Source organism: Athene noctua, chromosome 21 (genome assembly GCF_965140245.1).
Source record: "Athene noctua chromosome 21, bAthNoc1.hap1.1, whole genome shotgun sequence".
NCBI classification, from domain to species: domain Eukaryota; kingdom Metazoa; phylum Chordata; class Aves; order Strigiformes; family Strigidae; genus Athene; species Athene noctua.
The window spans coordinates 11,244,421-11,307,964 of record NC_134057.1 but is presented as its reverse complement, the minus strand read 5'-3'; the positions used below and the strand labels follow the sequence as shown (position 1 = coordinate 11,307,964).

The 63,544-nt window shown below is 42.2% G+C and overlaps 1 protein-coding gene across 4 annotated transcripts; it reads right to left on the bottom strand.

Moving 5' to 3' along the window:
* Positions 1-10,419: 10,419 nt before the first annotated feature.
* On the bottom strand, positions 10,420-63,341 carry OGDHL (oxoglutarate dehydrogenase L). Of its 4 annotated transcripts, none has more exons than XM_074924246.1 (23): positions 63,330-63,341; positions 58,532-58,766; positions 52,266-52,445; positions 48,580-48,682; positions 45,281-45,396; positions 43,184-43,338; positions 40,185-40,331; positions 39,708-39,798; positions 39,044-39,223; positions 38,555-38,683; positions 37,992-38,171; positions 37,558-37,710; positions 36,167-36,269; positions 35,747-35,875; positions 33,321-33,471; positions 29,986-30,113; positions 22,148-22,326; positions 18,961-19,032; positions 17,513-17,638; positions 16,826-16,898; positions 14,627-14,790; positions 13,835-13,989; positions 10,420-13,092 (listed from the first exon to the last, which is right to left on the bottom strand). In XM_074924246.1, the coding sequence occupies exons 2-23, from the start codon at positions 58,736-58,738 to the stop codon at positions 12,969-12,971; spliced, it is 3,045 nt and encodes a 1,014-aa protein (XP_074780347.1). In that variant the 5' UTR covers positions 58,739-58,766; positions 63,330-63,341; the 3' UTR covers positions 10,420-12,968. The 4 variants fall into 4 exon arrangements, with proteins under 4 accessions (XP_074780347.1, XP_074780346.1, XP_074780348.1 ...); XM_074924245.1 differs by lacking the exon at positions 63,330-63,341 and adding an exon at positions 63,237-63,318; XM_074924247.1 differs by lacking the exon at positions 63,330-63,341 and adding an exon at positions 63,237-63,318 and having other exon boundaries at positions 17,513-17,635.
* Positions 63,342-63,544: the final 203 nt, after the last annotated feature.

The following is a 63,544-nucleotide window of genomic DNA, read 5'->3' as shown; positions in this document are numbered from 1 at the left end:
CTTATTTAAAATTATTTGTATTAATACAAATGAAGTTCTCTTCTGAAGTTTAAAAATACACAGTCCGTGTCCATGCGCTTATGGAAATCTAACGTGAAGCTTTTAAAATGTTTCCAGCCAGAAAACTATGGAACAGATTGTTCATTAGAAAAAGGGAGAAAATCTTGATTGACAAACCAATTGTAATTACATTAATGTAACAAGTGGCAATGATTTAATGAGACCTCTCGGTGGGACCTGGGACACGCAAACCCCCTGCAAGAGAAGTTTAAGGCGGTAATTGTTTCCCTCTCTCCGTGGGTGTCCAGCCACATGCTCGCAGTGCTGGGATGTACAAATTAAAAAGCTGGTGTTGGTGAACTCCTGTATTCACAGCGAGCAAAAGTTCAAGAACCCGGCGTGGCGTTTGGGGGTGTGAGGACCTGCCCTCGCCCTGCCCCTGCGCCTCTGTAACCAGCAGGACGCGGTGGTGACCCCCCAGCTGAGCTGCTTCTGGCCTACGAGCTGCACAAGACATAAAAATATTTTAGTGATACTTTTATTTTTATAAAATAGTATAGATTTATGACGGATGTAAATGTGTATTTATAGCACGTTTGTCTCTTGTTACGCCGTGTGCTCTCCTGAGGTGTGTTTGTGTTGATGTGTACGGCCTGAGGTGTACTCTGGTAGCACGGATTCAGCTTCTTCCAAGAGGCAGCTCCACACGCAAATAAAAGCCACCAAGGCAAGGTCTGGTGTCACCTTCTTGTGCCGGGCAGCCCCAGCCCACGGGGTCCCTCCGCCGGGGCCACCAGAGGAAGCGTCTGTTGGCCTGGGGGGGGGGTTCTTTCCCGGTTACACAGATGCCAGGACAGACACAGCCTGGAGTAAACTCGTAAAGATGAAAACGTTCATGCTCAAATTTCGCTCCAAAGTGAAGGATTTGGGAGCACAAAGCGGCCCCTGGGCTCAGGGGTGGGGTCTGGCTGTGGCCCACCGGCAGCTCACGCTGGCCCTGGGCTACCGGCCGTGCCCGGGTGACCAGTGACACGCTACCCGGGAGAAGGTGCAGCTATACTCATCCCAATTCACCACACATAGGGATTGGTGTCGTCTGTTTGCTCTTTATTAGGGAATGAGCAACATTTCCCCGCTGTTCTAATGCCTTCCAGCTGCGAGAGAATACGCAATGAACTGCCTCGCAAAACTGCACCTGCGAGAGAAATGCAGTTGTGTGCGTGCGATCTAAAGTATTCAAATAAGTCAAATTTTGTAATTATAAGGGCTTTAGATCACCTAAACACGTCCAAAAAGAAGGATAAAATTCACTGGGTAGCACTGGGCACAACGAGCGTGGGTTCACACAATATAAAGCTGCTGGGAACTCGCTCACGTTTCCTTACTGAGGTGGCCAGATCACTGCAACGTTCCTGGCACGGACCAAGAGAGACCTGGCCTCAACCTAGGGAAACTAGTAAGGGTTTTTTTTTTTCTAATTTAGAGCCACCAGCGTGGAGATGCCATCTCTTTCATTCATTTTATAAATGTGAATGAACTGCCAGAGATTGCCACTGAAGTTTGCTGGAACTCGGGGAGAGCTGGCTGACGAGGATGACAGAACAGCAGCAGAAGCTGGAAGCATGCTGCTTCACGAACCAGACTCCTTCCTCAGCCTTTTTCTGTAGTTTTCAAATAAATTGAATTAAAATGCTGCAAGCAGCTGTCCCGGGTGGCCACAGTCAGGTTAATGTTTGAGAAATGCCAGCCCTTGTCACACAGCTACGGTGGGGCCAGGGTGGAGGGAGAGGAACCTCCCGCTGCCAAAACAAGTGAGTCCGCTGGTCAGCAACTGCCCCAGCACTAACACACAGCTGGTAAAAACCTGCAAAGGTGACACCCGGAACGTTTGGCCATGCAGGACTCTGCTCCTGCTTTGTAAAACAAGTCAGTAGAATAAGATGAATTTTAAAAAAATTAAAATCTCTGGGGGTCAAGGCAGAAGCACGTGGCATTTCTGTGTTGCTGGGATTGCATCATCAGCCAGATCTCTTATTTCCCCGGTTGTCATTAATGCACGGGACTATACAACGCGCCGTAACAAACCCAAAAAGCACCTAATTCATCTAAACAGCTATGCGGGTTGAGAAAGGATTTTTGTCCCTTCTGGTTTGATTCTCAGCTTCACAAAATCTCAAGTCTCTAACATCCCAAGGAATTACTCCTTCATCAGAAGCGAAATGAATTATGCGTCAGCGAACAATTGGGTTATCAAGGTTGTTCACTTAATGTTCCAGCTGTTCTGTAGCACCACCTTAACGTTTATTGGAGATTTCTTTTGAATTTAGTCTTGTTCCGTGGTACTTACGAATAAATACATTGCATTGCTTACAGCTGCTGTGCCAGTTAATAGCAAATACAAGCACATAATGAATTTCTTGCCTTTTACTGCTAGAACTAGAAATGACAGAGGGTGAAGGCTTCATTCAAAGGAGATCCATTAGTGCAGCAGTCGTGAAGCCAGATTTAAAGCTGATAGGATTTGCGGGGAGTTTTGTACAGCACTTAACTCCATTAACACTGGTTTTTGCTCCTTGCCCTCATAAGTGCTAAAACTCAGAGTTCACAGGAAACCAAGCCGATACGGTACCGGCCACCGGTTCTTTGCCCCCTTCCAGCTGCCCTGCGGGCAGAGGGACATCAGCTCCTTCTGGAAGAGGCCGTAGGGCTGGCGCTCAGTGAGGAGACTCTATTTCACCGCAACGTCAGTGACCTGGATTTTGGTAAGCACGGGTTTACTCACGGCAGCCGCCTGCTGAAAGCACTTGTGTTTTGAAACGAGTGCTTGCCAGGGCAGAAACAGTCCGGGTTGTGCTGTTAACACTTCCAGGCTCTGCACTCCTTTGTCTTTGAGGCAGTTTGACGGGCAGTCGGGAGAGAGGATGGTTTGGGAGTTAAGGCCGTGCGTGGGAGAACGCTGGTCAGGGTCTTCCCACACGCACCAGCACACAAGCACAAGGAGACCTGCCCAGGTTTAGTCCCTGGGGGTATTAGGGCATCCCCAGGGGTATCAGGGCATCCTTTTGCTTTCAAAATAGCAAATATTTTTCTGTTGCTTGGGCCTTAGTTAGTTAGGCATAGCATAAGGACAGAATTAAAGCTGACTGGGTGTCACCACAACTGATATTCCAGCCATCTCAAAAGTAATGCTGCCTTTTCCTCTCTATTTTCCATCTCTGCCAATAACTAGAGTATGAAGCTTTTTTTTTTTTTTCCCACTCCTGATTTGTCAACACATCCTCTCAGCCTCAAGCTCATTTTTAAAACACTTCTGACTGAGGTCAATTCAGCAGTTTGCAAAGAATCATCATGCCAGACTGTTGGTACCCTGAGCAATTTTCAGTTTGGCCCATAATTAGTTATGAAAGAAAGAAGTGGTTTGCCTTTGTATCCTGACAGAGTGGTGTGGACAAAGAAGCACAGGGTTTGCTGCGAGCCCGGGGCAGCAGAGCAGCAGGTTCTGGTGCAGCTGCAGGACAGGCGGCGCGCCCGTCAGAGAAATCCCATCACCCCGTATCGCCCGTCAGCTGTGACCTGCAGGGGGACAGCCGCAGTGACAACCACCAAACCACATTTACAGTGATGCTGATCCCACGCAAAAGTGTCGCCAAAATAACACTCTGGCTGTGTCCAAAGGCAGTCCCTCTCCAAGGGCCTGGGGATGACGGAGGCGCTGAAACAGTGTTCTTCAGCGAGGAAAAAAAATACCCGAAGTCGAGTGAAGCAGAAACTTAATTGTCTCTTTAGAGGATGGATATTTCTGCTTTCTACAACTCGGATTATAACAAGATCAGAAAGTAAGAACATTCAGACGGAACCAAACCGAGAAGATCAATACAATTAAGCCTGGCACAGAGAACAGAGGAGCTTTCTGCTCAGGCCCTCACGCAGGGAGCCCGCTGGGGCTGCAGCCCCTGCCCCGCTCCCGTTTGGCTCCTGGAGCAGCGAGTTCCTTCCCCCCTCGCCGTGACATTGACCCTGTAACTCCGGAGCAGGCTGTGCGGCACCACGGCCCCAGAGCAGGCAGCTCCCAGCACGGCGGGCTCAAAAAACCCACCCCACCGCACGGGTCAGCGGGACGCCGACACACGGCTTTCAGCTCTGGTGGTAAACTGGTTATTGGCCTCTTAGGGAAATGCACGTTAATTAGTCAGAGTTAGTTTAAATAACGCTAGTTCTGGGCAGAATTTACTCCCCCAAACAGAAGACTAAATTCCGCAGACATGGAGCACCATGAACATCAATGGAAACGCACCAGGCAGATGAGCTCACCAGTGTGACTAGTTCTGGGTTTAGTTTTAAAGTTTTAGTTTTGCTGTGCTCAGCGCCCTCCGTAACATCCCTCTAAGGACATTCCTGACATACCCCCAAGTTAGAATGACAAGAGTTTTGTAGGGAAATACTAAGCCTTAATAGATCTACATGTTTAGGTGGAATTAATAGGAACGAGCCTTGAGGAACACAGGACTTCAGGTCTGAAAGAGAAGGAGCAAACCTCCAGACAAGTACGGGCTGAGAACAACAGCTCTGACTTTGCTTTAACGTTGTGACCAAATTGTGAAAGACCAGAGATGGATTAGAAGATTTTTAATCTGACAGTGAGGTATTTTCCAGTGAGACGAAAAATTAGCTCCCTCAGACATTTTTGAAGGCAGCCAGCTGGAATGCATAAAGAGATCCCAGGCCTCGTTTTTTGTGCATTTGCTACAGAAGGAAAAAATAAATACAAATTTGAAGTAGCCCTTTCAGTTTGGTACCTGCACCCCAAACACTGCCTGTGATTAGTTACCATGGCACTAGCAGGCAGCTGGATATTTGAAGGCACTGTACTAGCCACTTGGACAAAAGCATTTAATTTTTTTATGTGTGAAATAACCACTTTTTCCCCTCAAAGTCTCCCTCATTTTTAAGGGGATTATCTGCCCCACAGATAATCACAGCCATTTGAAAACCAAACCTAGCGTGCAAGTCCTCTCTACGGTGACTTTCATCCAGACTATTGTGATGAAGTCAAATCAGGAGGAAGAAAACAGCAGAAGCAAATTATTCCAGTAGTAACACCAGCTAAATTGCTATGCAGCTTTTATGGTTTGACTAATTGTCTCATTAAGACGCATTTCTGATCACTGAAATGGATCTCAAGTATTATTAATCACTGAAAAAATGGTACCACAAAGAGCCTCTCTCCCTCCTGTCCTCGGCACCAGTTGTGATGGAAAACACACAAAGGCTCCCCTTGATTGGAGCCCCGCTGCTCCACAGCTGGCAGCCACACGGTACTAATGGCACAATAACACAATATAACTAAAATAGTTTGCCTTTTAGAGTCACAGTCTCTTATAACACGATTAAGCTCTATCATACGCGTTTCTTTATATTTTGCAAATGGCTTGGAAAATTCTGACGGTTTTTCCAGTAATTTCTTCAAAAGGGGAAGGAAAATAAAAAAAAATAAACAAATTAACAACGCTTGACATGTTAAAAAAAAAAAAAAATTAAAACAACTTCACCAAGCGTGGGCAGGGCGGTGTGGCGCTGGCAGGGTGCAGAGTGCCCCGAGCTTGTCACATCTCACTGCTGACACTTCGCTGAAGCATTTGGTTTAGGAGCTGGCTGGTAACTGGTGGGGAGAGGCATTTCCACAGGGCAAACCAGATCTCTACAACGTAGAGACTGTAGGCTCCTAATTTAGGTACTTTTGGGGTGTTTGGTTGTCAACAGTATTGAAAGGGATGAAGTTTCCTCCTCCCATCAAGAGCACGTTCCAAAAGGAGCGAGCTGGCATCCTTCAACACGCCACTGACAGGCTCTTCACATTCTCAGCAAACAGGACGATTTTGCTCTTGGTCGAGACATTTCCCCTTACCAGAGTTGTAGGCGTTTATTCTATACTTTATCATATTAAAGACAGCAGCCGCTTACTTTTCAATGAGCTTATTCCCAGCTGCCTGATGCAAAAGTGGCACAGCTATTGCTGGGAGACGTTTCACGGTGACCAGCCTGAATTAAAAAAAAAAAAAAAAAAAAGTCCTAGGAGCACTTTTGTGGAGATGGAAGTGGTGCATGGGAAGGAAACCACTCTGTACAATTACTCAAAAAGAGTTGAGAAGATCCAATTTATTCTCAGGAATGTTTTGGTTGTTTTAAAGTGACTGTGAGTGGTCATCATTGACATCCCCGGGTGCTCTTCTCATCAGGCACTTGGAAAAAATAAAGCAACGCGCAGCTGATAGCAGCACCGTTCTCAGAAAAGTTCAAACTTCATTGGAGGAAGGCTGAATTAATATAATAGTCGGGGGGGGTTTTAATAAGTAAAAAAACCAAAATCAATGTCACTATACATAGTTAAATTTCCTTCCCGTTAATTGTATGTATTGGCTGCCCAGTCACACGATATAAAACACGGCAGCACAAAGGACTTCCGTGCATCGTTTTTACATATTAAGAGAAAGTCCGTGACAGATTCGCTTTGCAGTCTTGTAGGAAATCACTTCTCCATCTCCTTCCTCAGAAATGGAAACAACAGCTTTGAGTCACAGAGATCTTGTGCTCCCTAAAACGTTTTCCCGTTCTCCAGTAAAAAGTGCTGTGCTAGTTGTATGGCACTTCACAATTAGCGCAGGGAAGTGCTTTATGATAGTGAATTCTTTTTAAAAATCATTTCTTTTTCAGGTTAAAAGAGAGGGAACAAAGTAATAGTTCTAAGAGTTGCTTTAAACTGTCCAGATTTCTTTTGGTTATTTTAAGGTATTTTTGTTTAAAATATTGAGAACATTCCCTGTCAATGCCCACAGGTTGCGAGTGGGAAACAGCCCCAGAGAACACAGGCCGGGTCCTTCTGCTCTGTCAAGGCACATATTTACAAGACCCATAACTCAGTACAGGCTCCTTAAGTGAGAGCCAAGATGCATGACGAATTTAAGATGAATCTGAAATGTGGCCATTTACTTACTTACAACTTCCAGTTTTGATCAGTTCTGTTTTAAGAGAAGACAGCTCGTTCTGCATCCACACACGGGCACTATTCAGACACACAAGTATTTGCTCACATACACGTGTAAACGCACCCTGGAAGGCATCCACACCAAGGTCACGGGAAGTATAGATGGAAACACTACAAATTAGTGCTCTTCGTAGGCTTTGGAATTCATTCTGGGAACAGAATATGCTACCAAGGTCTCTCTGTTTATTTCCCTTTGGGCATTCTTACAGAGACAGGTACTCCAAAGTTCTGCATAAATCTGTTGACTTCATGAGCTGTGCAATATTGTGCTCACTCTGAAAAACACAGTTTTACTGGTAAGTCTGATGAAGGGGCTGAGGGTTGTGATAAAGGCCTCAGGAAAAAAAAAAAAAAGAAAAAATAATAATAGCAGCACATCCCTAATTTTTTAATGCACGTAAATATCAGAACAGTGATGCTGAAGAGAAGGAAAAAGAATTATTTTTTTTTCTGACAGTCCCTGCAGAAGCTAGTTATGAGCAGTCATACACTGACGTGCATCCTCAGATACATTTTCCTGAAGACTGTAGAGTTTTGTCTAAGCAAGAGCTTCACAATGTGTGTAAATAAATTTAAAAATGTTTGTTTTATAATGAGAAGGGTGTATTGTGGTATAAATATTGCAGAGCACATTAAATAAACATGGTCACGTATGACCAGGTATCTATTAAACGAGCAAATCACAGGAGAAGTTAATTATCTAAGAGTGTAACTAGGAAGCGTTTAGAATCACTGGAGATCAGGCGGCTTTATTTCTGTTTATCTTTCCTTCTGAACAGGCAGCAGGTTGTTGCAATGAAGAGTCTCTAAACAACACAGAGCTCCAGCCCTTCATCAACTCCAAGAGGACAAAGTTTTGTCCACAATGGTCTGAAGTTCTGACAGACCAAAAATTGTTCCTCAAGGTAATTTTGTGCAAAATATTCTGGCACAAAACATTATTTAAGATGTAAAGATGAAAAATATTTAGGTTGGTTTTTTGTTTTTTTTGTTTTTTTTTTTTATATATATCTTAAGCTGTTTTCAGGGGAAGGGAGATGACTTCCACGGTAAGTATGTATTTCTCTAATATACTGCACACACACCCCCCAAAACAAGCCACTACACACAGACTTCTTCAGAACTGATTGTTAGTGTCAGAGACCAATATCCCGGGAGTTACATTCAACTTTACTATATCAATAAGACTTTTCTAGACTTGAAAAGCTATTGTGTTTCAGTCCACGTGCAAAAACATTCATTCTGATGGACTTTGATTTTGCTTGGGCCATGAAATTCGTGAAGAAAACTGCCCACTGTTCATCCCACGCAACGTAATCAACATTGCAAACACTGTCATTAAGGATATGTTTGTGCAAACCACTCCAGCACAAAGAACAACTGATGAAGAAGGATTTAATCACATACAATTCTTGAAAGCAAGATGAAGCCAATCCCTTTAAATTACTTAAGTCCTGCTTAAACCCTGTAATTAACATATAGTAATAAATATTTCATCTTTAACAAGCCTATTGGGAGCAGTTTGTTAAACATTTATTTCTAGTCACGGGGAATTACATACAGTCATTTTATCATGTTCTGCACTAGATGATTTTATTTTATCCTCTTTATTTTATCCACAGCAGTGGAGACACTCATTTGGGGAAACACACTCTTTCCTCAGATGTGGAGAAACATACTCTTTCTTTAAACATGTTTTGCTTTTTACTAATTAAATTTCCCCTTGCGAAGTCCTGGCCAGCACACGGTGACGGTTCACATTGACTCCATGGCCTCTCCTGCTTCTGCGGAACTGGCTTCCTACAGAAACAGAAGCTTTTCTGGAAACCCCAGCCAGGCATCCCTGCAGAAGCGACCCCTCAACCTGGGCAAGGTCATTTTGGGAGGCTCGAGACAAGAGCCGAGCTCTGCTCTGTGGCACCGCTAAGCCCTGGACAGAGGATACCTGGGGTGTGTTTTCAGGCACCTCTGACTTGCACTTTTTCCTTTACCCCAGGTAGCATCGCAGGTGCAGGGAGGAATCCGTGAGAGCACAAAGCAGCACTGCCCCTCTACCAGGTCCCTGGCAGTCACCCGGTATCCCACTGCAAGGCCGACCGAATTGGGGTCAGTTGACCCACCACTAAAAGGAACCCGTTACAGTGTTTAATGTCCATCCAAGGAAACTAATCCAGAGCCAAGCCGAGCTCCCACACAGAGCTGCCTCACTCGCGATACTCCGAGCACATCCTCTGTCCTGAAGGGAGGAGAACATAAAGCTGGCTGGGTACGGCATGGACAGAAAGTGTCTCTGTGCTCCCATGTGACAGGATCAGTGAATTTATGGACTAGTCAATAGGAATAAAATATAATAAATAGTGAAAAAGATTTCTGCAACAGAAATGATATTTCACTGTTTCACGCAGCATCTTTAGTGATAACTACAACTGCTTTCCCCTCGAAACAAACCAGATCTCCATTTGCCATTAATGACGGCATCGCTAAATATCACAAAGGAACTGCCTGATTATTGAATGATTATTGGAAGTTTTTCTTCATGTTTATGCAGAACGGGGACAGAGATGAAGTGGGTACATTTTCTTCATCATTAGTGTAAGATATCAGGAAACAGCATGCAGACTGAAATAGAAATTCCACATACTTGCAAGGAGGAGACAAATTAAGAGTAGCTCTTCTCTAATTCTTGCTGCTTTTTAAACCACTTCTGATAACTCTCAGCTCTTATTTTGGCTTGTGCTTCTCTTAATGCCACTATTTACAATGCAGCCTATTAGCCAAAAGGAATAGAAGAACAAAATAAAATTTATTTGGGAAAAATAATATTTTTGAAATGTTTTGCCTTTGGTTGACAAGGTTTCACAGATTCCCTCAAAGTTGCCAGTTAGTAATCTATGCACTTAGCAATTTGGAATGCTTTAGTAAGCCTTTGGACATTTACTCTCTGAAAGTGCAGGCAACAGGAAAAGTAATTCAGTAGAAACATATGTTGAGCCAAGATGTTTAGGGAAATGAATTTCAGTGTTTAAAAATTAGTGAAGTTAATTCCAGTCTAGTTCCAGTATTAAAAAAAAAATTCTGCTTGAAATAGAAATGTGTTCACTTACTACTTAAAAGAATTAGAACAGCACAAACCAAAATATTCTAACAGAATCTCAATGCTATTACTACTTTTAACCCAAGAGGTTTGAATAGTTACCTTTTTTTAGCCCAAACGCTGTCTCCCTCACTGCTACTACATCTAAATAAGCCACTAGTGAGGGAACAAACAGAAAATGGAAAAATGAGCTGCCCTAGTACTCTTACAAACAGGATGCTAATGCCAGCACTCAAAGGAGAAACTGTCAGAAAGAACAGCCATAACCGAGAATTTAGTTCTTATGTATTTTTATTTCATTGGGGTTTTTTACATACTTGGATGGAATTTTTATGCAACTGTTATGCCACAATCTATGATACACAATGAAAATGGAAACCTGTCATTTACCACTTACATTTCTATGTTAATTTTGTTTTCTACCTCTGCACAAACGGTGGTGTAAGTGCGTTTATCATATTTCATGCAGCACTGACCTGCCTTATGCAAACTGAGAACACAATAAACGGTGCCAGCAATATTTAGATGCACTCAATTCTTGCCACAGAAACAAGTATTCATAAAAGCATTAAATATACCTCGGGTAATGGTTACTGTCTATCAGGTTAATGTTTTGAGCTATAGAAATGCACAGAAGACAGTATTTGCAGCTCTCCGCTGCAGTACTTTCCAAGTTCATCAGGTTTCAAAGGACTGAATTAGCCTCAATGTTTCAACGAGAGAAAAAGCTCAAGGCCAGCAGCCTGGTTTAAAAGGATGCCACCGAGTTTCACGGACATTACACTGAGTTTGGTTCTGGATCCCACGGTAAGTACCTTACCACATCGATTTTATGCTCTGACAGGATTATTTTTTTTTCACCATCATGTTGTCACCAGGCCAAATAAAGGGACAGCCTAAGGCACACACATCCCTTTCCGATAACCTGCTTGGACACGTAGCACCTGACCATAGCCAACAGGTTTTGATGCAGCTGATTATTTTGACGAGACAAGCAGCTTCCCAGCATCACCTGACTACAAACCGGGCATCGACTGTCAAGTCTTTTTCTGTCACAGCCCACAGAGCAGCAGCCGGGTAAAACTCCCTGCCAAGAGCACAAGTATGTCCCAGGCCACGCGCGGGAGGTGGGGGGGAGGTCTCACCTGCACGTTTTTCCGTCATTTGTGCTGTATTGAAGTGGCTGCTCCGAGGATCCAGAGTAACCCTCCAGGCACTGCAGGGGGACAGGACCCTCCTCACAGCTTCCTGCTCTCAGCATCACCATCCCTGTGTCCCACCACACCACTCACTGGTACCTGAGCAGTCTCCTCTGCCAGGCAGCAGGAAGAAGGGAAAGTCTCCGGCCACCGCAGTCCAGCCCAGAAAGCTGCAGTCACAAGGTTCACCCAGACCCGAAGGGAAGAGGACTTCTGACAACACCGGCTCTGGTATTAGGAGGGGAGAGGAAAGCAGTGCCCAGGGGCCTGCCAGCCCTGCGGAGGAAGCAGAGCCTTCCCAGGGAGCCCAGCACTGCTGGCCCCACTGTTCTCTGCCCCCCAGCCCCTGCTGGACCCCAGCCACCTTACACAGAGCCAGCTCTCCAGGGGCTTCACTTTTGTCTCCATTCTGAAAGTACATGACAGTTGATATCCTAATTGACAAATAAACACAAGGGACCAAAAGAAAAAAAAAATAAAATCAATCACTGCTTGTACAAAACCACAGCATGTGCCTTTGGTCAATCAGCAACTGTTACTTGCTCACCTTTCTCTTAACATAAAAAAGGGTGACTAAATCAGGAATTGTCACTTCAGAGCTGAATTACTATCAGCAAGGAGATGTGAGGCAGGGATTAGCCCTGGACAAAGCAGAGAGCTGACTACTTGTTGCACAAACACAGATTTTTCATCCAAACACAAGTGCTACCAGGTCAGAGAAAAGCAGATCCTCATAGTTTGGTGAGGGAAAGAGCACTGGTCCAAAATGGGGACGTTCACAGGACCCCACAGCTCCCAACAGCACAGGGCATCAAAGCAGGCAGCCCGAGGAGCGGGAGCACTTGGCACTGTCACCTCTTACTTTTGAAGTCATTTAATGCTGAATTCTCCTGCTGATCACCCACTGCTCTGTTTTGTGTAGACTTCTTCCCTCCTCAACTACCCCCAACAAAACTCTTCTTGGTCCCTTTTATTTCTGCCTTCATCACCCTCCTCCACCTTATACCTAAGTGGTCCACACCACTTTGTTACCACCCATGGTTTAGAAACTTTGTAATCTGGCTTCCTATTTCCAGCCTCCTCCTCACATCATGGGGCTACCTTACCATCTCCTTCCAACACCCACAGCCAGTACATTTCTCTACCAAAGTCATCTGTTAACTCTTCCCTTGTCAGTGTCATGACTCTTCTTCAATATATCCAGAAATAACCGTCAACCACCTTCCCTGTCACAATGCATTTTGTGTCCTTAGTGGCTCTCAAACGTACTCTCTTTTTTAGGGATGTGTATAACTGCCATGCTGCCCATGCCTACTCACTTGTAGTAAGTGCCTACAAGACTGAGATTGGAGCCTCACTGAGCTAAACACTGCACCCTTGGACAGGAGACTCTCCTTGTGCCAAAGAGGTCCCAATCTAAATAGACAAGTGATGAAAAATGGTGGAAGCTAAGTAGGAATTGTCTTTTTTCCCTTTGCAAACTGGAGAGCAAGGTGCAGATTAATGAAGTCAGCTGCTGGATTGTTTTATCTGGCAAAGCAAAAATACACAGTTTCCATAATGTCCAGTATTTCCTCTTTTGGATGCCGTGATTTGAGAGACTCCTAGTCAGAGATGGGCAGGGGCCCTGCAGTTAGAATGTCTTTCCCTCAAAGGCCTCCAGGTTGAAAGCTGTATCCAAGAACCTTCTGAGCGACACCAGGTGCGTGTTCTTGTTGCCTGTGGCAGCTGCAGCAGCAGGCTCCCGGCCAACATACCTGTGTGACAAAAGGAATCGGGCAGACAAATGAGGTGAGAAGAGACACTATTTTGACACTAACAAGCATGAGAACATGCTGCTGAATTCATTCAAGTCAGCCTGGCAGAACTGGACATTTGATCATCAATCTTTCTTAAACAAAAATCAATCTAAGTTCCACCATCAGTTATACTGTCTAGTCAGCTTCCCCCTCTTTCCCCCTGCCATCAATATTAAGCTGCATCTTCTCCCCCACCGTTCCCAGGGCAGCCAGCTACACTGCCTCATAATTAGATAACTTGCTTTTGGCAAGAAGACTCTCATTCCTCCAACAGCTGCACGAGAAAATCCAAGTCAATCATCTAAAATAAATGCAAAGGTACCCAGACTGAGCTCTTACAACAACCGTTTCCTCCAGAAACCTAATATTTGGAGTGAAAGTCTTAAAAAAGACAGAATCTTAGACAACAAGGGAGAAAGATCTAGGAGAGGTAAGTGCTGAGCCAGCTGGTAATGATTTTCTTTACAAACTACAAGGAGGAGCAAGATAATATATGATGTATTTGAGAAACAGTCATCTGGACTTTTCCCTCCTTCACCCAAGAACCCAAACTCGAGATGTTGATTTGCGAAGAACCTGACTTCCCCATGAATAACATCCTTAAATCAAAAACAAATTTAAAAGAAAAAAAAAAAAACACCAAATTTAAAAAGCAAGCAAATCAGGGCAGGAGATAGAGCAATTGTTTAAAGTCTCATACCATATGGGTCGAGTGTGGTTGACAATAGTGCGGAAACGAGGTTTGACATAATCATAATATCCACTGTTTTTGTGTTCCTCCTGACACCAAACCAGATCAGCACCTGGATACTTCTCAAGTTCTTCTTTCAGCAAGTCAAAGGGGAATGGTGAGATCTGGAAAGAAAGGGTGGTAAGTGGCAAAGCTTCCTCTTCCATGGTGTTAGCCCACGGCAGGAAAGTCTTTTACTATTGGGCCTTACAGCCAACCACTGTAATTAACCATTTAGTGCCTAACATAAAGGCTACATGCTCTTTAAAATGACTCAGATTTCTTTAATTTATTTCATGCTGTCAGAAGTGAATACACACATATTTTATAGCCACACCAGTATGAACGCAGGTAGGTAACAGTCCAGATCTCCTGCATTCCTTCAGTTTTTCTAGTGAAGTAGCTGCAACAATACAAGTCTTTACTTAGTGAATGACAGCGGAGTGGCCAAGTGCACTATTCACACATTTACACCTCACAGGTTGGATATACAAACGTGAGGTGCCATCACACTGCAACCATCACTTTGTGACAGTGCTCTGGAAAAGTCATCAAGCTTTCTGGGTCTCACTGTCCAGCCTACTGTCGGTGTGTTCCCTTTCCACAAGGCCATGAAGGATTAGATAATGTCTTCTCAGATGCAAAGTGCTGTAAAAATGCTATCGCCATCCTTTCTGGTGAGTATTATCTATTTAAAAGCATAGGAACCCTTTGCTGAAAGTGTCCTCAAGGCCCCTGTCTTCTGAGGATTCCAGAGCTCACCTGTTCAAGTCTGGTTATAGCCACTTGTTTCTCCAGGTCTTGATTCTTTCTCTCTTTCACAAGATCATAGTATACTTTCCCTGTGCAGAAAATCACTCTCTTGACCTCATGTGGTGCCTGAGCTGCCAGCCCATTCTCAGGAATCACACGTTGAAAAGTGGTGCCTAGTTAGAGCACAAATCAGAGAAGTGCTCTCAGTGGAACTGACACTGTAATGAGGCAGCCTGAGAAACATTCCTTGACTGACCAAGCAGCAGTTGCAATGGTCACAGGGTTCTGCTGCCTCTCTATTTCTACTTTTCAGACCAGTATTTCTGCTAAAGTGACTTTCAGCAGTTTAGTTTCAAGAAGACGACTGTCAGGAATTCACTCTTTCACACGTATCAGACAGAAACGTGTTAACAGTAAATTCTTTTTTAGCTTTATGCTGTGCATTACGCCTCTAATTTTAAACTGATTGGATAGTTCACCTTCGCTTCCATTTTTTTTTTTTTTCAAGACTTACCCGAAACAGTTTTTCTTCTTTCCAAGATGAACTCAACCATGTAACGTTAATACAAGTTTAGAAAATTTAAGAACATTTTTGTCTAAAAGCATAGCACATTCATAATGCAGCTAAATCTGGCAACTGCAGAAATATTTACACAAGCACACGCATTACTGCCGAACATTCATGTGATTTAAACTTCTGAGAGCTAAAATTACATTAGTCAAAGCAAGAATTAGCACAGTACTGACCCGTATAAGTGATACGATACCATTTCAGACACATATCCTCACTGCTAGGTATCTTTTCCCCTGTGACATCATCCCCCAGGAGAACAATTTGCTTGGGATACATGAAACTGGAAGAGGAACTTGATGGTCGAAAAGATTCTTTCCTTTGCTCTCTTATATGATTGATTAGAACTATTCCCACATTAACCAACTGCAAGGCAGCAGACAGCAGCATGACCTCCCAGTCTGAATCAGCACACCCACTTACCAGGAGAATAGGCTCCTGTTTGAATCATTTATCTTGGGGAAAGAAAAGCAGCAGCACAAACATATGAAAGAGGAACTGATTTATGTCAGAATTATCCTGTCTCACTGAACAGCAGAATTCATCATTAAAAAAGACTGAATCTGCACTTCACTGGGTCAGCTGGAGTCAGTCTTCCTCTCCTCCTCAGCTTTCCATTAAAAACAGAGCAGGAAGAGTTAGCTCAGAGTCATCAATACTTTACTACTTGCTGTCCTCTTCAGCAGGAACACGAGACTATAGCAGAATTCAATGATGATTAGGAGTTTGGCCACTATTGAGGGTTAGCCTGAAGTAGAAGAGACACCCAAGACACAAACCACAAACCCTACACAATTTCTAATCTGACTCATTCTACAAAGTTTTTAAACAGTAATCCAAAACCAGCAAATGCCTCTGCTTGAAAAGCTTTACTCACCTACAAAAAGGAGATAATGCAATATAAAGCATGTTTATAAACTCCAATCTGCTTTTAAAAACAGAGCAGTTACTCTTTTCTGAAGACACCCACTAGAGACCACCACACTTATTCACACCCGCTCAGCTCTGAACAACTGCTTTAATCACTCACTACATTTCACTGCCTTTCCTCACGCCACTCTACGCAGTGCACGGGAAGGCAAATCACTCCAGGTTTTGGGATTACTTCTGCAGCTGCTCCATCTCTCTCGGTGCTGACGGCATGCCAACCACAGCCAGGGTGGCAGCCCGCAGCTCTGAACTCACTGATCTCACCTCAGAACACTGGTGGGACAGGGCAGCCCCAGAACTGAGCACTCTAAGAAGAAATGAGCCCCTCATTCTTCCAAAGGGGCACGGTGCGATTACAACCTATCCATCACGTGTTGGGGGCACGGAGGCAGCACAAAGAACAATTTGATTTTTATATGAAGAGAAAGAGAGCAGAGGGACCTCACAGCCCGTTGAGGGGAACCTCCCCGCAGAGAGGGGAATGCACTTTCCACTGATTAATAGTTGGTTACAAGATAAGCCTGTTAAAATTAAGAAGCCATACTCGAAAGCAGACTTCTCAGCAAAGTCCATGCTAGATCTCACCACGACAGCTCCACAGAAATTATGCCAAGGGAAAAGGCAAACTCTCCAGAGCAGATTCTCTTCTTCAGTCTGACACGTGCCTTGGTATAGCTATTTGTCCATAATACTTTAACGTGACCTACCAGACACCATTTCATCAAAACTGGATTTAGCTTCTGGATGCCTCAGCAGTGACTTGGGTGTCAAAACAATCAGCTGTAAGACAGAAATTTTTCCAACACTCAGGAGCCGCTTTGTCGACATTATTACATGCAACACTTGTAACTGTTCAAACAAAAACCACAAACTGAATATGCTACAGATAAAATTAATGTGAATAGCAAACACAGTAAATTATTTTTTCCTGTTTTGAAAGCCTCAAAAGTTTCAAAACTATTCAAAAGATCTGGGTAGTCCACTCCCTGAAAAGGTTCTCAGAAGTCATTGCTTATGCTTCTTTTTGAGAACAGAATCAAATCACAGGCTGTGAACCAGTAAAACATCCAACAGTTGTATCTCTAGGTTTTTGAAGTCCCAGCAATTAGACACACAGATTATAGCTACACCTCTGAGCTACACAGGGTCTTCCCCAGCTCATCTGAAGGTCTGCACAGCCAGAAGGAAGCAAAGCTGAAAATCAAGGTTTAGAATCGTAGTGAGTCAGAGCTGAGATTCATTCCATGAAACCAGCAACTTCAACCTGTGTTCAATTAAGGTTTTTCACCAATGATTCTTGTGTTTTTCAGCATTATGTCAAATCCAAACGAAGACCCCTCTTTACCTGAGGGTTAATACACCCAGAAGAATCAAGTCCATTACAGTAACTTTACCGGTTTTCTGAATGGCAGCAAGATCTGTCTTCTGAGGACATGAAAATAATTGGCTGGAGTTGAACAATTCACCACAATCCAGTTGCATTCATACAGCTGGGAAACTTCAAACTGCTCACTGAACTCCTGAGAGAGATATTAAAGGCATTAAAAAAAATGACTAAAAGATCAGGAAAAAAGGCTTTGAAAGCTATTCTTCTACTTCTGACTCCCAGCAACTCCCTTCTTCAAAAAACATAATTAGCAGATCTCTGCTGAGAGTATATTATCAGGTAGAGAAGCATCCCTGCAAATCATTCTCTTCTGTTTCTACTTTTTCCTAAAAATGTATGTAAATAAATGCAAAAAGCTTCCATTAATTGAGCAAGCTGGAAAGTCCAGGAAGGAAGGGTGAGGAGGACCAGGACTTCAGTAGGTAGAAGACACAAAACAGAAAGAATCTTAAAACTGTAATTAATTTTTTGAATGTATAGTTAACTCTTCCTCTCTCCCACTTTTTGGGAGGTGCCCTGTCCTCTTACACTATTTTAATACATAAATGTCATATTTTTTACATGTATGTGTTTAACAAATATAGGTTTTTTAAATCCATGTCTACGTACATGTATATTAGGTAAGCACATACAGGTACAGTAACTGCATTAGAGTGGAACAGCACCCAACATGATTTCCTGGTCCAGGGTTTGAGCTCCTGCCTTCTATGATAAAAACTGTAAGTATGTGCCACTGACAGTGCTTAAATGTAGTCAGTCAAAGAGGTCTTTAGTCTGCCAGTACAGTGACAAAAATCACTTTTACATGAGGAAGAACATGGCTTTGGAACGATCATTGCCCCAAGGGTAACAAACTCCAGGCCAACACCAAAACATTCATTTTACTTTGCTTTTTTTTTTTTTTTTTTTTAATTGGTGGATTTTCCAATTAATGTATAGTAGTGTTGCTTAGGAAATCTGCAGTGGGGAAGTGGATACCCAGTATCCTGCAGAGCAGTGTACTTTCATCTGTGGAAATGAATGACCAACGGATGAAGGTCTTACCTGAATCAAATTTAGAAGCTGCTTATTTTCATGCTCCCCACAGTAAAATTTCGCTCCACTGCAAAAAGCCAGGAGTAGTCTCCCTTGGCCTCCTTTAGAAATCAGCTAGAGACACCTCTTTGCAGTATGCACAGCAATATAAACAGGCAGCATCAGGGGCCCTGAGGAAGAGCCATAAGGAGGATCTGCTGCCAGAGATTAATTGTATATGACCTCAGATCTGCAATGAAGCAGCACATACTGCATACCTCCATTACTTTTACTGGGATCGAGTTAATGTTACATCAGGTCTTGAAGCTAAATCTTAAACCTCTATAGCTAGCTAAAAGGATGCTTCTTACCAGAAAAAAAAAATAGTATCTGAGACATGAAGAGCTAAAAAAGGACATGGCCTTTGATAAATCTACTTACTGGATAAGCATCAGAATCATCATTGCTCATCTGCAGAAACCTCTCAGGTCTCGCTGAAGAATGCTCTGGACCCTGGTAAAGGGATCATGTAAAACAACATGAAAAGCCAAACCAGCAGTTAGACATCAGCTTCTCGTCACCCTGGCAGCTCTACACCAGGTTGCACACCCACCCCCCAGCCAAAAGCACCAACAGCAGCAGCAGGGAGGAGAGAAGACTCACTGCAGGACTGGAATTCTTTGTCTTCCATAAACTGTTTCCATAGGAGAAGATCAGGTTTCACATGGATTTCCAATGCTTCTACCAGCTGCAAGTAATTTCTAGCCTCGGTACTGCTGCAGAGTGAAGACTGGTGACAGGGCAGTAAGTCCGTGTGGGCACAAGAACGACCTTGCTAACGTAGGGCAAAAAGGAGCAGGAGGAATGGCAGGAAGAGGAAGGCTGTGTGCCTGGGCCTCCCTGTACCGCAGGGACTCACGCTCCTCTGGGCCAAAGCACACTTGCACGCTGACCAGGAGCGAAGGCAGAGTTAACCACCGACCACCTCCGCCGTATGAGCGACAGAGGCAGACTCAGGATCCCTCTCCTTCCATTGTTCACTGTTCAGTGCGGGACAAGGTAGTCTAGATGAATGCTCCAGCTAAAACGGGTCAAAATACCTGTACATGTTATCTACAGACTAACCTATGATTCATTTCTGCCTCCTCAGGGGGAATTTCACATTCTGTCAAAGCGCTGAACGCTCACATCTGCTGTCTCACAAGCACTACCCAAGGTAGTTTCTTTTAGTGCTCAAACATCATTAGATCCACTTTACACTAGCAAAAGATGCATGCTGCCCACAGACAGTATCAGCAACAAGGAGTGTAACGGAATTTGTCATCTTCCCTCTTGTGTCCTTGTTTAGAAAGGATGAGAGAAAGCTGTAAGAAGTACGAGAACGCAGCGTGCTTTTTATTTATTGCAATGCTGGCAGCCTTTGCTTGTTCATGTGACAGTTACTGTTAGGAAGGACTTTCATTTTGGAGACAGCTGCAAAGTATTTTAGCCCGAAGACACAAACTATCACACCTCTCAAGTTTCTCCGTGGTTCCTAAGCTAATGATGCTGATAAAGAGCTCTTTATATGGCCGTCTCACATCATAACTTCCTCTGTTGAAACCCTAACACATGATCTCCAAAATCACTCATTATTTTGACAGCTAGTCATCCACTTTGATTCAACACATCATCCTCCCCGATTCCAAGTGCAGGATTCGCTCTACTCCATGGACTAACAGAATTCAAAGGAAAAAACCCTCCACTGGCAACAAAGGAGCAACACAAACAGCCAAGACCTGTGCCTTGCATAAATACTCCTTTGAAGTCTGTTTCCACTTTCGAGGTGCCAAATAATCTGGTCATGGATGGGTAAGGGCTTGAGAACAAGAAGCAGAGCCACACAGAACGACGGTGCACCCTAAAAGTCTGACAGCGCAGCACCTCTGCTGTGTGCATCGATGTGCTGTAAATCCAAGCCCACAGACACAGTCCTTCCCAAGCACGCTGGAGACAGAGGTGCTGCTGCCCAGCAGTTGGAGGAGAGACACGCGAGGCTTCCCTAAGACACGCACACGCTGCCCCAGCAGCAACCTCAGCCCAGAGCCTCAGCGTTCACATCCATCTCTGATTTTCCTGCTGACAGCACCACTCGGACTGCCAGCAACTGCTGCGTGGGGTGGGACAGGGCTTGTCTCTGCTGGGGCCACCTATCCAGCCAGACCCGTACTGAACCCATTAGCTACTTCCAGATGAGTCCCCGAAGAGCCGTTAGGCAGCAGAGTCTTTCAATCACAGCCAACTCGCCTGCGAGTGCGTGACCTGGAGGTGAAGGGATCCATATCTCGTTACAAACCCTTCCCCAAATCATTCTGTCCCCAACACTGTAGTTAGAGAGAACACCACTCCTGGAGTGGAAAGCTCCTCTGGGAAGATAATGGATTTCAACAGCCTGGTGGGATCCTTAAATATTGCAAAACCACCTGACACTAGAGGCAAAACAAGTATGTTTTTAGAAGATCTGGGCAAATCTTAGCTGCCGAGTGGCTAAGAGAAAAGAAAGATGAACTGTACTGCAAGCAGCAGAGAATCAGCTGCCTTCAGCTGAGAGTTTCCCTGCAGAGGACCACCCCTCCTGCTGAGGGCACACTCAGGCTGTCCTTCAGGATTCATTTAAAACGAAATTAATTTATCAAAACTCTCCTGAACAGCATCAGACCCTTTATTCTTTACGCACAAATGGATACGGAAAGCCACTCATAAGCTATGAATGCACCCCAGTGTATCAGGACAGGATTATAATTGGATGGAAATAAACTAAATTGTTTGTGAGAATGGAAATGACCCAGTTTGTAGTGAAAGGGTCTAGAGTATTTATACAGATGGAGATTGCTGCTGTGGCACATACTATGCTTAACTGAAAACTAAAACCATACATGCATCAATTCATGAATGTTAACGTGTTTGAAAAGGAGAAAATTGACCTAGCCTGACATGATGGTCATGTAACCTTTAAAAATAATTTAAAAGATCTGAAGAACAATTCTATTGCTGATATAAACTTCATATAACTTTATATACAGAGCGTGCCCGTGCCCTTTCCCTCTAAGATGCTGTCTAGTTCCTCCTACCAGCCACCAGAGTCAGAAAAGAGCTAGAGGGAACATTTTCCTTTTCAGAAAGAGGGAAATTTCTTATTGTATCAAAGTTACCAAATGTCAATGATTTTTGAAGATGTTTTAAAGTTGTTTCATATCATTTCATTGCAAGAGAATTTAGTGCAGAGTTTACACAGACATGCTTCATGCAAAATAAAACAAAGTGAGTACTGCCAGACACGCATGATCTCGTTCTCACTGTACACTAAGAATCCATCTTTCCAGGGAAAGAAAGCAGTGTCTTAGGGAAAGATAAAAAAAAAAAAAAAAAAAGAAATAGAGCTCAGAAATATTTCTCAGGATTGTTTGGTTCTCCCCAATCAATCCATCCTCATTTTCTGCAGCACCGAAGCAGTCCAACCTGCTAAACAGTGCCCTCCTCCCCCCGGCTTTGTGTCCCCATCGGATCCCCATCACCTTTGGCTCTTAGAGCAGCAGAAGGCACGGTAGGCAGCATTCCCCTCCTGCCTGCACCCGCCAGCGGCCCTCACCATTCCTTCCATTCCATGTGGCAAGAGCAGGACAATCCCGTTGTGACGAACCCACTTGGCCTGGCCGGAGCTGATGAACTGGTCTATGATGCACTGCGCCGTGTTGTGGAAGTCGCCAAACTGGGCCTCCCAGCACACCAGGGCATTGGGACTTGCCATAGCGAAGCCGAGCTCAAAACCTAGAACCAAACAAACAGAAATAGAAAATTTCTGCACTGCATTCTATAGTGAACACCTAAATGTGTCTAATAAAATAAAAACATATATTTGATCTCTGCTCATATTTTTGACACTTCGATATAGCTGAGCCCGGAGTGTTGAGCAAATACCTATACTCATATTCTACACCTATAGTACGGAATGATAAAAAACAAAAAAGTTAAAGCTCTCAGTAAAAAACAGTGCTACGTAACACTGCTCTGGATGTAGAGGTTCTGACTGAGGGAAAACTGATTCAATACACACAGAGAATAAACATGCGATGGATAAATGGTTTATGTTGAATCTTCAAAGTTCTGCACAGAGTACAAAACCTCCTTTCAAATACAGAATTGCAACATAGGAAGACTCTCATTGAAGGGTACCCCAGGACAGCAATAAATTTTATTAAAAAAGCTACAATAATGAGTTGCAACTCTTTCCTGTGTAATTGCAAGACTGAAAACCTCAGAGTGAGCTAACAGACTGATATGGATTTATCTCTTTCCAGCTTCTTAAGATCTGCACATGTAACCTAAGTTGCAGAGAGTCCCATCCCTCTACCATTGATCTACACTGAACTCAGCTTCGTGTTCTTGTTATGTAGAAGCGACTCTTAATTTCCATTTTCACCTGTTTTCCGTACTGTGACACGGGAGCCACCCAAATGCTGTTCTACAAGACAGGCTTGAGAGCAAAACCAGCTTAGGCAAAAAATGAAGTTTTTGGTAACAAAAACATCCAAATTGCTTAATTTGTCCCACTGAGCCCCAGGGTCCCCCCACCTCCAAACTGTCAGAGGAGTAGCGTACATGTAATTCAGACAGAAATGCATCCAAGACTGGCATTTGGGGTGCAGAGAGAAATCCCTTCAAATCCGAGAGGATGCTACACCTGTCTAGAGACTATGCTTTTTTTTGGGTTCCTCCTCCTTTTTTAACTTGCAGACAGACATTCTCAGGAGTACAGGATAAAAATATCCATCTACAAAACCTCACGTTGTGGACAGTATTTCCTAGACCCAAAGGTGGCTATGAGCCCAAACACAATCATAAGCCAGGTACCCAATATGCCTCCTAAACCTTGTGTATCAGTAAAGTCCAGTACTGCTTTGTGACCACTGGTAACTGGTAAACTACAGCAAACTGGTGCAAAGCCATGACAAACCCCAAAGGCACTGGAACCACAGTTTCTGATTCTGATCAAACCCGCTATACAACTCTTTTAATTAGGAAAGTTTCAGGAACTTCAAAAAACTCAGGCTTCCTGGAAGAGACGAGCTCCATCCTGACATCCTCTACCCACAGAGGGTTCTGCCATGGAGTCACTAGCAAGTGACAGCCGGTATCTCTCGCACACCGACCACTTGTGATTCACCCCCTGGAGACAAGAGGCTGCAGCCCCTATGGGAGGGACTTTGTGGAATTCCCTTTGTGGAATTCAATGGAGAAGAGAATTACTTCGGAGAGAACTATAATACCAAAAAACTATATAAGCAATAATAGAAAAATACCTAAATTACCTTTAAGATGGCCTGGCATTCCAGGCATTAAAAAAATTTAATATATTATGAGATAGAAGAGAACAGCAAGCAGTACATGCAGCACACGAGTTACTGTAATGTTATCAGTGCAAGCACTGACGTAGTTCTAGAGGAAGATTTCAGGATCAAGTCAAACCTATTCAAACCTTCTTTGTCGTTTTTTGTTTTTGTTAAACTCTTACTTTATGTTCAGTGTCAGAGAGATACTCAGAGCTCCAGGCTAACACTGAGGTCTTTGTGTGCCGGGTGCCACAAACATACACAAGTAGTTCCTTCCCTGAAAGTTTTACTGTCAAACTGGAAAACAAAAAAAACCCCAAACAACCCAAAAAAAGGCAGTGAAGGACAAGCATTTCCACCTTATAAAACTGAGAACTAACGAACAGGAAATAAAATTGAGAACTAATTAACAGAAAGTTGAAACTTGTCTGGTTCCACAAGAAAAACTCTCAAAGCTGGTGAGATCAGTCAAGTATTAAAAGAGCATCCTTCCAACACTTGACATTAAGTTTTGACATAGGTTATCTATGCCTGAAACTGAAATTGCTTAAACTTAACTCCATGACTACAGCTAAATTGGAACTACAGGATTTCTTTCTTCTGCTACCGGACCAGGCTGTTCAGTCCATGTCAGTACACAAACTTTCCTGGAAGGTTAGTAGAGGGACAACGGCAGGACAAATTAATCACACGAGAGAAAAAGCAACAAGAGCTTCAAGTGAAATTGTTTCTTCCCAGAGAAAAGTTTTACACGCTTTTTTATAGTGTGTCTTCATAGTCTGCTCCTTGGTGATTCCAACCCAGCTTTTTGTTTAGCACCTCCAAGGCAAGAAATCTTTGAGTCACTTGGCTTCTGGACTGCTGAACTCTGAGCAGTCCAGCCATAAATCCAGCAGATCATCATGTCCACACCGAAAGGCAGCTGGTAAGTTAGAGGCCAAAAGGAGACCGAGAAGTTTGACAGAGGGCCTTTTGTCTGTGAGTCATCCTGGCACTGCATCACCAAGGATAGCTTTTGCTGACCACTCCTTTGGCCTGACTGCCTCAACGGCCTTTCTTTCAGAACATATTTTAAATCCCTGTCCTCTTTATTTGTGTGATTCTATTGTTTTTAACACAATGCAAACAGTGGAAAAATTACACGACTCCTTCAGTGTGTGTTCCCGAAGGTATTTGAAAAATAGATTTCCCTAGATAGGCTTGATTCCCATTCTAATTTTACACAAGCATTAAGAGACCATTTCTACTGATTGGGTGACATGGTTGAGAAAATATGCAATATGTTCAAGACTTATTTGTGCATATGCTGCTCTTTGGTGGGATGGGGTAATCCAGCTTTTAGAAAAGAACAAACTGAGGTCTTGACCACTTGGAGTTATCACTAATCACACAGTGCTTTTCTAAGAGTATGGAGCTCTACACATATTTAAAACGTGGTCAGAGCACACACATAATTCTGTTTCATGTACCAAAATCACCCCTAAAATTCACATGGAAAAAAAGTGTCATTTCTCATTTCCTATCTGGTTGCCTACTTTGTGCTAATAATCTCCACAAGGTGACAATGTCCAAGGTGAAGCTGCATTGAAAGGTGTGACCGTAACACGGACACCTTTTGCAAACTTTCCGACGGCCGTAAAAATTGCTGGGAAAATATATGCAAATGTAATCTATACATTCTGATTAATATATTGAAAGTAGTTGTTCCAAGACTACTACTACATGGACCATCTGTCTGTGGTATACCCACCTTTGGCGTACCAGAACTCCTCTTCCACCAGGCAGTGAGAGTTCCTAACATTAAAGCTATTCCATCAGCAATTATAGCAATTGCTGGGGAGTCTGACAAGAATTACTTCACCTGCAAGTGGGCAAAAGTAATTTAAAGGGCAAGATTTGAACTGTTAAATTTAAAAAAAAAAAAAAATATTGGTGGAAAGACATCTAGACAGATGCAAGGTGAACAACCCAGGAGAGGGCGAGGGGCTTCCCCTGAAAGGGATTTGTGGGCTCACCAGATGAGTTAAGGTCAGGGCTAGAAAGACTCCACAGCTGGATGAGCTGGGACATGAACTACAGCAGAGCAGGCTCCTTCCCGGGCCTCTCACAAGGGCTCAACCTCAGACCAGAGTTACGGGTTCAAAAAACCGCAGCAGAGACCTTGCAAACTTGTAGTGTTTGTGTTTGCAGAGACAAAACCAAACATTTCTTCAGAGCGCTGTGCGAACGTTACGGGTTTAAAGGATTAACTCTTACAGAGCTAGAAACACGGAGAACAAGGTTTGAACTGTGAGGAAATCCAGTGCCAAGACAACAAGTCTGCAAGGCACGGCTGTCACGGAATGACAGGTAAAGCTCTGCAGACCCCGAGGGTGGTGGGGAGCACACCAGGGCCCAGCACAGCGGTTCAGTCAACTTCCAAACTGAGGGCAGAGGAAAGACGACGACACAGCACTTGACTAAGGCTGCAAAACTAATGCGTTAATTGCTGAGGTTCATTAAGGTCCCCAGATGACAGGCAGAGCAGAAATGCCTGTTTCTATTAGTCCAGTTCCTGCTGTGCTCCCTCGGTGTTCTTTTGTCACTCTGGCAGAGAAAGGTGTCGTCAAGCCAAGTGGCAGCTTACACAGCACATTAGGCTGCGGTTTTCCCCACAGCACTTTTCATGACTGTCATAAGAACTGCAGTTTTTTCAATTAATGTAAGACTATAGCTTAATTCAGTCTGACTTAAGGCAGGAATGTTAACTAATGGTTATAGAGGGCTTATCAGCACAGGGATTTAATGTCAGAATGAGGAGAGTTACAAAGACAGATTTGTGCTATGTTTAACAGAAAAATCTAAGCACAGGGAGGAGCAGAGGGACATGCATCCTTTCCCAAACCCAAACACAGCCCAGAGGAAGTGAAGTTAATACCTGTCTGGTGGCTGACTATTAAACAGAAAGACTGATGCTGCCTTAAAGCTCCACACAGACACCACTGAGAACCTGGGCCTTGCTTACTACGGCAGTCTGTCCTATTTCCTAGCACAATTTCTGACAGGTAATTGTATTTGCTACTCCTAACCTTAAAAATACGTTGGTCTGAATGAGTAGTAATACTACATATTTCATCCTAGGAGCGTATCGCAAAAAAAAAAAAAAAAAAGTTTAAACAGTACTCGTCCTCTTCCCTTCATCTTTTGCTTTAAACACGACCCTCCCCCTTGGAAAAGCTGTACTCTACGTCTCCCGGTTCAGGAATGGGCTGAACTATGCACTAGTTCCAAGTCCATCTTGCCTGGATGTTCCCTGAAGTTCCCAGTACAGGGTGCTACGGCCCAAGACCTCTCAAAGCCAGTACTGAACCCGACAGAGAATCACATCTCCTGGATGGAGAATCAACACCACACATTCTCAGGGCAGTAAAGAAAGACGGGAGATCCTTTCAAGTATTTAAAAAATGCTGAAAAATAGCATGGAGCACCTATAACTTACTTCTGCTTTTCTCCTCTAGATCAATCAGCAAATAAACTCAAACTTTTTTGCTTATATGACTTCACACAGCCATCACTTATACTCCCAGACATTCAGTTTCAGTAAAAGAGAAAATTTGCAGCTAGACGAGTGGATGCACAACTGAATTGTAATAATCTGAATATAGCTAAAAATAGTAGACATAGGATGTAAACCAAAATTATCAGAGGTTGTTAAATACCCTGATTTAATGCCCCAGTACACACACTCCACAGCTTCTTGTATATAAAACAGAAGCAATTGTGTGAACTACAAGTTAAGACTGCTTTTGTTTTATTTCTAAGTGAAATCAGTCTTGTCAGAGCATCATTTTAACAGAGCAGTTACACCCCAGGTGTTCTTAACCAGCTCAGCAGTACCTTGCTGCAAAGCTCCTAGCTCTGAACAGATGCCGGCTCTTGGCTTATGTGCCTGCCAAGGAAATAATCTGTAGTTTTATCATGCTGGGCTGTTCAATCCATTTTTACTTAGGTCTAATTCAACAGAACGAAGGGAATTCCCAAAATGCTTCTGAGATACTGCATGTCAACACGGTCACCAATTAAATTCTTAACACTAGTTTTTCCCCTCCCCTTTATATCATCTCACAACCCCCCCACCCCGCCACAACTACTTCAGGGCACTAATCCCAAACTGTTGGCTGAACAGGCTTATATAATAGAAATAGCAGTTAGAGAAAATAAAGAGTTGGGGATTTTTGCTGCTCCTGAAGAATCAATTCCTTGAACTGCAAGCATTCACTTATTTTTCCATGTACTAAAGAGACTGGGTGATGCTACCAGCCTAAGCATACTAACGGCTCCTCTTCGACCGAGATGCTTAACAGAAGAGACACATCCACACGGGGCTGCTTATCCCAACGCTGTCTCTCTCTGGTTACAACACACAAGAGTAAACATGTTGGAAAAGGTTGATATGTAAAAGCTACCACAGGAGAGGAAACTTAATTATAAAATCACTTCACCACAGAAAGATGGCATTTGTAGTAAAAAAAAAAAATTAAAAAATCAACACTTATCAACTATTTCTATCAATTTAATCTGATTTACTGTTAGAAAAGATCTCAGTCATAAGGGGTTTAAAGTTCTTAATAATTAGAAACATCAGTATTATTAGTTTTGAAGAACCTGTCCTCACATCTGCTGAAGCAGAATTGCACAGGGATGAGACTCATTTTCAGCATATGAACGGATCTGTATTTTTCCCTATTGCTTGTAAATGGAAGTTATTAAATCAACTTTCACATTTCTGTTGCTGGGGAAGGTAGAAGAGCAATAGTGAGCAGGAAAGAGAAATAGAGATTAGGAAAGAGAGTCTATTTGGTTAATTTTTTAAAGAACAGAATTGTGGCAGTAAGAGTTGCCCTTCATACCCTATTCACACGAGGCTTCCTAGACCTATTAAAGTGTAATTTTTGGAACAAAACCAGATTTCAACCATAGCCGGTCATCTGTCACATTCATATTTGACAGCTCCTCTGCTTTTGAGGAAGCATCAGGGGCATGTTCCAACACGGCCAAGATCAACCACACCGACGGATACTTCAACTGAAGCCCAGGACTGTAAAATGTGGGGATGCTTGTTTAAGAGATGCCAGAACCTGAGGGAGAGCTTTGGTATCCGCTTCACATACAACTGTCTTACAGCTTTTTTCCACATTCTCTTTCTTGCTGAGCTCTGCTCCTTGTATAGCTACATTATTCTCTGAAATTCATCCTCTGTCATTACTGTGTAATTCCCTGTTGAATCCTAATGATGCCAATGCCAGCAGATTCTGTGACTTTCCCACCAGAGGCTGCTTAAGCCTCCCAGTTTATTATTTGGAAGTACAAGCAGGTTCTAAGCAGTCTAAACAAGCAGGTGTACCATTTGAAGAGTGCAGAAAGTTTTGCACTGCAAGCACACTGAAACCTGCAAATTAATATGCCCGATACCACAGGCAACACATTCAAAAATTAAACAGAAAAGAAGAAACAAAACCCACACAAACGCAGACTCAGAGTTTTCCCCTTTAATTTTTAATTTATTCTAAAATGTTAAAACTAAATATATTAAAACCATGACCCATCATAGCACACTGTAGGAAAAAAAACCCAAACTCCAAGAGTTTGGCTTAAAGTTTATATTACCATGATTTTTAAAAAATCCTTCGAGGTGAAGAATCAATAAGGGACAAATCTCACCACAAACAGGGTAAATTTATTGAATCTCTTGATATACTTTTTTTTTTTCAGGGGGTGAGGGAGAATCAGTTGAGGCATTTTGATTGGATTTTAGTTCCCTGTTCTGCAATTCCTGGCTCCCACCTGATATAAAACTGTTATGAATGTGACAACGTGAAATACAGTTTGTTTATCATTAAACGCCACTAGAGGCATTCAGACTTTTGTCTGTTTGTTTCAAGGCTTGGCAAACTCAAGTAACAAAGCAAAAGTTTGTAGTCAGAAGGCTTGACCCTCATTAAAGCAAAATCTGAAAAAAAAAAAAAATCCTCTTAATTAGCAGTCATCATTTCCTACATCTTGTCTGAGACCTACTGAAACAGAAGCAGACCTGCCAGGTAGTGACCCCGAGACCTACCTAGGACACCGTACTCGGAAAGGGAGCTGTTGCACACAGTGTAGGGGGCCTGTTGCTCCCAGAGGTGATTCATGGGAACACACGTTCTCTTGTCAACTTCTTGGTCATGAAGCACGTGATGACGATGGCTGCAAACAGTTGTTACAAGAAATTAGCTGAGAATAACTTCGGGCTTTAAAAGGGCTGTTTTCAAAGGTAAACCATCAAAGCCATGTTCCAGAAAGCATGCAGGTAGCACTGCTGTCTTTGCTTTACACAACACCCTGGTTTTCTTGAAACCTAGCAAAAGGATCACACGTCTAAATGCAATTGCTTCACCATAAGGACTTTCACTGACTATCCAGGCTCGTTCTCAAGCTCTCATGAAAACCAGAAATACCTCAACACTAGAAGAACTGGGGAGAAGGGAATGGGTGGGGAGGTTGTTGCTATAAAACAGACTGATTAAAGTAAGAAAACAAAACAAAACAAACAACAGAAGAAAAAATTATTAAAAACATTTCACTGTGCCTCGCTGGCAAATACTATTAATCTTTTCCTTAAACCAACTCTTGACTTTTATGCAAAAATTCAATCTAATCTAATCCCAGCACGAAGACTTGAAGCAGTTGTATCCTCTTTTCTGGTATTTCCACTCACACGCACCATTTACAGTTCTCTAGGACACCATTAATCACCATTAGAATGGGGCACCCAGGAACAATACCAAAACATAGATGACTGAGGTAATTACTGTAATCCATTAACTCTCTGAGCAGACTAACTGAGTGAATCACACCAATATGTCCAGCTTTACAACCGCTAACATAAGGACAGTTATTATACTGGTAACAACTCCTGTGTGTTGTATAGCTGCCAACACCGAACTGAAGACTGAATCTTTTTGTACTTCCCTTTGCTATAATGAACGCTAGCAAGAGAGCTCTGAAATTTATTTAGAAGTCAACAATATAAAGCCAGGAAGAGACAGAATCTTTGCAGAACAGCACAGGGAGGGAGGTAGATAGAAAGGGGAAGGTACACACACCAGACAGCTGTTAGGCAGAAATAATTTTTGGTGCTGTCATTTTCTTTTTGTCATTCAGCCGAGACAGAAGGCACAGCTAGGTGATAAGCTTCTTTAGCACAAAGTTTTGTCTTTTCCCAGCAAAAGGTGATGACAGTGAGCACAGATGGACAGCCAGAAACACACAGACAGATATCGCCGTTGCGTGGTTGTCGGGTTTTACTGACACCAAACCAGAACAGAACCAAGTCTCTCTCCCCCTTCCCTTCTCCAGTGTGTCTCCAACACGAGAAGGGGCTCTCCTAGCTGCAACTTTACCTAGCTTCTCTCTGTTTGTAACGTTGAGCACTGAGATGGGAAGAAAGCAAGCTGTCACACTGAATACTGACACAAAGGGCTGATTTCTAGACAGCACCTCAGAAGCTCCAAAAGAGTGAAAGCACTCCCATCATGCTGATGGCAACGCACTACCTTCAATCCTCCCCAAATTCTAGCTGACACTCTTCAATTAGTCCCAGCGATTTGAGACATGATGCACTTCAAAGATTTTTGGCAGTGAAGGAGGCTCTTCTCAGTACAGAGAGAGGATGAAATGACATACACTTTCCATGTGTTTGCAGTGTGGTTTTTCCAATAAAAATGAGCCAGCATCTGCAAACGTCTTCGCTGTTAGGGAATGTGCTCACCTTTATTATAAATGACAAACTCAACCACAGCTAAAGAAGAGCAGCTTTACTGAAAACTGCAGCATCTCTTATATGTGCCTGTAGCACAAGTTAACTTTTCTACCTATTTCTCTGATGAAATAAGCCTGAATGCAGTATAACAGGCTGTCAGACACTCCTACAGCATTCCCTTCTGTTTCACAGAGTAGTTGAATATTCTCTGACTTCCTCAGCTCCAAGGTTTTTGGCTTAATCTCACCCTTTATTGTCCAACTGCCCCATCACATCCATAACAAGAATTCACAGCCACACCACAGGCTAGTGTTTGTACATCCCACTACCCATCAGGCAAACTCAAAACTCAGCGGTAAAGCAGAACCAGGTTATATAAATCAAACACTGCAGTACCAGCTTCAGTCCTGAACTTCGTAAGAATTTGTTTGAACACCTTTTTACTCCTTCTCTAAAAGGCTGATTAGTAAAATCCAGATGGCAATAGGAATCCTTAGCTAGTCTTTGTCAGTCTAAATAGCTTTTTATTTGAACACATTCTTCATTTTTTTTCCTGTATTACTGTGATCAAAACAATTATTTTTAACATAAAGAAAATCTGGACAGTACTTGTGGAAAATCCTCTTCCATCAGTGAGAGAACTGGGAAAACAGAGAATCAGTATTCTCAACCGAAGTCTATAGGCACGTGCTAGACATGACCAAGCACTCACCTGAAACAGGTGGGCAGGCTGCTAAACAATGACCATGTGTGCTCCTCTCCCTGGAGATGGTCACCACTTTACAAGACCAGGGTACTGAAACCAAGGAGGATGAGAAATTGGAGAGGGAATCTCCTGATTTTCAGTTTTGTTTTCAGGTCTTGTTTAAAGGATTTTGTTAAAGCGCCATTAGAATGGGAGTAAGAAGAAGAAAGCCCAAAAGACTGGATACCAAACGAAGCTCAGCACAGAAACAGAGCACTGTATCAGAGAAGACTGGCACCAAGATTTCTCTCTCTTTCCTGCAAGCATTCACAACGAAGCGCCGGGCAGCTGCTAGTTCATTCACCCCCCGCGATGGGCTTCGCATCAAAGGCTCCAATTAAATACATCACTGACGTTTTACTCCACAGAGAATCAGGTAAGGCAGCAGAACTGAATGTATTTTACCAAGTGATCAGATTCCGTGTTCATTCATGCTCCACAGCCATTAGAAATCTCGGTACAAAGAACCTTATTCCACTTTAAAAAACCTTCTCAACTGGCAACACGTTTGGGGACAGGACACCCGAGTTCCAAGCAGCCGCCACTGGAATGGTATTTAAGCCTTCAAAATCTGCAGCAGCAAATGCCCTTCTTTTACTTCTCAGCAATTAGATAGACTGCAGCTGAATTTTTAGTTAAAAAGCAGAAAAAAATAATTTCTGCTTTTCATCAAGAGAAGGAAGAAAGTATGTAAGAACATTTATTTTGCCTTAAATACAATTCTTTAAAATGCTGTTTACAGAGATACAGGCGATTTGATTATTCATGACTGCCAGAATCTATAACATTCAGATTAATGCTGAATAGCCTCAACTGCCCCTTCCCCACAGAAGACCGTGTTGTTTAAAAAATGCCAAGATGTTTCTTTAAGTATGGGACAGCATTTAACAGTTACGTCAGTACTCACCTAAACGTGCCCCTCTCCACGTCCTGTCCACTCAGCCGGACATGGATCCCTTCCCGCAGGAAAGAGCCAAAAGCCATGTATTCTGCTAAGGCCCAGTCAACAACCCTGTTCTTGGTCATCTCCAGGCGGGCTCTCAAAATCCGAGAGAGTCCTACATTGGAATAAAGATCAGAAATCAGTGGACCTATTTCAGAGGTATTTTATATTCACATTACATTCATCACTCTCCTTCCCCACTGGCTCAGTTAAACACAGATCCTAACAGGGTCTACAAATTGTTCTAGAACTGAACTAGCAAAGTAAAATAACTTGCATTATGCATAATGTTCATACCTTGTTTTAGAAGAAGAAAATAAGATTGGCTGTGTCAAACTACTGAGGACAATTAAAAAGCCTCATGGTGAAATAACTTCTTCCTAAGGATTTATTCTCGTATCTCTAACACTAAGTACTCTTTTATCAAGCTATTGGGTTCATGGTTTTTTTCTTCTCTATCACTTTTTTCTTGGCATTTGTCTTATTGGACTTCTGGAGATGTTACAAAATGAAACAGGCTGGTTTAATCAATAATTTGAATATCATATAAATAGGAAATTGTAGCAGCTGCCAATGGATTTACAGTTGGTACCAATAGCTGGGTTTTTTACAGTGAAGGTTTTATAACTTGGTAAGCGAAAACACAAGTCACATACTGTGACTTTTAAAGGGAAAACAACTTCAAAGATGCACACAGGTGCTTTGAGGCTATAAGGCTAGTGTATTCAGTGTCACCTGACACCATCTTATTTCCACATCTGCACTGATGCTTTTAGTCAGCTCTGCTATTTGTTATTTTCTCCTATTTCCCTTTGCTACTTTCCCCATTTAAAAAAAAAATTGCCCTGCTTGCTTTCCACATAAAACTACTGTGTCATCAAAATTGCTGCATTTTAAGAAAAAAAAAACAACTTGAAAATTTTCTCTTTAGAATATACTAAACATTTGATAAACCGAAATAATCTTCCAATTGTTTGCTGAAAGACTGCAAGATATTAAGCTGTTTTGTTCTAGTGGAAGGACAAAGGTGCTCTTCCCCTTCTAATTCTCCCAAAATTTTTTCCTCATGGCCTTTTAAACTGCATAAAAGAATCTAGCAGACCACAGTTTGCTTTGAACCATAAATTTATCTTATATACTGGCAAGTATTACACAGTGTCAATGATTAATCAAGTCACTAAAGAGAGACTACATTACCTTTTTAATTAAATGTCTAATACAAAATTTTATTGGCTGACTATAATTTCAAATGTATCGGTGTCACAACAAAGTGCACAAACGTGTAAAAGAGTTTTAAAGTTCATTGATTAACTGTATCTGCTCAACAAGCTTGCAATTGATAACTGGGAATACCCCATCATCGTTACCAGTAACAGTGTTTAATTGTCCCAAAGGAACAGAAACACGTAACACAGCAGACACACTTTATTCCCTGATGGATGACTCTGGGGAAGAAAGATTAGCTTAAGATTTTACACAGAAAAAAAAAAGCTCTTTCTCCTGATCTTAAGGACGTTCCCTACAAGCCAACAAAAGAAAAAAGATCCCTAAACAAAACGTCTGCACGTTCCCCCATGGAATTAACACGTTACTGCTCCCTGGAGAGGTGCTGCTAGACTTCAACCTGACCAGGGAGCAAAAGAATTAACTCAGGACTCTGACACGGGGTCAGGGCTCCCCAGGGAGACCAGCACATTCAGATTCTTACTCTAATAGATGCCAAATTCAGAACTAAATCTCTTTAGACCAAAAGTTAAAGCTGTTTGAGAAAACGCTAGATTTGTGCTATCATCAGTGCTAAATGGTAAACAAAGAAAAACTATCTGAATTTGCCCACACAGAGTCCATTCAGCTGTATGAAAATTAGGCTCCTAAGTATATCAGCAGTGTTGCCAGGTCTGGAAAGACCAAGCTATATTCGTGTGTAGAAAGTTATCGAACTACAAGGAGAGTGTCTTAAGTAGACCTCAAGTTACCGCTGGTTCTGGCATTAAAACTCCCCAAATGTTAAATAGTGCTTCCTGAGATGGGTGTCTCACTGCCTTCTAAGTCCCACAAACGTGCTGCATAGAGGAAGCATGTTCCACAGGGACCTGAGGAATGAAAGGAGCTATTAACTTAACATTAAAAAGAGACTTTACCTCCCTCAGAGGAAAAGCTATTTTAATGAGGTAGGGAACAGAAGTGGCGTGATACTGAAAGAACATTATGCGGAGAACAAGCAGCAGGACCTTAACTGTCACATTCTCCTTGCCCATAGGGTGGAAGAGTTAAAATAGAAGTCACAAGCATTTTCCTCTTTGAGAAATGGCCCAACAGAACTTGTGTGCAGAAATATAAAATCTGAGCAAGAAACGTAGCCACTAGGAGAAGCAAAGACTCCAGCTGACCTGCGTGTATTTTGAAGTCTTCGACTGGCACTGAACTAGCTACGTTGCCAATGTGAGTCAGCAGGTCTTCTGAAATGCCAGTCGGAGGACAAGACATGCTCTTGGGTTCTCCATCCATGTTAAAGAATCCTGGAAGTAAAAGATTTGGTGAGATATTCAAGGATTGATTAAGAGATATCTACACTATCTGCAATTTATGTAAAAACTCACAACTCTTAAAACACATTCTACACAGCAGCCTAAACCTAGTTTTTTACCTTTTACTACTTACTTCACCTATTTAGTACTAACAGGGGTAAACTGAAGGTCACGTTTTATTTGAAAGGAACACCGATAAAAAACATTTGAGTTCTAGAATATGGACTCAAAGTAAAAGCACAGTAATATTAACTCTAGGATAAGTGAAGGGACACTTCTTACCAGGCCAAGGTGAATCAAGCCAGTGCTTGATATGTAGGATCTTATTATCCTTAGATCTAGTATATGCTTCTTCACATATCCTATCGTACTTTGCAATTTCTTCCTGCAGAAGAAAAACTTTCTTTTTGAAACAGATAAATGTAACACCCGTGTATCTTACAGACGACACCTATCATTCAGTATGATAAAAACAGTTATTTCACTTCTGAAGAATGTTTAGTTGCAAACAAACAATTTCATTTTATCTAGGATCAAACTGCATTCTAGAAACGTGCTTACCCACATTAAATAAATTATTTAGTTTGTTGGACAGGTGTTACAGAGGAGAGTACCAAGAACTGAAGTTGCAAGCATTACTCTAGAATGAGACGCTTCTGAAGTACCAAATACAGTTTACAGTCGTACTTCTAACAGCAGCATTACTCAGCTCTCATACTTCTGGCTGCAGAAGCCACTAAAGACTAGAAAAGAATCTCCTAGAAAACTAGTCTGGCTTGGAGAGCCTAGCTAAGAATCTGCTGGCCACACCCGTCATGGCACAGATACAGAACCACACTCTATGGAGGCAGAACCCTCTACAATATCTACGTTTCAATCCAAAACCACAGGCAAGTGATTGAGCTAACCAATCTCAAACAGTAAGTAATTAACAGCAGTGCTGAGCTCAGTCTGTACAGCAAAGCATCCATCCAGGTCCAGGATCCAGTGCCCAAAGCCCCTGGCACTACTGGCCCGCTCCGCAGGAGCTGTGAGCGTTCTAGCGGGGAACAGAATGCACCCACACACTGCCGTGTCGTTGGTGTGCCGTGCCGGGTCACTACAGTCAGCCTCACCTCCTCAGAGGGGCCTTTTGTGCATCTGCAGGCTGCCTTTCAAAAAAATTAAGGTAAAGACCTAACCAGCTTAATGCAGGCACCAGATGCTACACTTCATCTTGCTGGAATATTTCAAATGATCCCTGAACTTAGCTGATTTATTGTAAGAAAATTAAAAGGTTAAATTGATTTTATTGCATTACTGCTAGATAGAGGCCTGAAGCTACAGTTATACCTATGAGCATTAAAATACTGTCTTACCACTGAATCAAGATTCTAGAGATAAAGACCAGCTGACAAATGTCTCCATCTCCAACATTCACATCTGATCACCTTTTACAAATCTCAGAATTGAAGCAAATTCTTTTCTGTGCAACATGCATTAATTACTTGACAGCACTTCCAGTCCTTTTGTTACAACACTATTTTACATGAAAACCCAAAAATTCAATCAGGAAGTGTCAAAGGGTGAAGACTCATCACAGTAATGAAAGTTTTTAAGCAGACAGCACACAGTGACAGTTGTGTCTTCCTACCTCAGCATCTTAAGTTCCCTGTAACCCCGTTGGCACATACCTCAAACTCCTGCAGTGTCACAGTCCCATCTGCAATCAGTTTGTCAGCATACTTCTTCAGCACCGGCACCTGCTTATGAATCTGCTTGTACATTAGAGGCTGGGTGAACATTGGTTCATCCATTTCATTGTGCCCTCTCCTACGGTAACAAACCTACAAAGAGAGAAAGATTGTTTCTGTTGGTAAGGAAAAATGTAAAATGAAATCTTTCAATTGCATCATTTTACAGAGATTTTTTAGGAGGTTTATGGCATAAAAGCATTAATGGATTCTTGTAATCTATTAGGTGTAATCTGGTTTGGTTTTTTAAATGAAGAAACTAAAGACCATTAAAATAAAAATATGTTTCTTGACTTGGGTCTTCTAAGCCACAGAAAAATAAGAGAGTAGCACGTAACACACAGAATGAAAAATTAAGAAAAATCAAGACTTACCAAGTCAACCACCACATCTTTATTGAATGTGTTTCGCCATTCTGCAGCTACACTGCACACATACATCACTGCTTCGGGGTCATCAGCGTTGACATGAAAAATGGGAGCATTGACCACCCGAGCAACATCAGTAGGGTATGGAGACGAACGGGCCATGCGGGGGTCTGTGGTGAAGCCAATCTAAAAATTCCAGAGACTTCCATTAAACTAATTTGGGCATCTCATATTTTTGAAGGTTTGAGGTTTTCATTTAATAGTCATTTAGGCAGCAGTAGTATCATCTTTTCATTTTGGCTAGCTAGCTTCTTTTTGTTCCCTTGAAAGTAAAACAAAGCAAACCTAATCCAGTGTTATAAATTGAGTGAAATAAATGGAGGTGATAAAATATTTTTCCACTCAGTGCTGCTAGATACTGTGATCATTTTCAGGAACATCCTAACCATTCTAATAAACAGAGCAGTCAATGCTCCCAGATAATAACAAACAAGAATAATCATTAAAAAAAAAACCCAGCTAGCAACTACTCAGCAGATAAATCGATTGGAAAACCCTCTACTCGTTACCTGGTTGTTGACCACAACATGAATAGTGCCATTGGTGGTATAGGACGGCAGGTCACTAAGGTGAAACGTCTCATAAACCACTCCTTGTCCCGCAAAGGCAGCGTCCCCATGCAGTAATATGGACATCACCTAAGAGGGAGGGTTACACACACAGCCACACGTGTTACAAAGCAGAACTGCAATTTCAGCTTCTCAGCAGGGTTTCTTTGCTCTGTATATCTGTAGTACTTATAAAATGGAACCGTATTTTTATAATAAACCATAGACTTCTCAGAATTCTGCACTCTCTGCTCAGTTCACAAATGAAAAAGTTTTAAGGCTACTTCCTGAAGTTACCTTTGAGGTACCTCATCTAGTTCAACAGGTGATATAACCCTTTTGTGAAGGGGGAAGAAAGGAAGGCTCCATGATACAAAACTACTGGTAAACTATTTTTATTAAAAATATGGAAAACTAGCAGTAAGAGTTAAGATATTAAACAATCTTTACCTTTTTCCCTGCTGTATCCCCTCGATAAAACTGCTCAGCTTTTGTTTTTCCTTGCACTACGGGATCAACTGCTTCCAAGTGAGAAGGGTTAGCCATCAGGGACAGAGTGATTTTCTTGTTTGTTGCTCGGTTGATCCTCTCATGGTACATTCCCAGATGATATTTCACATCTCCAGATCCCTACGATTCAATAACGTCATTCACCCCAGCTGCACCCGATTGTCTACACCTAAAATTTGTGCTTCAATCTAAAAAATGCATCTAGTACCTCAGTATGCACTATGGGTGTGACACTATGATTTCAAACTGGAACACTGCTCTTATTTTACTATCAAATAATGGATAAATATTTACAGAATATTGATACTTATTTCATTTATATAAAACAAAGATGCTTAGGGATTATGAACTCAGTCAAGTGACCCTGAGCTTACTTATCTACAATCGTTCATGAGATACCTTCTGTGTGTTAGAGGCATGGTACAGCCTTTGAATTCATTAAGAAATTTCACCAAATCATATTTCTCAGAATATGAAACCAGAAAAGACAACACTGTGTTTTAGCAGCTGATAATGCTATTTTCATAATAAGCATGACCAAAATTACCAAAAACTACCCTGAATGTTGACCTCTCCATGTAGACCTGTTGAAGAAGCATCCTACCTCATCAGCTGCTTCAAGTTTGGGATCAAACTGACAGAAGATCTGCTCCAGTTCTTTCCGGATTACGTTAGCCAATACATTCAGCCTACCTCTAAGAAAATTCCAAACACAGTTATGTGTCAAAAATGGTAGTAATAGAGTTAACAGCACAAAACTTGTAAAATCAGCAAGCCACTGTCAGAAATTTGCAAGTAAGAAGTTTACGTCAAACTTCAGAACCTGAAACCCTTCATTCTACCCTTCTCCTGCCCATTGCAAAGTCCCTCCAACGCACTCCCACAGATGTTTTATAACACCCAGTTACCCAAGCACACACAATGACTGTTGTAGCTGTCTATCAGTCTTAGTGTAATGATATTAATAATTAATTCGTTAAGGCAGACTGCAAATGTAAGTTTGATACTATCTTGCCAAACTTTCTCCATTCTAGACTCTATGTAATAAACCCATTTGCGGGGGGGTTTCCAGTGACATTACCTGTGAGGCATCCCCATTATAACATATTCAATTCCCATTTCACTGGATTTATCAATGATTGTCTTAAGTGCAGGAATCATTACTTCACATCCTTCCAAACCAAATCTCTTTTCAGACGACCACTTGCGAGCAAGGAAGTCTTCAAATCTGAGACAAAAAGAAACCCCAAAAAGTCCAAGAGAGGGTGCTTGTATTAAGATAATGTAGCAAATACTTATTGTCAAATATCTTTTAGCAAATAAAATTACATTACACTGTTATAAAACATCCGTGAAGACACATTTTTAGGCCTCCAGGAGTAAGTCACATCGAGGGAGACAGACAAAGGAGACAATTAAATCTTCTTTCTCCTCCATCTGAGAAGTATTTACCAGGAGTTTGAAACAATTCAGACAGGAAGAAGAGTTCTCCTCAGACAAAATTCACTTCCCAAGTTAAACTCTGCTCCTTCCCACGTACACAAAATGCGTACTGACCACTGGGAAGGCAGAGTGACAGCAAAGTCTCTTCTATGGATGGAAGAAAACATAACAGAGAACCTGTATCTTCTGGAAGTGATGATAAAATACTTCAGTAGAAAACAGGGCTATTTCAACAGCAGGGCTCCTCAGACTGTGTGATGGAACAGCTGGTAACGTGCCAAGAACTAGGGCACCGGTAGCTCTGCCTTAGCTTCAGCAGGAGGAAGGTTTCAACCCTTGACAGCAAAATGTTCTTTCATTCTTTAATGCATTTGGGCCAGCGGCAATGCGAGTGGTTAAAAAGCACCTTTTAACAAACATTGTAAGGATTACCTGTTGGAAAGCTTGGAGATACAACAGGCAAGGAAAATACATCTTCATGAAAAGAAGTGTATTGGTTAGATCATCTGTGCAATGCCTCGACTCACAGCGCTGCCATAATCCATTAACACTCAGCTTGTCCCTCGCTCAGGATGCTGACATTTACCTCTCTAGACTGAAGTCCTAAAAGCAGTGAAATGAAGAGTAGCCAAAAGACTCTTCTCAGCTTGCCCATCAATACCCTCACAATCCAGTCATCTAAGCAAGAAGCCAGACCCTGAGCTAAGCTTCGCTGCCAGAGTTCCTCCCAATTTATACAAACTGAAAACGAACGGCAAGTCCTACAGGGCAAATCAAAGTGGGGTACACGCTGCCTTCCTCCTCTTTACAGCTGCAGTATTGGACGAGCAGAAAGTTCATTACTTGAAGCAAACTGCCACTAAGTGTGCAGAACTACAATATTTCGGTCACATCTTTCAAGGCCCATATAGGCCCCTGTGAGTTCCCAAAGGCTGGCAACTCATCCACTGTCACTGCATGTGTTCAGCACCCAGTGAGGAGCAAGTCTTAGGAAAGATGGTTGCTCTGGGAAGGGATAATCTAGGAATGCTGGCCCCTGCACAGGCTTAAGAGAATGTCCAGATCAGACTACACAATCAGGGTCTAACATGTTTACTAATGCGTACACAAAGCAGCTCAAACATACATACAATGAGTATTTAACGGGAGGAAGAGTTAAAATTGACCCTTTGTTCAACAACCTATCAGTGAAGACCACAAAGGATGAGAAATCCCACTTCAAAATACAGTTTCCAGAACCTGAAATACGCAGTACTTGGAATGAACCTTTTTGAAAATGGTATTCTTGGGCAAAATGACGACCATCTGCTTCACGAAGCCCAAATCTCAAGAGGCTGACCAGTTTTACACAAAAGCAGATTTTTTTCTTTAGAATTTTCAGACAAAAACCCACACACTAGAGACAGCTAGGTGAAAATTTATGTAAAACTTTCTTCTCCCATTTTCAGGAGACAATTATTAATTTGGCAGAAGATGAACGTTCAGCTCCTTCATGCTACTAGAAACCCCAGATCTTTCCACAGCTTAAACAGGCAGGAATAAAAGCACAAATTCTTGTCTCAAGATAAACGGAGATGGTTCATACTGAGAGCTTGTTAAAAAAACTTACTCAAGTGCAATATCCACTTGACCATTAAGGGACTTTTTTTTAAATTTATTTCTGTTTAAATTAAACTTTGAACCAGACAAAGAATCTTGCTATAATATCAACAAAAAAACCCCACTTGGCAAAAATATCTTTCAACATCTCCAATGAGCACTTCATTTAAGTCTTTGAACACAAAAGCTTAACCAAAAAATATGTCTTTGTAAGTCTCTGACTCACGTTTATCAAGGAATATGCAAACTGTTTCAGATTGTACGAACCGGAATAAATCTTACGCTTGAGAAGACAGTCTTGGTTTAGGGGTGAGAGGGTAGTTCAGTCTCTGGGATCACGTATTTCCATATAGTCCCAGTGGGAGCTATCCATAAGCTGTTTCCATCATGCTTTCACACACTGCAGAGACCAAAACTCCTGCTGCCAGGTCACGCAACACTACAGCACATCTCGGCATACGTCAAAAGGAGACGGGCCAAACCAGGGCTTGAAATCACAGTGCACCTCTCAAAGCCAGTCCCACCTTGGCACAGCTTTCCCAAGAGACTGTTAGCATCCCAGCGAGCCAACGCTCACCTCAACATATCACACGTCTCAAAATTCTCCTTAAGCTGACTGTTAGGATGGTTTCCTTTGATAATGTCCTACTAGAAAGATGCACAGTAGATAGAACACAGCCAAAGATCAGTATCCAGCATTGTTCTGGCACCCATTTTCTTTAACACAGGTGCCTATTACTAGTCTTTTGAAACAATTTTTTCCCCAGTTTATCCCTGCAAGGCAGTGAAAACATTGCCAGAGATGCCACTAAGGCTGCACAAGTGTTACAGCACACAACCTGCCTTTAAAGAAAATAGAACACTACAAGTCACGACACAGACCCGACACGCCTCACAGGGCACGTCACAGCCAGGTTAACTCCACCCTCCTGTACTCCAGACTTCACTTAAGCCTCTTCACCTCCACCTCAGCAGTTTACAGACTGCCCCAGCTTCCCCCCAGCAGGCAGAGCAGCTCCCCAGCCCACCCCAGCGTACCTCATTGAGCGCACCAGCCTTGCCAACAGAGTCCTTTTTTCCTCGTTAGTAAACTTCATAACTCCTGGCGTCTCAAACTTCTGCCGGATCCACTGGCACTGCTCCACATCATTGATGAACATAAATTCCAAGCCGATGTGTTGGCAGTAGGTATTCTAGGATGTGAAAACACCAACACAGAAGCTTTAGGAGTTAATGGGCCAAGAAGAAACAAATACATCTTTTAAATTATATTTTCTGTCTATGTTACTCTTCTGAAAGCTATCTTGTCTCCTTCCTCTTCCACTTATCTTCCCCACGGTAATCCTATAAGTGAATAAATTAATTTTTTTGTTATTTAATTTATTATTTTATCTGGTTTGTGCCAGAAAGCTTTCTCTACAAAGTAACATTTCAAAATTTTGAATCTGGAAGATTCTCATTTGGTAATGCATTCAAAGTAGGCCAATAAACCTGTCTGAAACTGACGGGCATATTTCACCTAACTCGCTTACAGGCATAATAGACTCTTTTCTTTAGATGCACCAGCAAAGATTTCAAGTAATTTATCAAAATTTACCCTGTCTTTTTTTATATGTCATCTGAAATCAAGCAACAGAGATGATGAAAAGACAGCTATGAAGCCTCATGCAAATTATCTGATAACTGTCAAGTATCAGAAGGCTGGAAATCTGAGAAATAATTCAAGCAGCTGAGAGCAGAAAGGACAGGGGGAAAAAAAAATGTAAAGACACTTCAGAAATTTTATCTTTTTGTTGAATTTTTTAGATTTTCTTTTTCTTACCTTAAAAAGAATATTTCACCAGAAAAATGTGTCCAAAATACAAGTCAACAGAAGTAAGACCTATTGTGAGTTTGAGACAACACCGCTCTGAATACATAGCCTGTGCTATCTCCTGCCTCGGAAAAGGAATTTAATGTTAATTTCAATTAAAAAAATCCAAAACTCTGGAGAGAATAGGGAAACCAGAGAGTTATTTCTCTTTAACACAAATCAGTTCCTTGAGGTTTTTAGATTTTGCTATCGATTTTGTCCCTTTATTTGCACATCACAATTTTAAGCATCATCTCTTGAAAACTGCTGCACAGACACGCTAGAAATGCAAAAACCAAAAAGCAAATAAAGAGCTCAAATGCACAACAGAGATGTTGTGGCTTAACAATTTACCATGCTTCAGCTAAGCCAATGTAATTGTCAAACACTCAAGTCATCACATTCTCTCACACTTGCAACAGGTGGAAGCCGTGAACTCCTATATGCTCAGTAATTATTTTATTTTTACATTCTTGTAACCCAGTTCTCTATTTCATCCTTTAAAATATTTCCTAACTCCTACCCCTTTTTAGTCCAATGGATTTCATTACCATGCAAGAGAAATCTCTACAACTTCAGCATTCCAAAACCCTGGAAAAAGCACAATCAGGAATATCCAATACTTACTCAGTAGTTTACAAATCTGTTACCACTCGTACTTGCCATTTTGCTATTTGGAGTTCCCCTCTAATGAAGTTTGTTCCTTTCAATTATTTTTTCTTTAAATTATTTTAGCTTTGATGACTTCACATGGCATAACCATATCACCTGTCAGACAGTGAAACTCTAGAGATTGAGGATGGAAAACAAGGACCATCACTATCTACAAGCTACAGCTGGGCTTTCATGAATTTGGCACCCAACTCTCCTATTTCCACTCAGGTAAAAGTCTCACCAAAGCGAGGGCTCTGAGAGCAACCCCTGCACCGAGTACTGTATGCAAAGTGGTTTATCTGTGGTAGGACACTTAAAAGACAAGTTCTAAAGGCTCTACTCCTTTTAAACAACATCAGCTCTTTACAGAACTAGAGCCTGAACTAGTATTCTACCATATTCATCTCTTATGCTCATCCTTTATCTGCGTATTTCAGATATCAAGGCAATGAAACTAATGGTGCTGCCATCTCTAGAAACAGTACAAGGGTTATTTTTTAATGTTGTTTGAATTCTTTACATGCTCTATTAATAACTGACAAACGATACGTTTTTTGTGCCTGATAATGGGAAAAAGTTCACTTCTGTTTGCGGGGAAAAAAACCCAAATCAAAAAATATCCCACTGACCTCCAGCCGTTTGATGATCTCTCGCAGAGACAGACTGTTCTCGTTTCCTCCTATGAAGGTCGTTGTAGGCAGCTGAAAGACTTTGTCCAGATCCGATTCATGCAAACCATAAAACCCTGCAACAGGCCCATTATCAATTTGTGAAGCAGGGCAGCAGACAAAAAGGAAAGAAGAATTGTTTTTCACACGACCACAAGTTAAGTTTAATAAAGCAATATTAACAAAGAAGGTACCGGATTAAAAATTGGAAGTGTAAATATTTTGGAGGAATCCATTAGCACAATGCACTTCAGTGTGGATTTTAAAAAGAAATGTTTAAATTAAATGGTTATTGTTTGATTAGAGGTACCAAACTATTCTTTCTTAAATGCTCAGATAGAACAACTGAAATGATAATCACCCAAACCTCCTTCTATTTTAGCATGTGCCATCAATTCTCCACATTAGATCTTGCACTTCACTGTTCAATAAAATAACTAACAGTAATGACTGGGATTTCTTCCTTGCTCTGTCATGAGCAACAAACAAAATGAACCACTTTTCACAGAACCAGCTGGCTGGCAGCACACTGGATTAATTTATACAACAGTTATAGACAGACTAAGAGAAAATAGAGAACATGTTCAATATAACGCTGTGCAAACGCTCTGGGAGAACTTCCGAGGTATTTCTGGTCACCCTTTCTCAGGAAGTTCGTTTGCAATGTAATGTCCAGGCCGTGTAAGGGCTGTACAGCTCCCCGCCCCAATCAGCGAACCCCGACAAAACAGACAGATTGCCACACGCACCCCAAATAAAACAAGTAGCATCCCATCTTGATTGAGACAGAGCTAAACGTTTTCTGGCTGAGAATATGGTTTAAGAAAATATTTAACTATTACGCAGTTTCAAAAGCCAAACTACACAACAGAAAAGACTGAAAGACTCATACGGATGCAATTTGAAGGCTTTGGATGGTAAAGTTTAACTTAGACCTGTTTAATGAAGAACAGAAAAAATAGCCTTCGAGTACTTATAGGGGCTACAGGAAAGGTGGGGAGGGACTCTTGATCAGGGGGTGTAGGGTAGGATGATGGGTGATGGTTTTAAACTTTAAGAAGGGAGATTTACATTAGATCTAAGGAAGAAATTCTCCCCTGTGAGGGGGGTGAGGCCCTGGCACAGGCTGCCCAGAGCAGCTGTGGCTGCCCCCTCCCTGGCAGGGCTCAAGGCCAGGTTGGACGGGGCTTTGGGCAACCTGGGCTGGGGGAAGGTGGCCCTGCCCGTGGGACTAGATGGTCTTTAAGGTCCTTTCCAACCCTAACCAGTCTGCGATTCTGTGATTTAGAGTTGAAGTCAGGCCATAGAACTGCATTGCCACCACTTTAACTATGCAGCACCATCAGTAATAACATATTTTGTGGTTTAAAAATAATATGTTTTTAAAATATTTTTAATTTTAATAATATACTTTAATATCAAAACTAGAGTGACCAAAAAAAGTGTTTGTTCATCACTATTTCTTCTTTTTTGTACCATAATAGGTTTTTCCAGCACCAAATTCATTCTATAATAGTAAAAGAATAAAAATAAAAAGAGAAAAAAAGGAAGAGGGGGAAGGGACACCAGGGATGACAGGGTCTTTAGCATCATTTGAAACAAAGCAGTGCTAACATATCTTTTTTTTTTTTTTTTAATTTTTTTTCCCCCCTTTGCTGACTTTCTCTCAGACGTTTCAGGCTCTTCATGTTCTGTCACGCAAAAACCAGAACATGTACAGGAATGAATTGGGCACACACAGAACATCTGTGCTTTGTGCTGCAGCACTGCATATTTAGTGAAGCATCACCTCACGTTTAAAGAGATACAACCTTATGGAAATCCAGGAGTTCCTGAAAGCAATTATATAACTTGCATCATGCAGTAGGTACAGCTGTAACTAGCTGCATTTTCAGAAGCAACTCCCAGAAGAAACTACCAGGAGGTTTCTCAAAAAAGAAACCAGAAGATGGGACAAAGCAAATGCACAAATAAAAAGAATAAATCAAATACTAAAATACTTTCTGTACTAGCAGAGACCTTTCATAAATTTCCTGCCTGGAACATTCAAGGATAGACGTTTGAGATCCTTCTCTTTTTTGTTTTGTCAAGACTAGGTTAGAAATTTTGTTTCCCCTCACTAACTGAGGTATCACCTCGGTTGCCCTCTCAGACACGTCCCCCATCTCATTCTATACAGTTCAAAGAAATTTGTACTGACATGCCAGCAGTCACCCATGCTCCAAACAAATTATATTTACCCAGTAAACGTCTAATGTACGTTCTAGTAGGTACTTTCCTTTAATTAGAGCTGACAAACTTCAAAGAGTACCCCTGATTTGTGTAAGTACCGCTCTATTTACAGGCTTAAGCACTCCACTGCCTTCACATGATCAAGGGTCAGAACTGAAAGCACAGCAGCAAAGAGGCAGTAGGTACTTAACAGTAAAATCAAGTAGAACGTGTTTTATCTACTACTTGCACTATGCGTTATGTCTGGTCCAAAAAGCTTCCCTACATATCAAAGAAAAATTGATTCAGTGCCTATCAAGAAGAAAACCACATTTTAAACAAACCAGCTAGATTGAACAGTAGAGAAAAATCAATCAGATGTTCTTTTATTCAAGTAGAGAGGAGCAAAGAAATTGATGAGTGCAATTTCTCAGCGATGCCCTCTTAGCAACAGCAAAACCTTGGGAAAAGCAGCCCCTGGTGTATGACACTGCTCCAGCAGCAAACCCAAGGTAGCACCTTTGGGTTATATCCACAGGTCAAGAATTCTACACTTCCCGTGTTTTCTTCTGATACCTTCAAACAGACTTCTTCAAGTTATACAGAAGGAACAAGTATCAGAGGCTAGAATCCAAATTTGCTATGAAATTTACCCTAAATTCCTCCAGCCAGTGTTTGTTTATTGCCTGTTTTTCCTACTGACTAGCCTTCAGATGTCCCCAGTCAAAACAAGTATCAAGCATAACGCTAGAGAAGTAATTTAGATTACCAGAATCTTGGCCTAACGTATTGTTTAGTATGAATTTCTGGTGTGGCTCAAAACCATAATCGTTCATCAGAAGGTGAATTCACAGGAACTTCACCTGTGATCTCACAGGAGAAATTCCATCATCCTGACATTTGAGCCCCCTTATAGATGCTTAAAGAAACTATTTCATGATACCAGCAGGCAGCGAAGAAGCTCCCCCGAACGGTCTTATTCACCACAGCCCAACGAGAGAGAAGAGACAAGAGGCCTTTGCAACTACCAAGGCACAGAGCGTACACACCGAGTTTATCGATCGTGGTGATTAAGTCAGATGGAACAAATGAATCCAAGTCCGCATCCAGAATTCCAAGAGGATCCAGCTGAGCCACATGATGGCCACGGATCTGAAAAAGGATGGAAGCGAGAGAAAAATGAAATCACACTAACAGAAGTCAGACAAAGGGAAAAAAGTCACTGATCTCTCTCCACAGTATGTGTATCGGCCACGGAGTCAAATAAGCAACCACCACTAATGTCACAAGGGGGTCACATTTCCCAAGTTTTCCAATAAGAACAGGAAATAATCATTATAACTCTGAATATGCATACTACCTCTATTAAAAATTGCTGAATTCACATTAGAACATAACCTTTATTTTGTCTGACATACAATTTAGACTTCAGTGTAATTCCAGTTTAAGTACAAAAAACTACTAAAGATAAAACTACTTTAAATCTCTGGGTAAAAATTAAGAAACTATGCCTGGTCTATAGATCCTAATTATTTGCTAATTCAGTCATTTTGCATTTTTGCCTGAATCCTCCTTTCTGCATCTGCAGAACACTAAAATATAGCACTGCTGACCTAAAACAGATTGGTGCTGAAGAAGTTGATATCAGAAGTGAAGGGATGACTCTTCACGAGCTCTGCTCCACATCAGATAGCCTTCATGCAATTTCAAGAAACTAATCTATGATAAAATTGACATTCAAGACACCAAAGAACACAAAATCAATGGGGAATTTAGGCAGCTTTCAGTTTACAATATGACTGGTGTTAATGCGTGTCACAAGTGGCTGTAAACTAGTGCCTTATATTAACATTTAACATTGCTACAGAATAAATAACCGATCCAGAGCCAAAAATAAAAAACAGTTTTTAAAATGTCCCTTGAGCGTGATTCTCATGTATCAAATGATCTCATTAAAAGTTTTTTATAGATTAATATTTGAATATTTTCTTTAATATTTTTAACGAGACATTCAGATCACTCGGGTAGAATTTCGTTCACGCTACTAGTACTCTGCCTCTGGAAAAAAGTTAATAAACTGCAATATTAGTGATGAATTGCATCACGCAGTAATAGAGTGTATTCAAGGTGTGATTCGTCAAGAAGTGACTGGTAAAAACACTCTACAAATGTTCTGTATTTGCAATTTGTATTTGTTCATAACAAAACCCTTCCCACTCACAAGCTAACAGAAATAGGGCGTCCTGTTTAGAACCACCAGTCCTACAAATTCATCCTGGCCTCTGAGATTCTTTGCATCTCATGAATCACCAGTAATAAAACTCTGACAGGCCAAACGATGCCCACGGCAACATCTGTGCCACCTCATTGTTTACAGCAGCACAAAGTCTATCTGACTGGAACTAAGCAAACAATTCTGTCTCAAACATCATCAACAGGAAAGAATTCACCTCGCCGAGCTACATCTGCTCTGCAGTATTAGGAGGAAGAGGGAGAGGATTAGCACAAACGCCAGAACCCAGAAGAGCAAATTAAAAAGGTGCCGTGGCATATTACATTCCAGGAGCAGTTTGATCTTTAAATAAGACAGTATTTTCCTCATTATCAAGTTATTTTTTAATAAGTCCACTTCTTTCACTGGGCACAGAAAACAGTAACTGCAAAAAATCAGAGATCAACCTTGTGAAAATACATGTATGGAAATTTTTCATCAATTGTCATAGATACGACTAAATGCAAGTACAGACTACCTGAAACCGGACTTTAAAATCCTATTTGCTAGACACAGATGAAAACCAAAAATCTACATTATAAAAGACTCAAGAAATGAATTGATCTACACTAATTTTTGTTAAGCACACACACATTTCACTGGAAACCTTCTTCCAGTGCGTCCAGCGCTCTGCGTTAGAAAAAGCAATAGATGAACTGCCTTTCCAGAAGCCCAGCTTAACAGACCACTAAAGCAGTTTACCACAAAAACCATAAAATACCGACAGGTTTGAGAAATGAAAATTCTGTATCCTTCTCCATTTCATTTCGTTATCAGGCAAAGGAAGGTCAAATTGATCATATCCCTTCAACGCTGAATTTAGAGGGTATTAAATACCTTTTAAAAACAGACAGTTGCCTTGGGCAATCCTCTCTCATCGTTTGTTGCAGATACATGGGCACCTGCCATTTATACAGACATTTCTGTTCCATCACTGAGTCAGACAGCAAACTCTTCCAAATACAGGAAACGACATGGCAATCCCTGAACTATTTTCAGGTGAACGGTGTCAAAGCCGTCTAACATTCTCCGATTTTCCCCAATTCTTCCAACAAAGTTTTACTGCAGGTAAAAGCGACTGGGCTGAAGCGGGTGTTTCTACATAGCTACTTCTAAGCAAATTTAATATATTCTTTATATTCACAAACCTTTTGACTCTTTTGCAACACCTCTCCAACAGCTGGATTAACAGTTCACATCTGAAACAATGGTGACAGTGCAATGGTGTACAGAAAAAAGTTTTTTAGAAAAGTTCCTCTTCTATCCCTCCGATGGCAGCACAGAGGACTCAAAATTATTAGTGGAGGGCAGAATAGATCTGCTCAAGTCAAACTGTAGCCAACTTCTTGGGAAGTTACATACTTTTTTTTAAAACAAAAAAGGAAAAAAAAATCAAACCGGAATATTTTGCTCAACACAGATCTACATGTTTAGCAGGGTGGTTTTTTGTTTCACACCGTTTTTATGCTTTTTATTAAACACAAGTTTAAATAAAAATGTTTAAACTTGTTTTATATTTAGAAAACATCTAACCAAAACCACTGTGCTATTTCCAAAAGGCTTCGTCTTTTAGAGGAAAAGAGAAAATTATACTTAATTTTTTTCTTTAATAAAAAAAATCTGATTGTGAAACAAAGTCCACTCGATGAACAGCTCTCTAAAAGACCTTCAAAGCTGACCCAAAGTCAGTACCAAAATTCAACTTCTGGTTAATTTGTTATTTCTCCTCTCTCTTTTTACCTATAACCCTGCTCAAATCAGGAATATCCAAATTCACACCAGATGCATGAGAAGGCAAGCACATTGCCTCCCTTTTTAAAGAAAGGTAGTAACGTTTAGAACTGTAATATAAACTTTCCCAGAGGTGAAGACAGACTTGGACCATGGAAAAGTTTGCTGTTGAAGAGAGGGAAAAGTTCTTATTTCCCTGCACACATCAGGAGATTCATTAGTACCAGCATATCCAGGACAACTTCCTTCATATGAAGCAAAACTATTACAGAGAACTTAAGGTTCCCAATTTGGTCAAGTAACTTATTGAATCAGACACACACACAAAGAAAGAAAATCTTTGTCCAGTGAGCCAAAATAGCAAAGGCTAAGCACTGACATGTTTGGCTCCTGCTCCCGGTAAATAGGCAAAAACCCAAAAGACTGGTGTTCCCTTTCACAAATGACGGTCTCCAAAAAGAGCTTCCCGGTCCAGCCAGGTGAGCAGCACCAGGGCTGTGGGTGATCCGAGCCCTGAGCTTGCTGGGCCAGAGGAGCATCCCAGTCTGACTCCAGAGCCGCAGCGTTCAGACGCTGTGCTGGGGGGAAAGGACGGTCTAGTTCCAGACATGCTGGAGCAGAAGCAATGCAACAGGCAAGAGTTAAGGCAGAAGACAAAGAAGAAGATAAAAGGAAGAAAAAGGCTGCTTGCAAAGAAGAGACCCTCCCACACCAAGGCCAAAGTACACTTACCTGGTACGCTCTTATCAAAGACTGCACAGCAAGGTGATCTTCAACAAGCTTTTCAGCTTTACCCGGTGTCTGGGCCAGGCCATGGCTCTGGAGGAACGATGCCTTTCTGTCCAACTGATCAGGTAGGTGGGGGTCATAAGGTTGGCCAGCATTAGCATTTCGGAAAAACAAATCCCAGGACTGGACATGTGCACAGAGAAGGAAAGGAGGAGGAAAATTTATTACCTCAACCCAAACCAGCTCCTTCAAGCTGCAAACAGTACCTGAGCTCGTTCCAGAACCACTAACAGGCAGCAAAACCAGTGTTTTGTTTACACAGAACCCTCTTCATCTCACGCCTTACACTGAGCTTGTTCAGAAGAAAATTCTCCAGCACGTGTGAGTGCAAAGCGTCCTTGTACATTATTCATTCCCACAGCTCTTTTTAAGTGTGATGTTTGTTCAGGCAAGCAGTAATGGGCATGATATTATGCTGCTGGTAAAGAGGTATCAAGCCTGTAAAACTGAAAACCTTAATGAATTAAATTAATCCATTCCTTTAATGATACTTACAGAATTTATGATACTTCAAGACACTCACTAAGTATGCTAAATCAGAATCTGTCCTTAAGGGCCTTTCTTGAAGAAATGGTTTAAAAGCAATTACAGCTTTCCTGAGTGAGGCCTCTGGTCTGAGATCCTTTCCTCGCTAGCTTCAGTTACCTTACTACAAAAGAAATTATAGACCTGGTTTCAGGTGCAAGTCATAACTTTAGAAGAGTACATTTCAGAAGCTGAGTCACGACAATGAAAGTTCCTATTTCCAACTGCACTTTCACACAAGCCACTTCCTCCACATCTGCCCGGGTCTGGTTTTCCTGAACTGTTTCCATTCTGATGAGGTGGTCACCGTCCCACGCGGGGATGGTATTAGAGATAGGGGTGCCAACAGACAGCAGCAGAAAGGAATAAAACCTCTGAGATGCTTATACCAAATAAAGAAGAAAGCCTGCACTAGCAGGGGACTAATCAATACTTGCCCTTAGTTTACAGTTTCCATAAGAGGCAATGGAAGGTCATAAAACACTTTCCTCAATTCGGCTAAGTAAGGAAAGGAACCTATTTCAAAACTTTAAAGTCTTTGTGATTGGAATAGAAGAACTGTAAAAGCTAAATATCATTTTGTACAGTGCATGTTATCTACCCTGGCTGTGAGCTTGGCATTAAAGCATTTCAAGGAACCAGTGCCAGAAAAAACAAAAGGTAGCCCAAAGATTTGATTTTTAATAAGAACGTTACTTAATATATTCATTAAGAATACACAAAAGAATCAAAATAATATACCAACACTGCACGACAGACAAATATTTCTAAAATTCTCTTTTCATTAACAAAAAGTCTTCACACTGAAATTTCTACAAGCTTTAAGGTGTTCAGAAACACTATGAGAGGGGCACCCAACCTTTCCAGCTCAAGCTGTGGGAGCAGAAGGACCCGCTGGCCCCGCGGGCAGGAACCTCAGCGTTAGCACGGAGCCACTGCCTGAGACACACTGCTTTAACGCACCTCTCGCCTCTTCACTGAGACAAAGCTGCACGGATACAAACACCATAAGCTTACTTAAGTTATCACCCCGCTCTTACACAGACTCGATCTAAACACAGCCTAACTTTTATATGCCATGCCAAATTAAGATTATAGATCATGTTTGTTGGTCTGTTCCAGACACACCGATGGAAGAATTCCTTCCTCCTCCCTTCTCTCATTTATGCCCATCTCCCATGTTCTTCTGACTGTGACACCTCGCTAGCCACACTGAGATTAGAAATCTGAATTACACAGCATCCTATAAATGGTTTATAAATCCATCGGTGTAACCGCATTTCCTCTGGTATTCTCTCCACAAACCTTCTTACTCTGTTCTATACTGTATTGTTATTCCATGCCTAGGCTGCACCTAGTCTGAGAGTCTGCAGATCCCTGACAGTGGAAGATCAGATACAACTCCTTCGTGTTACAACTAAGGCTGCTTAGACTGGATGAATCACCCTGGCAAGACAGTTATTAACTTTTATTAAATTAGGAAATTCCAAGCACACATTTGGATCCATGACAAATCTAGTACTTGGTATTCTTCCAAAATTTTAATTAAGAATATGCTTTCCTTATGTTAAAGTTCCTTCCTCACTTTTTCCAGCACCATGATACACATACAATGATGAGAATAACGTAACTATTCCTTTGTTGAGTCAGAAGCTTTTCATTTAGATGTGAGCACATCGCAGCACAGCCCCTCAAACAGTTGGTTTTAGACAAGTGCTCTATTGAGACAGTTGCTAAAAAGATTCAAATAGACTTGCCCAACAAGCTACCTGTTTAAAGAGAATAAGCATAAGACCCTGTCTTCATGCAGACTCAGAAGGAAATACCTTCCAAACGTTTCCATCTGAAGATGCAGCCAGCTGGGACAGAAGGAACCCACACTATTTTTTCCTACCGCATTTTTGAACATTGATTTGTTGGGCAGGCTTGACATTTAATCAGAAGGGAGGGAAAATACATCATTTGGCTACAGAAAATTAGTTTTTTCTAGATATACATCCATCAAAGCCTTCACAAATTTCTATAGTGTCTTTCAAGATTGATACCAGATTATAGTCTTCAAGTCCTGTGTATCAATGTCAGTCTTTGGCAACAGCACTTGCCACGTGACTGAACAGACAGACCAGCTTGGTCTCACGGCAAACCTGCAGGTTCTCAACAAAATCAGTAAAGTTCTTCAAGAAAATGGTAGAGAAAACTTATAATAGAAAAACTTATAACAGAAAAAATACATCTGTAAAAAATAAATAACCGTAGTGATATATAATACATTGGGGTTTTTTTTCCCCCGTCAGCAAATTTATATTGTAGTTAACTATTATTTTCTGATGTAATACAATTCAAGTGATTCAGTGGCAGTATTCTACTCTCATATAATAAACAGTGCTACACTTAAAATAACAAGTAACATATTAGTTATCTGGATGGTTTGGGTTTTTTTCTAGTGACATCACAATATTTATCAACTGCAGTGAGGACAGTAAAGCCACAGAAGACACACACTGAGCATCACTACATCGTTTAAGAAAAAAAATGAAGCCAAAACAAAACAAAAAGCCCCACACTTTCTCCAAGTACATAAAACAAGGAAGTGATTACCCACTCACAGCAGAGCAGCTGCCTACAGGATAACATGGCAGGCATTATGTACTCAATATCCAACCATGCCATTTTGTAATTAATCTTGTGAGAGTAATAACTGAGCCTTGTCAAGCTTCTCCCTTATGATCTATGGCCCTGACACCATGCTTCAAGGAGAAATAATGATGCCTTTTTCAGAGCACACGTCATTTTATTCTGATTGTTGTTTTGGCTACTCTAAGGACAGGAAATCTGAAAGCAAGGAAAAGCAGGAAGTCATCAGGAATGGATTGGCACAAAGAATAAAAGCTCCTATGGATATAAATGCATATTCCTTTATATATAGCCATGGTATACATAGAATGGAGAGATTCTTAGGAAAAGGGGTAGTAACACTAAATATGCTCACTGGAACATGGCAGCCACATTTCAAAGTTTTAAATAAGCATACATGGGAAGACATGTCCGCTCAAATTTTCTGAGAGGTAAATAACTTGAGAAGACTTGAATAACTGAAGTTTCTAAGTAAAAGTGAACAGAGCATGATTTTTAAAGCCTAGGAAAAATAAAGCTTTTTCATCTCATCAACTAGAAGGAGGTACATCCCCTCTGATAAGGAGGTGATAACCAAGAAGAAACATGAGGAAATGTAGGAAACAAAAGAGGAAAAAAGAGTAAAGGGGATGTAATGTCTAAACACCTACCACAGACTGGCTCTCTAAACCATGCTGGACATACCGGATAAAACAGTGAAATATGAGTGGCCTGCAGAAAGAATCAAATCATTAACAGCACCATAACCAACACCACAGACGTTGTTGGTGTCTCTTGATGTTATTTTCCATCACTTCCACCACAAATTCATAACTTGCCTACAGTCATACAGCTACGACATGAATTTTTTTTGTATTTTTAAGAAAACGGGGTGAGTTCAACGCTCATCATTTTTAACCTGTTTTATTAAAGCCCAAACTGAACAATTTCTGTCAACGAAAATCTTGGGTAGGTATTTACAGCTGATGAAATTAAATGGTTTTTAAGAAGCCAAAAATGAATTTTGTTAATAAAGTAAAATTAATCAGCATCATTCTCCTCCCCCCTTTTTTTTCTAGGCTGTGAAAAACCTAATTATTTAGGCAGGAATAGTTGTAAAGCAATCCACAATGTCCATCAATCATATTCTTTTAAGCTTCATAAACCAGGGACACAGTGAACTTACTTCAGTTCATTGTTGTTGTAAGTTATTACATATAGTTAACCCGGAAAAGCATCCACACGTTTTCAAAATGCATCTTGAATTAGACGAGATGCACTCGCTAGGCCACACCCTACTCCCCCAGCATATTTACATTGCTCTGTTAATTCACTTTTGCTAATTTATGGGTCGCTGTTCAACCTACAAACTGCATCACCAGATCCATTGCCCAGCGGTGCCTGAGCTGTCAGGCGAACTGGTCAATCTTTCGGCAGGATTTCTAGCCTTCCCACCTACCCCTAATTATGGGCAAAACAAGAGGCAGGCCTACATTTCGCAGCAGCCTCTAGTCTCGGGCTCTCCTAGTCCCGGCTTACCGCGGCCGTCAGCACCCTGGAGAGCGGCCCCGCCCCGCTCCCTGCGCGCGGCGGAGCGCCCTGCCCAGCGCTGGGGCCCAGTTCCTGAGGTTTATGCCCCAGCAGGAGTTTGCAAGACTGACCAGCAGCAAAATTCACTCCTCTGTAACGTGTCTGAACGGGAAATTTCATTCCTCTTAAAGAGGGGCGTCGTGAAGCGATGGAGCTTAAACGAGTCACAACAAGATGTCACCACGCACGCTCCTTACACGTGAGTTTATCCCTTCAGTGTCCTCAAAATAAAGGGTTAATATCGACCTATAACCCCAACACATCACGAGGGCTTCTCAGGGATTAATTCAATGCATCCACACAACGTGCTCCCCTGCTCTACACTGGCAGTGACACAGCGAGGAATCAAAGAGCGATGGGATGGGAGGAGCAGCCACTCCTGGAGGTCTCTTCAGTTCCAAGTTAAGGCATAATAAAAAAGACCTGGGATCTATCTGCTATATGAATAACATCCAGCCTTCCGAGTTGTCGCTGCGTATGTCACTTTCCAACAAGTCTAAATTCATACGCAACTTCCAAAAAAACCCAAACAACCAGCTACAAAACCCCTTTTTTGTCTCCTTTTTTCCTCCCCCCCTCAACATGTGTCACTTCCTCATGCTCTAGATAGATTATCCAACTTAGAGCAACAACTTCCAAGTGACATTTATGATATATGTGCCTCAAGAATAAGGGAATACACAGCCAATTTGGTAAACATTTTGGGCACAATTCACATTCCTTCTCTAGAAAATTACTTGTCTGTCTTAGAATTTATCAGACTTCTCATCAGCTTCTTCAGTTACTACACATGTATCACCATAAGAGAGACGCCCTTGTCAGCAGAAAGCTTGTGAAAAAATGTCTACGTATTCTGCCCACAAGAAAGGATTTGGGCAATAGATTTAAAATTTTAAAAAAGCAAACAAATCTATGTCGCCTGGAGAGAGAGGGAGAGAGACAGAACAAAATACTTCTCATGATACTTAAGAAGGCTTCTCTGACAATTTCAGATTCAGTTTTAAGGTTACAACTTCCACAGCTACCTAAAGGAAACTGAACATTCATCTCCAGACAGTTTAGGTGCAGCAATGTCAACACATACTGTTTAAATATAACATATCCTCTGATGTAACTTTATTATAATAAAGAAAAAAAATTCAAAGTATTTTATTTCTTGGATATTCTAGATGTAACTAATTACTTATCAGACTGCTCGAACAGCATTTCCACAGAGGAATGCTGAAAGTTTCTGAGCAGCTTACTAATTCTGATCTGGACTTCTCATTCCTTTCGCTCAGTTCACCGTGCCCGTGGCTCCTCTGTACTTTTTTAGCTGCAATATCACATCTTAGAACAATCAATATGTGGGAAATTAGTTTCATATTTTTCATTTCATATGAGACCTTTTTCTGGACTTTATATAAAACAAGTTAAAAAAGAAAAAAATCGATTCCGCTATTAACCTGATATTATCACTTACAGCCAAGTTTTAGACTCACCTTATGTACACTTTTAGGGTTCTCAAGCCATGCATAATACATTTCCTCCACATAATTCGAATTACTCCCACTCAGGAATGGTTCTGAGGTTCCTGATGAAACATACCGTTGGCCATGTAAAAACACCCTTCTGGCTGTATCTTGCTTCTCCAGGAGTTTCATGCCATGCCACTTCAGCGTGGCTGCAAACAACTTCAGATGACTCATGTTTGCCTATTAGACAGAAGATCCAGGTCTATTAATAAAGACAAAATAAACCTAATCAGAAAAAGAGCAAATGAATTGCAGACACAGCCTCACAGTGAAAACGGAGGTTTATGGCTAAAGAGCTCCTCAAGAGTCAGGCCTAGGCACGAAGTTCTCCTCAGGAGAGGCGCTCCGTGACTGGCTGCGGAGCTGCGCTTATGGCAGAAGCCTGCTGACGGCCATCCCACATCAAATCAGCTCCCCTGGCCGCTTCTGTAACTGAGAACATCACCCTGGTTCCTGAGGCAACCGCGAGATCGCTCGCACCACAGGACCCCGGAGCTCCGGCTCCCTGGGAACAAATGAGTGTGCAAAGCCCTGACTCCTCTGGAGCTCTTGGCAACCGCGAGCGCTGTCTGTCCGCTGGAGGAGCCTGTGGCCTTTTACCAAGCCAGCCTGGGGTAGGGTCGACGAGCAGCCTCAACTGCAAACACACCGGCTAAAAAAAAGCCCGCTGCCTCAAATTTATGCCATGAATAAGGGAACTGACAAAATACTTGTGTTAGTTAAGCATTCCTATCAACATCAGCCTTCCACCAGACAGGGTTACACTGAGAAAAGGCTCCGTTCAGTTTGATTTCCTAACTAGCAACGTTTCTCTTGTCCTTCCAATGACCTCTTAAGAATTTTTTAACAAGGAGAGCAGATTCTCTGTGATTTTCAACACAATGACAAAAACAATGACAAAAACAATAAGGGTTGGATCTTGGGAATGCTGAACAACATCAGCTCCAGTGCTAGCGAAGGGCATCAACGCTCGCCTTCAGAATGAAAAGAACAAATGTAGCTTACAGTTACACCAAAAATAGTATAATCTTAACGCTGAAGTTGCTAAAATTGCAAAGGAATAGCAATAATACGAAAATAAATTATTGGTCTTGTTTTCACTTTAGAAGTATCTGGAAAGCTACAAGTACATAAAGGGTAGGCTACTAATGAAGTGGAAGAAAAATTCAGAGGTAACTCAGGTGTGTCTCATTTGTTGTCCATCTAGAGAAATAATTTATATGGTCAGAAGGTAAAATTCAGGTTTTTCTGTTGTTTAGCGTGACTAGTTGAACAACTGTTAAAAACAAGCAAAAGTACTGAGCTGCCAAATGAGTTTTAAAGTGTTTTAAAGACAAAACTTTTTGAGTTATAGGTCAAATTTTATATTATCTATTACACATGAAGATTATTTTATCTCTAACTCAAGTAGTAATAGATACCTTAAAAATTCTGTATGAACATTTTCTGTATATAAATCCCATTATTTTTCCAGTTTTTCCTCTTCCCCCTCTCCCTCCAAAAAAGGGAATACACGGTTATAAATTTCCTACATTTGTAAGGGATAGGAAGAGCTGTATTTTTAATCATCCAACTTAAAAATGAATACTGATCTTAAAAAAAAAAAAAAAGGCTCCTACTGAATAAAACAGCATTACTGCATGCTCTTCTTTGGCATCACATTGTTAACATGATGTTTATAACTCAACACGTATTTTGAAAGCTAGATCACTCTTCCAGTTGCGACTTTAGCCGTATCATCCCAGCAGTGACTCTCCTCCTGCTTTATCACACTAAATTCCCTTGTCTCCTCCTTCAAGACTTCTGCAGCCTTTTCACTCTCATCCACCAGCTGGGCTGACACCGACCTCCTGACCCCAGCCACCGTCACCCACTGACTGAATTTTCCAAACAAACACTGGTTCACATTCCCCATAGCGCCCAGATATGTGGAAAGTATTCACCAAACAGCATCACCAAAAAAAACTAGCGTGCAATCCTCCTTTAAACCTACAAAACTCCCAAACGCACCCGTGCTTCTCTCCCCACTTGGCATTTTCAGCAAATGGGCAATGGTTAGGCTACTAGCATGCTCAATCCCCTGTGCGTTAGCATTATTTCCTCTCTATAGTCACTTGGCATTTCCCAGATTCAAAGCTTATTACAACACCGATTTCCTCCTTTGTCAACACCTCGTCCGTGATCAGGACTCCTAGATAACTGTACGAACATAAATACTATCAGCACCATTTTGAAAGCAGGTTAAGTCCTGTAAAAGCTCAGAGCAACTGGGACAACACTGAGAGTTAACACATAGTCTGCATACCTAATTCTCTTTAAGATGTAACAGCACTACAACCACTACGAATGCACCACGTCATCTTGCAAAACTTGGTAAGATTTCAACACGCTGTAACAGTAAGAACTGAGAGGTCACCATGGCACTTAGGACTTTATGCCTGTGCCCATTCTGCTACAAAAGATTCTTATTCCACGCAAATCTCACTCTCTGCCACCAAACTTCTGCACAGACACCTCAGAGGTGGACACTCATACCTTAAAGGGTTACCTACTCTCACTTGAATTGCTTCACAAAGAGCTGGGAGAGAAGGGAATGAGAGGAACATTTTTCTCAGTTTATCAAACTACAGCAGCAAGCTTTACGGACAGGTAATTTCACATTCTTTCTTCCTATTATGTCTGCCCTGGAGAACATGCAGATCTTTCTTCCAGCAGTTAGCAAAGAACACACAGCAAAATAACAAAAATTTGTCAGGGAGATTTGAAAACAGATGCAAATTATATATAATATAATAGAAATAAAGAGCTTATGAGTGGTACCAGTCACTTCCCTCCAGTTTTCAAAATTTCAGAATGGGATCAGAGCCATACTTCAAGCTGTAACTACTGAATACCCAAACTACAAGAGCAGATATGGGCTATGTCACTCCTGTGAAGATACAGAGGTCACAGGTGAAGAAAACATCCCAGGCATTATTCCCATCTCGTGCAAAAGCAATGCCTCCATTTTTATGCAGGTATGAAACAAACATGGACAAAGCCACCACACATGCAATTCCAGTCAGATTTCAGCTACAGACTGACTCAACAAAACCGACTTCTTCCTAGTTCCTCCTTTGGCACACACCACTCTTCAGCACAGATGGCAGCTGTCAGCAGCTGAACAAATCGGAGACCACCAGCATGATCATAGACCATTCCAGCCCACTCAGCCTTAAGACTGTCAGTCAGAAATCAGCACACAGGGCAGCTGGCAGAAGTCTGAAGCAGTTAGGATTGTTCCACTCTGCTATGTTTCCTAAATCAACCCTGAAATGAAAACAGTAATTGACAAGGAATGAAGCTGAGCTAGGAGCAACCTAAACAAAGATATTAATTAAATCTCTACCAGAGGTCAAAAATAAGAAAGAAGCAGTGAACCAAAAGAACAAACCTGATGTTTAATGCACCAAAGCACCCTTAAAATGGTGGAAGTAAATTAAAGCCCTAAGCAGCTGCAAATTTCTGCAGCTGTCCTGCAGTATGGTGTGTGTCTAAAGCGGTGAGGTAGTGTTCACCTTGGGACTTTCAACTCCAGAAGTGACATCATGTCATGGACAGTCTTGTGAATTATTCTACCCCGGTTTTTAGAGGGTAACAGAAGCATACGAAGGAGAGACAGCAAGACATTTCTGATAGCAAAATGTTTATGCAGCTTTTATCAAGATTGCTTTAAACATAAATACATTGCACAGGTTAGTATCGTATGAATCGGTGTTCCCCTGATATTGCCAGGTCCCTTACTGAGTTTCTTAACACAGACGTGAAGTCCTGCTCCCGATGTTAACAAATGTTCTTTATGCTGTGCGGAAGCAGCCACGGATCCATCCGGCCCGTATTTCCCACAAACGCTCCTACACCCACCACCATGGCCATCTTCTCCTACATCCCCACACAACTCATTCCTAAAGCTCTGCTTGAGATGGAATCATTCCAATAAAGCAAAGCTGGCAGTGAAAAAACTGGGTGAAGATAATCAAATAACTCCCAAAGCTAAGCCAATTATTAAAAAATTTCAGTTAACCAAAAATGGATAACTGAAACTGGAGAGGCACGGAGGAATATCCTTATCCAACACGGGATGTACACCTGCACTGCCGAGGGTTGCTGTCCCCCGCAGCACAGGCACACCCCCTGTACAAGGTGGAACTCGCCGCCCAGTCGCCCTGGCGGGGGCTGACGGGCCGCGCTCGCCCACGGCACACGCCCCGACCGCGGGCCCGGGGAGGCGCCCCCTGCAACAAACCAGGCAGGTTATCCCGGTGCCCCCAGGAAAACCCACTTCAGCGGGCGGGGCAGGGACGGCATCCCCGCAGGCTGCAAGCCGCCGCGGAAGAGCGGGCTGGGGGTATCTGGGAGGGGCCGGGTTTATCCTCCCGCCCTCCCGCAGCCCCCCCGGCCAGGCCCCGCCGCGCCAGGGTCGCCGCGCCGAGCCGCCAGCAGAGGCCAGGCCCGCTGGGGCCGGGCCGGGCGGGCCGCCTGCCTCCTCGCCCCGGGGCGCGGCCCTGCGGCACCGTTCCTCGCAACCGCGCCGCGAGCGGCCCCCGCCGCCCCGGGGAACGCCGCCCCCGACCCCCCGGCACGCTCCCCCGGGCCGGCCCCGAGCCGGGCCTGGCCGCCGGCCCCGACAGACCTGCGGGCGCGGGGCGGCTCCGGCCCACGGGCGGCGGCGGCGGCGGCGGGACAGAGGCGCGGGGCGGGGCGGCGCGCGCCGGGGGACCGTTACCTGCGTCACGTGAGGCGCGCGCTGAGGTCACGGCGGCGCCCCCGCGCCCGAGGCCACGCCCCCCCGCGCCCCTCGCCTCCGCCGCCATGTTGGCGGGGGGCGCGGGGCCCGGCGGGTGCGAGGCGGGGGGATCCCCGGGGCTGGGCCGCTCCCGGTACACGGCGGGGGCGCGACCCCCGTGGGGTGACCCCAGCGGGAGAAAGCGAGCACCCGCC

Excerpts from the sequence above, each read along its gene's own strand:
- OGDHL (XM_074924246.1), bottom strand. The coding sequence starts at position 58,738 with ATGAGTCATCTGAAGTTGTTTGCAGCCACGCTGAAGTGGCATGGCATG. Across the intron at positions 17,639-18,960 it reads ATGATTCTGATGCTTATCCA|GAGTTCAGTGAGCAGTTTGA; the intron begins GTAAGTAGATTT and ends TATCTCTCTCAG. Across the intron at positions 16,899-17,512 it reads TGCTGCCATTCAGAAAACCG|CTGATTGTTTTGACACCCAA; the intron begins GTAAAGTTACTG and ends TCTGTCTTACAG.